This window comes from Trichoplusia ni, chromosome 5 (genome assembly GCF_003590095.1).
Source record: "Trichoplusia ni isolate ovarian cell line Hi5 chromosome 5, tn1, whole genome shotgun sequence".
Lineage (NCBI taxonomy): Eukaryota > Metazoa > Arthropoda > Insecta > Lepidoptera > Noctuidae > Trichoplusia > Trichoplusia ni.
In genome coordinates, this window is record NC_039482.1 from 14,399,850 (window position 1) to 14,471,938 (window position 72,089).

Consider the following 72,089-nt stretch of genomic DNA (forward strand, 5'->3'; position numbering starts at 1 on the left):
CGATAATCACTCTACTCATATCTGTCAATAGAATATCTATAACCATTGACACCATGCACCCCACGCTTTTTAAAACTTAGTCCATGTTAATTTATTGAGACAGCGCGTTGCTGCAGCGTGTAGCGGCCAGGCCACGTGTTTTAAAACATTGGATACTAGGACATCAGAGAAGAGCAGGAGAGACTAATCGATATTTTCTACATAATGCACATGCTATAACAAACCCAAACAACACCTGTATGAATTCATTTTACTTCATATATGAGTTAAACGCACAACCGATTTTTTTTATTTAGATCCTATTTACGCCAACGTAATATTGAACGTCAGGAAAGAAAACTCATACACGAGTTGATATAACATATTCGTATCACACTATATTACACATGCGATAGGATGTATGTGTATCGTAGTTACGCCGAAACGGCTTGACCGAATTAGGTGAAATTTCGTATGGTGGTAGCTGACACCTTGTAACACACAAATAATAATAATATAACTAGTGAACAAAAATAAAACAAATATGATTGGAGTATTTTTACTGTGTCATCCATGATTGAGTTGTTCGAGAAGATCAGCAAGTTATCGAGCAGTGTGGCAGCACAGACGCCACGTGTTCTGAAATATTGGATACTAGGCTAGCAGGCACAGACAAGAGGTATGAGCCAGGTGCCTACCCACCCCTATGCACTTACGTTATAGTGGACGTGGGACGGGGTGAGACCTATGAATGGAATGCAAATGGCGGGTAAGATACTGTATGATATTGATAAGTTTCCAATAAATTTGGAGCTTACTTTTTTATAGCTTTGACCGGTCAATTTAAAATTAACAAAGTAATTTAATTTGAAAATATGAATACTGACGTGAAACCCTAAAAACTAAACCTTAAGAAATACGAATATCACGCCTTGGAGAAAGCATTTTTACATTTCTTTGATCTCGAAAAAAAAACGAAGGTCTGGTGCACCTTATGTGGAACTAAAGCAGCCCGATTCATAATTTGTCAGAAAGCAACTTATTTTTACATTTTACATAAGTTTAATTCACTTAATAAACCTCAATAGTTTTTTAATTTACTTTTTCTTTTAAATTAAAATCGGAAACGTTTTTTAGAGACGCTGAGCGCTCCATGTCGTAGTGGTCAGGCCACGTGTTTTAAAACATCGGACACTAGGATACCAGAGGTCTACAGGAGAGGAAACTAACGATTCGATAGCTCTAATACACCTTCCCAAATGACCCATCTATGAAAAGGTTTGGCAAGCTACAAACTTACCTGGTTACAAATAATTAAACGTTTGTTACTTACTATTCCAACACTTTTGACGTTACATTTTAAATTAGGAAAAAATGAGTATTCCATATTTATGTATGCGACTAAAAAATTCTAAGTCGCGCCAAACAGGTTACCCAAAAATATAGCAAGTTATGTTAGAAGCCCACTAATATAATGTTTCATCATTTTAAGTTTGTTTCCTGTTTTCTAACGATGTGATAAAAAAATAAAATTTTTATTAATGTTTTTTTTTTCAAATTCCCTGTTCCAAAATTAACTTTAAATAAGCCATTTTTTTATAAGTTAATCTTCTAATCTATCTCTCTATCTCTTCTAATATATAAAATTTCTGTGTCACGATGCTAGTTACCGTACTCCTCCGAAACGGTTCGAGCGATTTTTATGAAATTTTGTATACATATTGGGTAGGTCTGAGAATAGAGCAACATCTATTTTTCATACCCCTAAGTGTTAAGGGTTGCTCACACTAACAAAATATATTTTATTTTTTGGACGAAATTGTATGTTTTTTTTTTAATGTGGCATTAAAAATACATAACAACTAGACAAAAAAAATATTCGGCAAAACAACGTTTGCTGGGTCAGCTAGTTTTCTTATAAACGAATAGAAGTAACGTCAACAGCGTATATGTCGGGCAGGCTGACGGCGGCATCCAAGCCACGTGTTTTAAAACATTGGATACCAGGATTATAGGAGCAGGCAAGAGTTATGAATTGAGGGTTCTGTATATATAATAAAATATATATATTTATAATAAAGGCCGAACGAAGTGAGATCCTTATACTTTTTGAAGCAGTCAAAAAACCAAATCAATGAATTAGATCCCAATTTTTTTTTAGAGGTTATTAGCGGGCGTTATTCGGAAAATATTATCAAGAGTGATGATTCCAATTGTCTTGATCAAGCAGTTGACATAATCAAGCCTTTAATTATTTTTCGCTCCTGATTTTGTCTATCTAGAAACACCCCACTGCACTGCTGACATTTTAGAATTAGAAAGGTGTAATTTAATAAGGTTATATCAGCACGCAAGACAAATTGATATACTGCATATATTGCTTACTATATCGATCTGTCTATGAGCTTTCTCCTGTTGCCCTGTGGTATCCTGGTACCCAATGTTTAAAAACACGTGGCCTGGCGGTCACAAGAACCTTCCCTGTGTGGTAGTGTTATCAAATCATTTCTGTTCATTATCATTGTAAAATTTAGACTAATTAATTAAAGTGGTTGACCATATTAATTTAAATTTAATATTCTAAATGTTTCCAAAAATACTACAAAATCCACTTAACCTTCTTAAACTTTAACTATCTTAGACCATAATCAGGAGATAAAATAATTAAGTAGTTGTCATGTCGCAAACAAGAACTAAGTCCAGCCAAGTGACATATTTTCTACTATCGCAATAAGAAAACATTCTAATGAATGGAAATGACAGGTCAAAGTCACTTGACTTATCGAAATAATTTCCTTGCATTTGAGCGTTATTTACTGACGTTGAATACTTTGAAAATGTCACTTGGCTAGCGGGGCTGGTTAGAAGTTGTATTTTCTTTCGTACTTCTAAGTTAATTATTATGACGACTGACAGATTTGAGATTTATGATAATTTATTTAAACTTTTAATTGTTATTTGAAATCTTTGATTATTTAAATTAATGAAATTGACGAAGATTTGAACTCAAGTTTTTATTCGCTTGTTAAAGTCAGTCCAATGAGTCTTGCCCGCCACTTGCATACTCTTTGTAGATCATACCGACCCTTATACTTGGTGCTAGGGGTAGGTAGTGAGATACGCATCACGCCTCCTGTCTGTTTCTGCTGTCCTAGTATTCAATGTTTTAAAACACGTGGCCCGCCGCGACGCGATGAAGCAGCGCCGTGCTGCTTAAAAAAATAAAAAAATACTGTTGCAGACATTTTTTCTACTAATTTCTTATTCCAACTTTTATTTAAAGTTAGTTTATAGTGTGTACATTTTATCTCATTGTTTCTTTTAAAAATACTCTTGGAAAAAGCGATATATTTTTAACTAACACCTAAAAGTAAAATCTAGGCGACAGGAAGGAATCTAATAAGTCCACGAGGTAGATTTGTGAAACATATTCACTTGTCCTTAAATAGTGTTTACTGATAAGTGATGTTTTGTTTTTGAAATCAAGTCAAGTCATGTTTTGTAAGTCTAGTTTCTTTTACAACGGGTAAAAATACCTGATGGAATGCGTTACTCAAATGAAATTCAAATATTTTGATTTTCGATGTTATTTGTGATAGTAAGTGTAAAATTATGTGTGTGTGCAATATCGATTAGTCTAGCTTCCCTCTCCTGTTGTCCTCTGACGTCCTGGTATCAAATGTTTTATAACACGTGGTCTGGCGTCGACAGGCTGCACCAGAGCGCTCTGTGTCAAGTCAAATAAATTCACCTAAGTATATCCAAAAAATGGTTTTCTTTGCTTTGATTAATTTACCTTAATGTGCCAAAAATATAAATTGAATATTGACTGAAGGATTCCAAGCAATATTATAAATATTAAAATTTTGAGCCTATTTAAATTGATAATCTTCAGACTCATCTAACAAATAGATGATGAGTTTAAATTATTTTTAAGGCTAAAATATGTTTCTTCACATCCCAGTCAAGAAAATGCGAGTACGTAGATTGTGACTACCTATTTACTAATAATTGTTATTTAAATTTAAATTCACACACTTTAATTTATAAAAATCATTGGCACAATTCCTCTGTTAAAATAATACGTGTTTATAAGAGTTTTTTAACCTACTCCACCTTTTCGCCATACTCGGCCGTCATCTGCATGCCGTCATAGACCATATAAGTTTCAACCCTTACCGTTTGCTATATATGCGTAAGAGTACGTAGGGGTTGGTAAAGCTCTCGTTTATAACTCTTGTGAGCTTATGTTCTCCTTGTATTCAATGTTACAAAACACGTGGCTTGGCGTGGAGCTGCGGTCACAGCTCTCATTCAGTAGTTTGCCGTGAAGGGAAGGATGAATCATGGACTTATCAAGTGTAGCAATTGGTATATTAACTAGCGTTGTGTGACTACACAACTTTTACCACACCAGTCAGTCTTGGTTAGACAAACCAGTCTAACCAAGTAGTATCGTGTTGCCCAGGTAACTGGGTTGAGGAGGTCAGATAGGCAGTCGCTCCTTGTAAAAGACTGGTACTTAGCTGAAACCGGTTAGACTGGAAGCCGACCCCAACATAGTTGGGAAAAAGGCTAGGCCAATGAATTAGCGTTGTGTGACTAACTCTTTATTGCTACGACCTCTCTACGGCAATCACGTAGCCTGGCGTAGGCTTAGTAATGTGATATTTTTGATCCTAAAAGGGTGCAGTTTATTTTATATTGAACATTGACGACTAGCTCGCTTTGCTTTTTACTTAATTTATTATAACTCAGTACTAACTATTATTTTGGTTGTTACTCGTTCCAGTTTCCAGTGTGCTGCAAGAACTCACACACAGATAAACCCAATGCAACACTGCAAGCCATGGTATAGTGTGCGGTTGTAGCAAACAGGTGTCATTTGGGATATCTACCCCTCTCCTGTTAGTTTCTGAAGTCCTGGTACCAAATGTTTTAAAACACGTGGCCTGGTCGCCACACGCTGCAGCAGGAGCGAGTATTTAAATTATTGGTCAGAAATGTTGTGATCCTTTTGCAATCGTTAAAAACATAATAATTTTAAACTAAGAGAAAATTTAGCTTATAATAACTCATTTCATTAGAAACCATGTAAGTTAATTAAAATTATTCTTTTTTGCTGACAGATTTATAAGCTTTAGTTTAAAATTTTATGTCTAAAAATGCATGCTTAAAAAATTACGTTTTTAAATCTACCTAGTTATTATCAGTCATATCGAAACGTTTGCTGCATTTGCATATCATTCCCACATGTTCTCTGTATACTTAGTTTGTAAGGGTAGGTAGAGTTCGGTTCATAACTCCTACCTGCTTCTGCTATTCTGGTATCCAATGTTTTAAAACTCGTGGCTTGGGTGCTGTTTACCATACTGCTCAAGTAGTTCGCCGACTTCATTTTGCCAATTTTTGGAAATAATGAAATTAATTCGTCTATAATGAATTCAAGAGATTATTTTGAATAACACACGAAGAAAACAATGTTTGAAATTTTAAATCGTTTTGAAAGTAATCGTAGTCGTAGCAAGTGCAGTAATTGTTTTAAAATTGTAATGGAGGTAATTAACATCGTGTGAACAACTTATTGCTACGAACTCTTACTACGGCAATTACGTAGCCTGACCGTAGGCTTCTGTTTCTCGTATGCTACGGAATTCGTAGCATTTATACTTTACGCATTTAAGGTGTATTTATCTTTGCGTTTTAAAAAACTTAAAAGGGTGTTTATTTTTGTAAACATTTATGATCTTTTGTTTTAACAACCAGTGGGCTCATCCGCTACAAATTGATTTACATCGATATATATACAAACTTTCAAGTTTATAATATAACTAGCATTTGGAGTAATCACAAGACGTCTCTATTTGCAGTGTGCCACAAGAACACGCACACATGTAAATAAATGCATCTGTACAAGCTATGCAAATGTGTGGTGTTTCATTCAGTTGTCATTTCGGTAAGATTTATAGTGGTTCCTCTCCTGTTGCCCTCTGGTATCCTGGTGTTCCACTATTTTGAAACACGTGCCCTAGCCGTTACGCGGAGCAGCGCCCTGTTAAACTTGTAGCCTAATCACGAATGATGTATAAGGAATGCTAAATTATATTTAAGTTAAATAACTTCTCGGTTGTTGGTGTTAAAAATAGGCGTTTATTTGTCTGTGTCCTTGAATGTACTTGACTAGCAAGTAATAATAATTTACTCCATACACAATTTTTCTTATGAACGCACGGCGACGCACGCACTTTTTGGTCGGTCTTCGCCACAGCGGTTCTTCACAGTTTTGGGATGGCGCTAATTATAGGGCTCAAAATAGGGATGGGATCAAAGATCACATGCTTTGCTTTTAAATCAAGTTCGTTTGAAGAAATAATATGGACGTTTATGATGTGCTCATACTGCCTCACACGAGATGTAAAATTCATTCATACAGGTGCTGTTTGGGTGATATGTAGTATCTGCATAAGTATATTGTGTTCATATCGATTAGTCTAGCTTCCCTATCCTGGTGTCCTCTGGCTTCCTGGTACTCAGTGTTTTAAAACACGTGGCCTGGCCTTTACATGCGCAGACCCCAACACTTAAAGGTTTTTATTAGTGTGTGCATAGTGTGCATACGTGAGTACTAACAGCGATTTGCATATGAGATTTTCTCTCCTGTTATCGTCTGGTATCCTGGTATCCAAGGTTTCACAACACGTGGCCTGGCCGCCACCACTCGTCTGTTAGCAACTCTTGTAGTAAAAACACTGACAACCTCCCTTTTTGAAGAATATTGGAAATTTTATCCAATTGTTCAAAAATCTTAACTTATGGCAAATTATACACCTACAAGAATTTCGAAACAGGTTTAATTTGAAATATTTTTGGACACAGTTATGATCATGAGATTATTAATTCAAAATTAGATTCCAAAATAACTAATTAAAATCAAAACCTATAAATTCCAGACTATCTACATGTATTTGAGATTATTACATGCAAGGTTGAACATCATCATCTTGTCAAAGAAGGTCAAATTTCAGCTTGCCAACCATTGTATGGATAGCTTTAGAAGTTCATATTGTTTCCGACCCCGTTTATACGTCGTGATTTATACGTCAAAGTACTTAGCGATAGGTATATTCCTGGTTCTTCCCTCTTGTCTGCTACTGTTGTCCTGGTACGCAATGTTTTAAAACACGTGGCTTGAGCGCTGTAGTCACACTGCTCGATAGATAGAAATAAATACGCTAACTTTATTTGGGCGGTCTTTTACGTTTAACCTCCTTCTCTACACTTAATTTGAATTTATGATTCAAAATATTTCATTTATTGCATTTTTTTTAATTGTTCATTATCTTTCGAAATCATACTACGGTATTTACGTAGCTTGATATGGCCTGTAGTTCGCATCTCTGGACTATGAAGGAAGATATAGCATGTTATTTTTTCTATAAACAAAAACCCTAGAAGAGGCATTTTAGAAGTCTTTTAAATTCTTTAATTTATTGGTTTACATCGAAATACACTGCCCCGTCCTTATTTGCAATGTGCTACAAGGACACGCACACCAATAAATCAAATGCAATTAATTGCATACCATTTAAAGTGTAGCGTTTCAAACAGATAAGGATTCTCCTGTCTTCTTCTGCTATCCCGGTATCCAAGGCTTTAGAACACGTGGCCTGTCCGCTAGCACTGGCGCCCCGTGCTTGGAATACTAAGCATCGATAATTCCATTAATTTATCTATAGTAATAAATACTGGAACATAATTTTATACTTAAAGCAAAAATCTTTAAAAAAAATAATAAAAGTAAAACAACAGACAATTTTATTATACAAACATTCACCAAACCAAAGTTGTGTTCTAAATCTATCTATACATATAATAAAATTGTAGAAAAGTGATTTCTGTACATTGAAAAAAAAATAAAAAAATATAAGTAGCAGGGGTTATTGTTATGTCGATGTCGAACCCAAAAATGTAATTAACTTTTTTTTTGTCTGTTTGTCTGTTTGTCTGTTTGTCTGTTCACGCTAAACTCAGAAACGGCTGATCCGAGTTGGATTCCGTTTTCACGAATACATTGTGGTATGCTTCAGTTATGTTTTAGTGTTTGTTTCATGTCAATCGGTTCATAAATAAAAAAGTTATGTGAAATTAAAGAATCACGTCGAACACTATTCTATGCTTATACATACATAGAAACAGAGAGGTTAATTTATATACGCACTAACCAGACACGTTTACGTGCCGAGGATTACGTGCATCTGCGAGACGCAATGCAGCAGGATACCAACGTGGAGAATATGGGACAATTAGTTATTTTACCTTCAAGCTTTGTAGGAGGTCCACGTTACATGCACGAGCGAACGCAAGACGCCTTTTGCTATGTCCGCAAGTACGGTCGACCTGATCTTTTCATAACTTTCACCACTAATCCAAAGTGGGGCGAAATTTTACAAGAGCTTTTTGCCGGTCAGGCATCTCATGACAGACATGACATAATAGCCCGAGTGTTTCACCTTAAACTCAAGCTGATGGTTGACCTAATAACAAAAGAAAAGGTTTTCGGACCATCTCTCTGTTATATGTACAGCGTTGAGTGGCAGAAAAGGGGCTTGCCACATGCCCACATATTACTGTGGTTAGAAGAAAAACTTAGGCCTGATGCTATCGATACTGTTATAAGTGCTGAATTTCCTGACAAGAACGAAGATCCCATATTATTTGATATTGTAAAGACTCACATGATACACGGACCATGCCGCACATTAAACAGGAATTCTCCCTGTATGCAAGATGGTCATTGCTGTAAAAGATTCCCTCGGGCATTTTCAGAGCAAACAATATCAGGAGAAAACGGATATCCACTATATCGTCGAAAATCACCTCAACAAGGTGGGTTCACAGCTAAAATAAGGTTACATGGTCAGGAAATAGATGTAGATAATAGATGGGTGGTACCTTATTCACCGGTATTATCAAGAACCTTTCAAGCTCACATTAATGTCGAAGCATGTAATAGTGTCGAATCCATAAAATATATTTGCAAATATGTGAACAAGGGCTCTGATCAAGCAACTGTGGGATTCACTAACAATGATAACGATGAAGTTACGAGGTTTCAGTCGGGTCGATATATTAGCTCCTCTGAGGCAGTTTGGCGTATTTTAAGTTTTTCTATTCATGAAAGATATCCACCCGTTATCCATCTTGACGTTCATCTTGAAGGTGGACAAAGGATATACTTTAACCCTGACAATGTGACGGAGCGTTTAGAAAACCCAAGACGAACCACTCTGCTCGCTTTCTTTAATCTATGCGAAGCAGACCCATTTGCTAAGTCACTTTTATACAACGAAGTTCCAGCGTAATATACCTATAATAAACAACAGGGTGTTTTTAACCGCAGAAGACGTGGAACAGCAGTAGTAGGTGAACCGGGTATTTTTAAAGAACACGTCATTGGTAGGGTTTATACGGTGCATCCGAATAACTCCGAATGCTTTTACCTACGCCTACTTCTACATGTTGTTCGAGGGCCTACTTCCTTTGAAGAGCTCCGAAAGGTTGATAATATCGTACACCCTACATATCAAGCGGCTTGCCGGGCACGTCACTTACTGGATGGGGATCAACACTGGGATGATGCTTTGTCTGAAGCAATTATTAGCGAAAGCCCACAGCGATTGCGCCATTTGTTTGCAGTCATGCTGGTGTTCTGTGCACTTTCTGATGCTTCACAGTTATGGCATAAGTATCAGAACAAATTAGCTGAAGACTTTTTCAGGCACGCGCAACTAAATGATGACAACCAAATTAGTGAGAGATTACGTGAAAGTTACTTGAATCGTTGTTTGTTGGCTATTCAAGATATAGTTATATCAATTGGTGGTAATCCTATTTCTCAATATGGCATGCCCGAGCCATCATTTGACGGTGAACATATTAATAGAGATTACGCGATGGAAATTAACTATGATCCAGTAGATCTGGCAGACATTTTACAAACTGATGTATCGAGACTAACTGAAGAACAGCGTTCAATATTCGACCGGGTGTGTCGCAGCGTAGACAGTGCTTTGGGGGAAATGCTGTTTGTAGATGCTCCCGGTGGAACGGGCAAGACATTTCTTACAAAAGTGATTTTGGCGAAAGTACGAAGCCAAAGTAAAATTGCGCTTGCTGTCGCTTCATCGGGCATAGCAGCCACTTTATTATCAGGAGGGAAAACTGCACATACAATGTTCAAAATTCCAATCGACTTAGACCGCACAGAAAACCCTGTTTGTAATATTTCAAGAAACAGCGATAAAGCTAAGGTTCTTCGTGATTGCAGCCTTATTATATGGGATGAGTGCACAATGGCAAACAGAAAAGCAGTTGAAGCAGTAGACAGAACGTTGCGTGATATCAAACAAAATAACCAACCTATGGGTGGCATTACTGTACTTTTTTGTGGCGATTTTCGTCAGACTCTCCCTGTAATACCACGCGGAACAAGGGCTGATGAAGTTAGAGCCTGTCTAAAGAGTTCTCATCTGTGGCATTACATTATCCCTTTGCATTTGACTTTAAATATGCGAGCGCAAATCGGAGGCAATCAAAATGCTCAAGAGTTTTCCGAGTTATTACTGGAGATCGGTAACGGTGTGTATCCGCAAGAACAAGGAAAAGTTGTTCTCAATGAAAACTTATGCAGCAAAGTTTCATCAATACGAGACCTCATTTCAAAGGTGTATGGAAACCCAACGCAAATACTAACCTGCGAAAATTACTGGCTTTGCGAAAGAGCAATTTTGACTCCACGAAACGACCAAGCAGCAACAATAAACGCTGAAATTTTGAGCTTAGTTTCAGGGGATAATGTGGAGTATATCTCTATTAACAGAGTTATGGAAGAAGGAGAATCTACCAGCTACCCAGTAGAATTTTTAGAATCCCTTAGTGCTCCTGGACTACCAGCTCACAAAAGAAAATTAAAAATCGGCGTACCCATTATGCTCCTTAGAAATTTAAGCCCACCAAAACTTTGCAACGGTACTAGATTAAAAGTAACAAATTTACAACGAAATCTGATAGAAGCAGAGATTTTAACAGGGTGCGGAAAAGGTGATAGTGTTTTTATTCCTCGGATTCCTCTCATTCCAAACAATTTTCCGTTTAGTTTTAAACGAATTCAGTTTCCAGTGAGCCTATGTTTCGCCATGACAATTAATAAAGCTCAAGGTCAGACTCTAAAAGTTGTGGGTGTAGATCTAAGTATCAGCTGTTTTTCGCACGGTCAATTGTATGTGGCTCTCTCCCGTGTTAGCAATTCCAGTAGCCTGTATGCTTTCACCCCCGATGGCTATACGTCTAATATTGTATATAGAGAAGCATTACAGTAAAGTAGGTTTTTTAGCTACCCAAAATGACCGATCCAAAATAAAAATAAGTACATATTAAAAAAAAACGCTGCTCATAGTCACTATTCCACGCGAACGAAGTTGCGGGCACAGCTAGTTGTTAATAAAGTAACTTAGCGCCATCTGTTACCCTTACGTGCAGTTCCAGAAATGAAGGAACTTAAAAACCACTGAGCGATATGAATTTGTTTTTGTACAATAAATTAAACTAAACTAATATTTACATTTTTAAAACTACATCAATATATAAATTGAAAAATATACATAATTTACTAAGCGTCAAAAAAGACATCTTCATCCCTGCCAAAATCGGGAAACATGCACAGAAGTCTGGCTGCATTGCCACGTTGTATGGCAATTAACGACATAAACTTTGAAAAAAAAAGTTGAGTATCATTTGCAAACATTTTCGACTAGTACTTGTTGGGTGAGTATTCAAAACAAAAGAGGAATTATTCAGGGTCTGTGTTTTATTGCCTTTAAATGGTATTTTTATTGGTATCCAAAGATTTAAAAGACGTGGCCTGGGCGCAACAGCCACACATTCCGTTAGTTCGAAGACTTATTTAGCAGCCTCGCTTTTTTAAAAGAACCGCCTGGATGGGCGTTAAATTAATAAGATAACTTGTAAAACCAATACAAAAATGAAAACATTTTTGCCAAAAGGTAGTCCCAATATAATTTCAAATTATGTTAATAACTTTGCTATTGCTACGAACTCCTGCTACGACAATCACGTAGCCTGACGTAGGCTTCCGTTGCTTGTATCGATGACTACGACGAAAATTGTAGGGCTTTTTTATTTAATTATGAAATCCCAATCATGTTGTATTTTAGCTATCTCTATCTTTTTACTCTAAATTAAAGCTCTTTAAAAAAGAAGTAAAAGTATTTTCCAATTGTTTGTTGCATATTATAAAAAAAAATCTAATGTGTTAAGAAAAGCATTGTTTCCTAGGCTTTAGGTTGAGACCTAGGCTAGGAGGCAATAACTTATTGCAACACTGTAAGCCGTGTGAATGTGTGGGTTTTCTAACAGGTGTCATTTGGAAGTTCCTCTCTCCTGTCTTTGTCTGGAAGCCTGGTATGCAATGTTTTAAAACACGTGGCCTCTCTGAAAACAAGAGAAGCAAGGGACACTGGCGCTATGTTCATTTCGACCAACTAAAGAAAAAATAGTCGGCGTACCTGCTGTATTAGAACCTAATGGTTTGGTACGCGATGATGGCAAGAGACCGGACGGAATGTCTTTGTTCCCTTGGAAGATGGGTAGGCCTTTAGTGTGGGACGCCACTTGTGTCGATACTCTTGCGCCATCTCACCTTCCCGGTTCTTCGAGCTGCGCTGGCTCTGCTGCCGCGGCTGCTGAAAACCTCAAACGGCGCAAATATGGTAATCTAGTTGGTAGTTACTTCTTTGAGCCGTTTGGGGTTGAAACTTTTGGGCCGTGGGGGCCGAATGCCAAAACGCTTTTTAAAGACCTAGCAAAGCGTCTCGTTGACACTTCTCGTGACCCAAAGGCAGGCTTTTACCTCGCTCAGAGGATTAGCATTGCCATTCAACGTGGCAATGCTGCCAGCCTTTTGGGCACACTCCCAGCCGGCAGCGACGCCGATGAATTTTTTGATGCTTTAATTTAATTTAATAATTTTTTGTTTTTTAACTTGTAAATATTTAACTCTGTAAAATTGTAAATAATCTATTGAAAATAACATACTAAAGAAAAATAAATAATATGTTTCACTATTCACAGAATATAATGATAATTAATAGGTACATATCCTTCCTATGTTAAAAAAAAAACATTTTTCAAAAGACAAACTGTAAATTGGTTGATGCTAGCGCCATCTATATTATATACCGTGCATTTAAGGGGATCGTAGGGGTAATTTTTAAGTAATCTTGTAATAAACGTTTCGTAAATTTATTTCGTGTATTATTGTTGCGTTATCTGGGTTTGTAATAATATCTGCAAATTTATGTATGAGGACTATTTCGATTTTGCTATGAGTTTCCTTATCCTTATGTCCTCTGGGATCCTGGTATCCAATGCTTTAAAGCACGTGGTCTGGCCGCCAGTCTTCATAGCACCTTGTATCGTATCTAAAATGAATGGAAGTAACTTACGTAATTTACTTGTTATGTCATGTTTTAACGTAGCTTTTAAATACGAATTAAAGGCTGACTCATGTATGTTATGAAAAAAATTAAAGCTAATAATAATGTATCACTCACTGTTCTCTGTTCAGAAATCGTTTCAAACTAAATAATAATTTTACTTCGAAAACATTTTCCTATTTTCAAACTTCGAAAGAATTTATTGACAAACTAGCTGTTGCCCGCGACTTCGTCCACGTGGTTAGAATTTTCCCCGTCTTTTCCACATTTTTCATTATATCTTCGCTACTATTAGTCGCAGCGTGATGTTATATAGCCTATAGCCTTCCTTGATAAATGGTCTATTCAACACAAAAAGAATTTTTCAAATCGAACCAGTAGTTCCTGAGATTAGCGCGTTCAAACAAACAAACAAACAAACTCTTCAACTTTATATATTAGTATAGATATGGTCGGTAACCAATCAGACACACGGCTCGCCATCTGTTACTTGAACTTGGCTCTACACACTCTTTTTGTGTTGTTTTAAGCAAATCTGCAATATTCAACTAAAGCTGTCAATGCAAATCACTTCTTTATGTGTCCGTCCTATCAGCAGACCATATCAACCGTGTATCACTCATATACTCTATAGATAAGTACGTAGGGGTAGGTTGGTGAAGTCTCGTTCATACCTCTTGCCTGCTCCTGTCGTCCTGGTATGCACTGTTTTAAAACACGTGGTTTGGGCGCTGCTGTCACACTTCCACCTTAGTCCCGTGGATATTTGATATTTTTTTCATTAATCAAACGTTATAGCCGGCTGAACTAATTCGTTGTAAATGAAAAAGATAATTTTAATAAACACGTTTTAATTTTGCAAGTAAAATAAGTTCATTATTTGTAATTACTTTTGTTATTGCTACGAACACCTGCTACGAGAATTACGTAGCCTGGACGTAGGCTCTGTTTCGTGTATCGACAGCTACAAAATTAATTGTAGAGCGTTTTTCTACACGTATTTCAAGTCGTAGTATCTTTTACCTGCGAATTCATTTCCGTGATTTATGTAGATATAGCAGGATCTTTATTTATCTTTTATTTTATTTCATATTACTTTTTTTTATTTTTTTAAATTGTATTGGTTTATTATTTCTTAGAGTAATAGTGAAATGAGATTTAAAAATGATTAATTTTAATATATTGCAGCTACAGACCGGCCTCGCTAACGCACAGTAATAATAAGTATGGGATGAAAAGTTATGTTGAATATAAGATATTTCCTACTTTGATTGTGAATCAAAAAAAACTTTGAAAAAATCGTTTTTAGGAACAAAATTTATTTCTTTTATAGATCGCTATAATGCTGACGCAGAATTTTGTTGTAAGTTTTTATGGGACACAATTCCTTCATATCCGATTTTACGTTCTTCATTTCTTATTGCTGCTCTGTTTTTGTAGATGATAGCGTGATAAGGTGATAGCTTATGTCCTTCCCAAATAGAAATCTCTATACTGGACAGAGCCTGTCGTTACAAACCAAAAGAAATGTTATAAGATCGAGTAATTTTTGTTCAAATTGTTTTTTATCTAGTAAACTACTCTTTACGACATTAAAAATCACAGTTAATAACTATTAGAGTTTAATAGTTTTACTTAAATTGGTGTATTTATTGGTTACGGGTCATCATTGTTTGCAGTGTGTCACAGGAACTCACACACAGATTCAAATGCAACACTGCATGCCAGGTAAATGTGTGGGGTTTCTAACAGGTGTCATTCGGGAGTTCTTCTCTCCTGGCTTCGTCTGGGAGCCTGGTACCCAATGTTTTAAAACACGTGGCCTCTCTGCAACCCGCTGCAGCAGCGCCGTGCGGAAAGAGCGAATTTAAGGGAATTTGCAATTTACTTACATCTCTACTAGCTGTTGCTGTAAGAAGAAATTGCGAATATAACTTGAGATTTAAACTATCTCTAAAGTTGGATCGAACTGCACATGGTGTGCGAATTTTATTATAATCGGTTAAGTGGTTTAGGAGTCCATTGAGGACAAACATTGTGACGCGAGATTTATATATATTAAGATTAATTGTTTAAGAAAATAAATAGTAGACATATATTTTTATGACAAGTTATCCCTTATATAATTCAAAGATTACCCATACTAATCTGAATTGCATAACTTGTATAGATTAAGGTAAAGAAAAAATTGTGTATGATACCGCCATCTATTATCTACACGCGGAATTTATAAGAAATTCACAAGGCGCAGGTTTTTGGGTGATCAATACAAAATCTTGAAAAGAGGAAATTCTGTTGTTTTCCATACGTCTTTGGGTTTTACGTTTAACACAAGATTTGAATGTTGAGCATACAGCTTATGAGACGTAAAATTAGATCATACAGGTGTTAATTGGGTTTGTAGTATTCGCATATTAATTTATTTACATGGCACCTCTGATTTATAACTCCCTACCTCAGAAGATAGTCGACTTGCCCTATCAGAAGTTCTGTAGGTCCTTGCGAATCTGGTTAATTGAAGAGAATTTCTATTCTGTAGAGGAGTTTTTAAGAAAATATTCGTCTCAGTCTTATCATTTTAGAAATGCATTGTAATTTTAATTTAATATTTTTTTTTCATGTATTGTGTTTCTTTGGTTTAGCGAATTGGTTTCCATAATTTTGTTATTATAATGTGTCATGACATGTGCTTGTATGTCAACTAATGTAGGGATTTTAATTTTTTTCAAACATTTGCATGCTGTTCTATAACCGCAGATTGTATCTTGCTCTGTAACAAAATTGTATACCAACTCTTGTACCACATTTTATACAAATAAATGAATTATTATTATTGCACTATATTGCATTTGCTATGAGCGTCCTTATCCTGTTGTCCTCTGATACCCTGGTATCCAATATTTCAGAACACGTGTCCTGGCCGCTACCCGCTGCAGTAGCGCCGTGCCGTCGGGCTGAAGAAGAATTATTTTCTCATGTAACCTAATCAACGATATTATGTTTTAATGATAAGAATAATGGAAAAAATATACATAGGTCAGTCTTACCTTTGGAACACCAAATTATGGGTATCAAAAAAGTTACCACAGTTTTCACAAATTGACAGACAGTGTGCTGTATATATGTATTTCTTTGTGAAAATCACTTTGAAAGAATTCCTTTATTTGCTGGGGTTTTACAAGCAGACCCATGCTATGTATGACAAGCATACGTTCATCCAACAAACGCTTGTCCCACGCGATGAGTTTAGCGAAGATTGAAAAATCTTTGAAAAATATGATATTTATGAATAAGTATGAAATAATAAGTATCCTTGGCAATTAGCAATAATTGAGGTTGATTGTCTTTTTGGAATTAATAGAAACAAAGATTAGGAGGAACATAGGATTTGAAACAAAAATAAACAAATCGTGTAGACATCTTTTAAAAAAAAATTCTCTAATCTTAGAGAAAATTGTTATGATACCTGCATAATTGTGTATATGTACTATATCGATTGGCTTCTGAGCTTTCCTCCTGTATTCCTCTGGTTTCCTGGTGTTGAATGTTATGAAACACGTGGCCTGGCCGCCACACACTGTTGCAAAAGGCAACGTGCAGGCAAAATCTTTAGTGTAGATAGTTATCAGATCAGATTCGTAGCTCTTGCCTGCTCCTGCCATCCTGGTTTCCAATGTTTCGAAACACGTGGCCTGGCCTGGGTTTTCGGAGTCTCTTTTAGGGAGTTAAAATAGAACCTTGAGTCACTGTTATCTGTCCATCCTTCATCAGGTCTCATCCCGTAAACCGCGATAACTTACGGACAAAAATGGGAAGTAAAAATAATTGAGAGAAGATCTGCAAATTTATTTGTCACACACATTAAAAGTTTTCCTCAGCTTATTTGCAGTTTCAGTGTCTCGATTCCGGCTCGTACTTGACCGGTTTTATTTTATGCCTGAAATTAATAGATTACGTTGAATTAAAATGATAGCGTGCAAATCATTTTAAAAGTTTTTTTTTTATTATTTGTGTGTGTTTATTTATTTCTCTCCGTGCCGGTCAAGAGGTTTTAGACAAATCTAATCTTAAGGGTTTTCAAAGTGTGTTTCAATAGGTTACTATATTTATACCCTCAGAGAAAGTTTATCTAGGAATCGTAATTTTGCAGTCTAACTTAAATGAGTGCGAGTTGAATTATGGGTCATTCCTTTTTCCAGTATGTCACAAGAACACGCACACAGATAAATCAAATGCAAGCCATGTAAATGTATGGAGTTTCAAACAGGTGTCATTTGGGAGTTATCCTCTCCTATCTTCGTCTGTGAGCCTGGTATCCAATGTTTTAAAACACGTGGCCTGGCCGCTACCAGCTGCAACAGCGCCGTGCGGAAGAAAAATCACAAAATACTGTTGCAATTTTGATCGGACAATAAGTATCTTTTAATGAAATAAATAATTGAAAATTATAAAATAATAAACATTAAAGAAAACGTTTATAAAATTAAAAGAAATTCAGACATCCATTACCGAAACCAATGCTGAGCTGTAAATTGTTAAGTAACAAACACCAGTGCCACGCCACGTACGTAGCGCTAATTCGTAAAAGCTATGAGGTACTTTTACATAGGCCTGTTAGATAAACTTTTTAGAGAAAAATATAAGGCAAGATAGTAGTGGACTGAGTTAGGCTAATGATGGTAATGAAAACGTTAGTCACTTATGATGTGCATACATCTTACGGAACCGATTACATTGAAATTTGGTATACACATTTTTAAAGGAGTTTTTAAATGGAAAAAACGGTTTTGACGGGAGAAATATTATTTGTTAAAAGTAAGGAAATATGTGCACAAGGGTTTTTTTGTAGTTAGGGGGTCAACGCTACATTTTAACAAGCTGAAGTCATATTCCATACTAAAAAACTTCAAAATGTAAGGCTGTCCAAATTAGGCTCGTGAAGGATTTGAACCTCCGACCTCCGATCCTCAGGTGTATAAACCTGGAAATCGGCGCTCTCGCCCTCTGAGCTAACGAGACCTGTGAGCGGAATTTTTAATTTATCGACCACTACCCTCAAATGTCGTCACTACCATTTTAAAATCGACCTTACCGCTTAAAGAATAAAGCTGCTTTTCATATCTAAGTAACGTCTGACTGTGTACCATGAGATTTCGTACAGCGACACGCTTCGGGGTACAGGGTAGTAGCCGTAGTAGGTAGGAAATTATAAAACAAGTTCAAATATTATTAAAATTCTAAAAAATAGTGACAGTGTGCTACGCTTAATGCCCGCTCTATACGTGCGTGATCCACGGCCTAAGTGTTGAGCGGCCTTTAGAGTTTGTTGGTCGGAGGGCCGCAGTAAGGGGTTCAAACTATTTGTTTGTTTCTTTCTCATGACATGAATTTCAATTAGCCTAATTTGATTCTGATGGAGTGAAGAATAGAAATTTTATATTCATTGAAACTTGTTTCTTGAATCTCCATAGTTTGAATTTTCATAGTTTTTCTATAAGTAGAGAATATGTTACCTCAAAAATTTAATCGATTTGATTGATCAATGTATGGATGTTGTTACAATTTCACGCAAAAACTACTGAAAACATTTAGATGAAACTTGGTACACACATACTTTACAACTCAATAACTTACAGGAAAGTTTTATTCCGAATTTATGTACCCGTGGGATAATTTTCTATTTGTATCGGGCGAAGCAGCGGGTAACAGCTAGTGATTAATAAAATTTGCATTATTAATATACAAACACTAACTCACACCTTCACTGTCAATAAGTTTTAATAATCGAGTATGTTTTAAATGTGTGGAAGACATAAAATTATATTTCTTTAGCTTTCATTACGATTAGGTACATTTTCTCGCATTTTTCATCGCGTGTTTTATTAAAAAAAATCAAATACTTTTACCATTAATCAGAATAAAAGTGTTAATTAACGGGTCAATGTGTATTTAAAAGTAATATCGTCTGCAAGCAGAGCATAGTCCTCTACGTGATGCTCCGTGGCGGCCAGGCCACGTGTTTGACAACATTGGATACCAGGATACTAGCAACAGACAGGAGAGTGCTGCTAGACAAATCGATATGGGGCACATACGTCATTATAGAGATACTATGACCAACCCAAACAACACCTATAGGATGTTCTACCTCAAATATGAGTAATGAGCTCGTCACACACTTCCTCTCTTCTAACTTACTATTTGCTGTACCCATCGGGGTCCACGATTGCTTCCATCATAATAGGGATGATGACTGGGTATAAAAAGAAAAAAATCTCATTAGTCCCTCAGTTAGATAATTGAAAAGTATGAGACACGTATTTTTTCCTTTTTCAGAAAAACTAGAATTGACAAAGATTAACTGCTTTAGAGTTTAGGAGAGGGGGCTTGTGACGTAACAATAGAATTAAATTTATACTCCATCGTGACGTCACGCGTAACTTTCATTCACTGTAATTTGGTCAATTTATGTTTAAGGGACAAATTAAAAAATACGTATCCATTATTATACAAAAAACTACAACCGACACTGCAAAAAAAAATTGTCATCATCCCTATTGTATACCATCTTATCTTACGTTGTGAATTGGCAATAAAGAATATGAATATTTTTCACTAAAACCAAAATATAAACAACACATATATTACTTGTTTCTTATCTCATCTTCCTTTTTCCCAAATTCGTAAAAATGATAAATGACAAACGCTGTCAATTATGATTTAGAATTGTTTCAAGAGTTTCTGTTTTGTCTGCCTTTAAGTTTTTATGTATTTTTCAATCACATAATTTTTTGTCAGTTTTGCACGTCTTCATTTACTTTTAAACAGAAATGGATTTTAAATAATAATAAAAAATCCTCCCCTATTTATTACCTAGTGGATAATTTTATTTATATTTTTTATGAATTAGTAAAGTTTTTAAGTATGATGGCGCTGCTGTAGCGCATGGCTGCCAGAGCACGTGTTTTAAAACATGGGGCACCAGGATGACATAGGACTACAGGAGAGCAAGCTCATAGACGCATCGATATGGTGCATACTACGTGTGTGCGTATACCCACACATTTGCATTGCTTGTAGTGTTGCATTTTATTTACATGTGTGCGTATCCTCGTGGCACACTGCTGATAGGGTCGTAGGTAGGCTGAAGCTGAAAACATTTTAAGGCCCTCTGTGTCCTCAAGAGTTACGTCCGTATACATTCGTAACCGTGCTACGTCTTCTATCGACCGTAGCTGTAGATGGCACAGGAGCTACGTCAGGCTACGTTATTGCCGTAGCGAATTTGTAACAATAGCGAAGTAAGTGTCTTGTAAGTAACAATTTAAAACAAAAAAGCAATTAAAAAGAAACGGTTATCATAGCGGTTTTAACTTTTATTTCAATTAACGAATTTATTTGGCTTTTTATGACGAAGTCTCCATGTCTGCAAACCTTATTTGAATTGCATTGCAAAGCCGAAGGCACGTGTGGAAAAAACAGGGAAAATTATTAATCTTCTTCCAGGGCTTCCTTTCAATAAATCTTAACTTATATCTTCTTACCACGCTGACGAAGTCGCGGGCAACAGCTAGTCAACTATATTATGTTTTAATGACAGGAATAATGGAAAATTATATATCAATCTTACCCTTAAAACACCTAATTATAGGTATCAGAAAAGCTACCGCTGTTGTGACGGTGTGCTGTATGTTTTTTTTTGAAAACCACTGCCCTCGAAGTAATGTATTCCTTGGTTTGCTGGGGTATTACAAGCGTTCTTAGATCCATGACAAGCATGCTTTCTTCCCACAAACGCTTGTCCCACGCGGGGATCGCGATAGGTTTAGCAAAGATTGGCTTTTGAAGAATATGGTAACTATTTACAAATAAGTATGAAAGTTGCAAAAACATCGTTATCAATTAGCAATCATTAAGGTTGATTATGTCTTTTTGGAATGAATAACAACAAAGTTTAGGAGGAAGATAGGATTTGAAACAAATCGTGTAGACATCTTTTATAAACTTTTCATCAAATCTTAGAGAAAGTTGAAAAAGTTGTTAAGATACTTGCATAATTACCTATTTGACGATATGTACTATATCGATTGGCTTCTGAGCTTTCCTCCTGTATTCCTCTGTGAAAGAAAACCCAGACATTCGTTGCAAATATTATGTATTCTTCTACAATTTCACACGCACAATCCAGTCTCAACAGACACGAGGCCGACTTCGACGATGACTCCCACCAAAAATGCCCCGCCAAAACTAGTTTTTCATCAAATTTCAAATCAAAACGTATATCCGGTTCTGTGTTGCCAGTTAATTAAACAATATTGCGTATATAAATTATCTTATGCTAACATTCGGCTAATCCTGACGTCAAACGCGGCCTCGCGTTTAACAAACAAAACCAAAAGAGATAGAGAAAAAAAAGGTTAGTGAAACAATTAACAGGACCAGGAATTAATCGTTAAAATTATTATACACATCACTTAATAACGACTACAGGCACTCTCACCGGTAGCGACTCACTCTTAAATCTAACATCGACTACAGGCACTCTCACCGGTAGCGACTCACTCTTAAATCTAACATCGACTACAGGCACTCTCACCGGTAGCGACTCACTCTTAAATCTAACATCGACTACAGGCACTCTCACCGGTAGCGACTCACTCTGAAATCTAACATCGACTACAGGCACTCTCACCGGTAGCGACTCACTCTTAAATCTAACATCGACTACAGGCACTCTCACCGGTAGCGACTCACTCTTAAATCTAACATCGACTACAGGCACTCTCACCGGTAGCGACTCACTCTTAAATCTAACATCGACTACAGGCACTCTCACCGGTAGCGACTCACTCTTAAATCTAACATCGACTACAGGCACTCTCACCGGTAGCGACTCACTCTTAAATCTAACATCGACTACAGGCATTCTCACCGGTAGCGACTCACTCTTAAATCTAACATCGACTACAGGCACTCTCACCGGTAGCGACTCACTCTTAAATCTAACATCGACTACAGGCACTCTCACCGGTAGCGACTCACTCTTAAATCTAACATCGACTACAGGCATTCTCACCGGTAGCGACTCACTCTTATCTCGTATCATCAAATATAAGCGCTTTCACTTGTAGATTCACTCATTACTAATTATCATTTTTCATACAACATTTACTTTCAGGTTATTATTACAATATCTATAAGTCTAATTCTGGCTAAAATCACTATCATAATATCTATCGATTTATACTTCACACAATACATAATAATAAATTAATTAGGTTCTTTAAACTTCGAAACTTAACTTTTCCCTTTACAATGATTTCTCGACAGACTTATTTACTTCATACTGGTTTCATTTTTATGTAACTCATATTTATACTTATACTGTTTCGATCTAACTACAAAAGTAGATATAATAATTTTGTTAACAAATACTAATCTGTCATGCATTTCACACTCATTTACTTCTTTCCATAATACATTATTAGACATCATCATCTCATTATATTCATTCACGTAATAATAATAATTAAGAATGGGTCTGACAGTTCTACTACACATATTCATTACAATACTGATTTACTCTGAATCACTCGAGATCACATCATTATTAAATACGAGCCAAGGATGTATCTTGTCAACCGCATACACTGACCGGTAAGGCTTACTACCTTCTTTTCTGGTGATAGGAGTATCTTCTACTTCGTAGCGATCATTACCAATTACTTTTGAAATCCTAAACGGCCCTACGAATTTAGGTAATAATTTACGACTGTGCCCGGATTCCGTACGAATTTCTTTTTCGATACGAACTAAATCACCTATTTTATATTGAGCTGGTGGTTTATGTGAACTATCAAAACGTTCTTTCTGTTTTTGTTGATTTCTTTGAATCAACAGTTCCGCGTCCGTTCTTATTTTATCACGGTCTAACTGGACATGAGATTCCGACACAACCGAATTCATAATACCATCTGAAACACCAGTCGTTTGAACACCAAACAACATTTCTGATGGGGTGCAGCCAATAGCTTTATTTATAGTATTATTAAGTGACCATTGTATTTGAGGTAAACGTAAATCCCATTCATTTTCAGGTTTATCGTGATTAGCAGCTGTAAGGGCATCAACTATAGTACGGTTATACCTCTCAACTTGCCCATTGGCCCTGGGAGAGGCGACCGCATTTAAAATATGCTTAATTCCCTTTTTATTGATGAAGTCGGAAAACTCTTTACTGGTGAAACAAGTGCCACGGTCAGATATAACTCGACGAGGCACTCCGAATAATGAAAAGTAATCCTCAAATATTTGTATTGTTATACTGGTTTTGACACTTTTTACTGGCTTTACAAATATGAATTTAGTAAACGCGTCTATTATAACCAAAATATGGCAATTTTTCTTTTTACTAATCGGAAAAGGACCACAATGGTCTACATGAAGTGTATCAAATGGTTTATTAATCTTAGGAATAGGATGGAGCTCACCTTGTTTTGCTCCAGCGGGTACTTTATTATGAGCACAGTTTAAACATGAGTTACAATACTTTTTAATGAAACGCCTCATTTTTTTAAACCAATAGGCTTGACTCACTTTATTGTAAGTTTTGTCAAAGCCGAAGTGTCCAGCATCGTCGTGATTCATACGAACTATTTGCCATCGTACTGCTTTTGGAACTACCCACTTTAGATTAGTGCTTTCATTGTCCGTCGTTACTCGATATAAACGGTCATTTTTAACGGTATAGTTCTTATGAATCTCAACGATGTCTTTGGTATTTGAATCCTTTAGAATACTAATGATTCTTTTTATTTCAGAGTCTTGCTCCTGCGCTGTACGCAACCAAGCATCATCATCGATTGCTAAAATGTCAACTACGTCAACAACTTGTTGAGTTACGTCAGTATTGCTCGGATTACGTGACAGTGCATCAACATGACTCATTTTAGTGCCGTCTCTATGCTCTACAATAAAATCATATTCCTGCATCAAAATATACCAACGCGCTACCCTCGGTATTAGGTCCCTCTTTGTCATTGTGCTGCGTATAGCCGCACAATCCGTGATTACTTTGAAGGATTTACCTAATATGTAGACTCGAAATCTGCTGAGAGCGCAGACCACCGCCAAGGTCTCGAGCTCATATGAATGTAATTTGCTCTCGTCAGACGTCGTTTGTCGACTGTAATAGCATATAGGGTGTGGAAGTTCAGTATTTACGCGTTGTATTAAGATTGCACCTATCCCTATTTTGCTAGCATCAGTGTGGATTTCAAATTCACCTTGGGGGTCGTACAACGCTAGCACAGGTCGTGTGGTAAGTCTAGCCTTTAATTCTTTGAACGCATTAACTTGAGCTTCGTCAAAATGCCACGAAGCATTTTTCTTGGTCAAAATTGTCAAAGGTTTGGCTATCACCGAATAATTTTGGATAAACCGACGAAAATAACTAGTAAGACCGACATATTGGCGAACTTCATGAACGTTTTTAGGTTCGGGAAAATCCATAACTGCTTGAACTTTAGCAACACCAGGCCGAATTCCATCGGAGCTTATTTCATAGCCCAGATAATTTATACGAGTTTGAAAGAAGTCACATTTTTTTAGATTTAGTGTAAGTTTAGCAGATCTTAACAGCTGAAAAACTTTTTCTAATTTCTCCAAGCCTTCTTCAAACGTTTTCGACATCACTAAAAGATCATCCATATATGCTAAGGCCAAATTTTGCCTACCTTTAAGCATAGTATTAATTGTTCGCTGAAATACACTAGGAGCGTTAGCTAGACCGAATGGCATTCTTTCAAACTCATACAAACCATCGGGTGTTACAAAGGCAGTAAAACGCTTACTGTTTTCACTCATCGGCACTTGGTAGTACCCCGAAAAAAGGTCTAGACTTGTAAAGTATTTGTTACCGCCTAATCTGTCTAACTGATCTTCTATACGTGGCATGGGGTATTTGTCTTTCATTGTTTTTCTGTTTAGAGACCTATAATCAATGCATAACCGCTTTTCACCATTTTTCTTGCCTACTAAAATCACGGGGCTTGAATAATCAGATGTACTTTCTCGAATTATGCCATTAGTTAATAAATCATTAATAATTTTGTTAAGATGTTCGCGCTCACTATGAGATATCCTGTAGGGATTATAAACTACTGGTTTATCATCCGTTAATGTAATATCCATCCGTGTTATATTAGTTTTGCCTAATTCTGTCATATTCATAGCGAAGCAATCCCTATATTTTGTTAATAAAGCATATAATTGGTCTTTTTGTTGTTCCGATATCTCAGTACTAATTTTTACATCCATTAATGGTAACGGTTCATAGTTTTTAGCTTCATCTATTATGCCTATATATTCATTATAATATGTCTCGTTAAATTTGTGACCCCTAACTAGTAAAGAACCTTTATTAATTATTAATTTGTTAGAAGATAAATTTGTCAACATTATATAACCCCGTCCTAACTGGAAGCTAAACAGCCCTGGCATTACTATATATTCATTATTTGGAATAACTCGAAGACTAATCTGCACATACAATCCGCCAGTATATTTATCATTAGCGATCACATTAACTGGCATAGTCATTTTAGGTAATACGATTTCGTCCTTGTCTGCACAGAGTGTAACCTTCGAGTCATTATCACTTAAATCAGGTGTAGTTATGAACAGCAATTCGCTTTCCGTTTTTAAAAGTATAACGTTTGGTTTTTCCGTAAATGACTGTCCTACTAGAATTGCTGTTCGTAAGTACTGATCACTAACAACAAGAACTTCTGTCTCAGCTTTAACCGTACCAATACCTAACATAACTGTTATCCTACCTAATGGTTCTACTGCAGAATTCCCAAACCCCTGTAGGGTCGGTAAGTTCTTGGTATCCCATTCATTGCATATAAGTTCAGCACTGGATCTACGCATTAGAGTACATTTACTACCTAAATCAATATATCCTCTTAAAGTTATATCGTTCACTGTAATATCTTTGTAATATTTCTCATTATCAGTATCATTATTAGTAATACACATAACAGCCTTGTTTTGTTCCCTGTCACTACTAACTTTAGTCGATTCGTCATTAGTGTTGTTCCTTTTACGACAATCTTTGGTATCGTGTCCTAATTTAAAGCAAAAGTTACATCTTTTAATAGGTTTGTTACATCTTAAACTTATATGTCCCGGTTCATTACAATTAAAGCAACGTAAAGTATCTGTGCTACTATTTTTAGTTTGTTCATTATTAGGGATATTAGACTGTCTAGACTGCGTATTAGTACGAATACGTGAACGGTTAGTAAACGAATTATTTTCATTTTGTGACACTGTGCGCAAATAATTAAGGACCTGTTCAGGTTCGTTAAACATGCAAGCTCCGGCTCCCATCCGTACAAACTTATCGTCAATACCATGTATGAGACAACCAACAGCCTTGGTTCCGGTTATTTCGCATTTATTTATAAGCGCCATTTTATCATAATAATAATGTTCTAGAGATTGCCCAAACCTACAACGGAACCTTAACATTGTCGACAGTAAGTCTCCGTAATTTTCGTTAGAAGGAAAAGCTAGCTTTAATTTTTGAATCCACTCATCCCAAGTGTACAAAACTGAAGGCAGCCCCTTGTACCACTTCTTGGCTAAACCGCTCAATTTAGGAAGTGCATAATGACATATTTGTCGATCATTCCAAGAATAAATTTGAGCGCATTCATTGACCTTATTAATCCAATTTTCTATCGTCTGACTATTATCGCTAGGGTCGAACTCGGGTACCACACTAAATGCTACAGGAAAATTATTTTGAGCCCAGAAATTAGGAAATGACAAAGGCACAGATGAACTACTTGCGTTATTCACTTGAGGGATATCAAATGTCGTGTTATTGGTACTAGGTAAATCGGTATTCGATTGATTATTTATAATTACGGGAGTGTTAGACATGTCTAATTGTACAGCCGAGGTAATTGGCGGCGTTTTGGTTCCTTCACGATTAGAATTAATTTCAGAATATTTTTGACCCCTACGATCGGAACGCGTTTCTTTTCTACTCCGCCTTTTACTACGTTTGTGACCATGACGTCGTCTTTTCCGTTGTCGAGATCTACGAGTATTAGTCTCACTACTACAAGACGAATCAGAATAAGAAGTACTAGTATCGCGTGAGTTGCGTCGCTTTCGCTTAGAATTACCCATTACTTTATCTAAAGTGATTCAAAGTACAAAAGTATCTACTATTTTAAAAAAAAAATAACCAAAATGATCAACGATAAATACAATAACAAAGTCAAATATATTCGTACGGTTTAACTTTTAAATCATCAAAATTAACTATTTAAATTGTGACGGTTTCAATAAACAAAATTATCAACGATAAATAAAATAACAACGTCAAATATACTCATACGATTTCACTTTCAAATCAACAAAATTAACTATTTAAATTGTAACGGTTTCAAATTGAAAATAATTTTCACCAACACAACGTAAACAAACACTGTTAATGTATCACTTTTAGTTGTTAGATATTCACAACATTATCACCACTTTCCTATTTAGTTGTAATGTACGTAGACTTGCACAATATTAATCAATAGTCTCGTGATTAAATTTGGAATTTCGTCACGTAGATTCCGCGAGAATAACAGCATGTGATGTAGATATTGTAGGTAGTTTATAATGACATTAAGCTCTGACCTTAATCATCCACTGTTCAGGAACCTTCAGGAGACCGCTGCATGAGGCACGTGGAGATCACTATCCCACTTCTGACTTGAAAGAAAACCCAGACATTCGTTGCAAATATTATGTATTCTTCTACAATTTCACACGCACAATCCAGTCTCAACAGACACGAGGCCGACTTCGACGATGACTCCCACCAAAAATGCCCCGCCAAAACTAGTTTTTCATCAAATTTCAAATCAAAACGTATATCCGGTTCTGTGTTGCCAGTTAATTAAACAATATTGCGTATATAAATTATCTTATGCTAACATCTGGTTTCCTGGTGTTGAATGTTATGAAACACGTGGCCTGGCCGCCACACACTGTTGCAAAAGGCAACGTGCAGGCAAAATCTTTAGTGTAGATAGTTACGTATCAGATCAGATTCGTAGCTCTTGCCTGCTCCTGCCATCCTGGTTTCCAATGTTTCGAAACACGTGGCCTGGCCTGGGTTTTCGGAGTCTCTTTTAGGGTTCCGCACAAATAGTTAAAATAGAACCTTGAGTCTCTGTTATCTGTCCATCCTTCATCAGGTCTCATCCCGTAAACCGCGATAACTTACTGTTGACAACGCACAAGACCACAGCGGGGGTGCGGGGTCCGGGAGCGCGGAGGCAGTGACGACAGCGCCGAACCAGACGGCCAGTACGAGTTCACTCACCGACGCGGTGACATTTCACGCGTCAAATAAATCAAAAATGTAATACAAAGCAAAAATGTAATACAAGGCAATAATAAAGACATTTTTGCAGTTTACTCGTTTTAACTTAATAACGTAGTAAACATTTGGTGACCCCGACGTGATCGCGAAGATATATCCGAGAAATCGACGAGTATTGTATCGTCGCGACGAAACGACGTCTCTGTTCGCTTGGCGGCCATTGCACCGCAAGCGGGACGGGCAGTTATTGTGATGGTGTACAATATACCTGCGATCGCTGCATTGGAGCTCGTTCAAGGAAGTAGCCATTTTTTTCCTTATAATTCAATTTAAAATTCGTAAAATTTATTTTATAATTCCGAGTTCAACGTGCCTCGCTTTGCATGCGAATATAATGGTTTTGCACACAGATTTCAGGCTTGTCTGCACGTATTGTCTGTTTGCAAATATACCTTATATGTGTTATGGTTCTGCTCGATAATTCTTAGGAATTAGTTGAGTCATTTGTCATACATAACCTGCATTCGTAGTCATATTGCTCGCTAGCTTGGGTTTGTTTATGCATCTATATACAGCTAGTGACAGCGTTAGCTATTCGAATTGCAGACGGTTGCTTTGAATAATAAGGATATACGCACGAATGCGCTAAGCAGTTAGTTTAAAGGCATATGCCGACTATTTCAGCTGCCGGCACTGCGACAGCCACCAGAATCTACGAGCCACGAGACGGATCAGCCTGCCCGGTGCACAAGTACGCTGAGCTTCGCTACGTCATCGCGGCGCCGGGATCAGCTGGCGGGCAGTTTGCGGTCGTTGACCCGCTTTACATAGCTATAGCGGTGTGCACGGTTTGGCTTTTTTCATATTGCTGTGTTCTGCATAACGCGTTATTCGCTAGAAGTTACGCTAGGGTATTTAACTTATAACTATGGCAGACGATTTAAAGGCTTTAATTCATATTCGCGGTACGATTAAAGCGAGAATTACTACTTTTTCAAAATACTTGAATAATGTTCAAGTTATTGACCTTAAGGTCGTTAGTAAAATTCAAGTTGACGAACTTCAGTTGAAGTTAACTAGACTTCAATCGTTATTATCGCAATTTGACGAGGTTCAGGGCAATATAGAATCATTATCTTCCGATCCTGAACAACAGGTCAGCGAGAGAGAAGTAATAGAAGACAAATTTTGTTCATTAATTGCTCAAGCGCAGGACTATATTCAACGTTATTCGAAGGCGCATAAGGAGAATGAAAATAACTTTGAAGATAATAATTCTACCAAGTCGTCCAAATTATTCAATAATGTAAAATTGCCAACCATAGATTTGCCTCATTTCGATGGAGATGCATTAAAGTGGTTGGAATACCGCGATACGTTTAATTCATTAATAAATGAGAATGAGTGTATTCCCGACATAAATAAGTTCCATTATTTACGTTCGTCGTTGGAAGGGGGCGCCACTGTCGTTATTAAATCAATTTCCTTTTCGGCTCAAAACTATAAGGTAGCTTGGGAGCTTCTTTGCAACAGGTATAATAATACTAGACCTTTGATTAATAATCATTTAAAAGCGTTATTTTCGTTTCAATCTCTTGCAAAGGAATCTCACAAAGCATTGCGTTATATGATTGATTATTTCACTCGAAATTTACGAGCTCTTAGTACTTTAAATGAACCAACTGATGCGTGGGATACGTTGATTATTTTTATGATGACAAGTAAACTAGATGGCGCCACATGTCGCAAATGGGAGGAGCACAGGAATTCTCTGTATGAGTCGCCTACTCTTAATGATTTTTATACATTTCTACGTAATCGTGCGGATGTTTTGGAAACTGTAGAATTCAATAAGGTTGATACTTCTAAGTTTGAAAAAACTTCTCACGGCAAAGAACATAAAGTCACTAAATCTTTTGTTGCGTCAAATGAAAAGAAAGGTAGTAAGTCATGTGTTATATGTAATAAAGATCACTTCTTGCATGAGTGTGACAAGTTTAAAAATATGAGCCTGGAAACGAGATCGAGTGAAGTAGCCAGATTTAAACTGTGCTCGAACTGTCTCCGGCCAGGCCATCGTTCCACTCGCTGCTTTAAGAAGGGTTGTCAGCACTGTAACTCAAAGCATAATACACTATTACATGCACTGTCAGATAAAAATAATGAGTTCAGTAATTTACCAGGTAGCTCTCAAGGTGACAGTGACAATAAAAATGTGTCCCTGTCTGCCGTAATGCCTTGCCAAGTGTTACTGTGTACTGCTCAATTAGAAATCTTAGAACCAAAATCGAAGAAGTCTTATACCGTTAAGGCGCTTCTAGATAGCGGGAGTCAATCATCTTTTGTATCAGAAACTCTAATAAGAAAATTGAGTTTGCCTGTCTCTGAGATTACTCCTATAAATATATTGGGTATTAACAAAAATGTAAATGCAACTGCACAGAAATGTAACTTTAGAATTAATTCTCGAATTAATTCGTTTCAGTTGACAGTGTCATGTCTTGTTATACCACAAATTACAGGTAAATTGCCTGGTGTTGAAATAAACACTTCGAAGCTAAATTTACCTGCTGATATTGAGCTGGCTGACCCGAGTTTCTTCAGTCCCTCCGATATTCATGTCTTACTGGGGGTAGATGTGTTCTGGGAGATCGTGCATGGTCGTCAGATAAGACTCGGGCGAAATAAGCCTACTCTTCAGGAATCTAAGTTAGGCTGGTTGATTTCCGGCCCGACTGGTAGGAGTTCTGGACCACATATTAAAGCTTGTCATTTTTCACAAAATATTGAAGCTTCGTTGTCTAGATTTTGGGACATTGAGGAACTACCTCCAGTTAAAAAATATTTCTCAAAGGTAGAACATTTCTGTGAAGGTCATTTTCTTGAAAATACAAAACGTACTAAAGAAGGCCGTTTCTCAGTAAAAATTCCTTTGAGTGAGTCACCTGAAGCGTCTTTGGGTGATTCTTATAATATAGCTAAACGTCGTTTCTTTACTATAGAGAAAAAACTTAATAAATCAACACTTCTTAAGGAAGAGTATAAGAATTTCATTCATGAATATGAACGGTTGGGTCATTTATCACCCATCAATCGTCCTGTCTTTGGTTATTATCTGCCGCATCATGCTGTGATACGTGAACATAGTGAGACAACACGTTTGCGCGTAGTTTTCGATGCGTCGTGTAAAACTACCAGTGGCAAGTCTTTTAATGACATTCAGCTCGTAGGGCCGGTGGTGCAGGATGATTTATTTTCAATTCTGTTGCGCTTCCGGCAAAATGCGTTTGTCGTTACTGGTGACATTGAGAAAATGTACCGGCAAATTGAAGTGGATGAATCACAGCGACACTTGCAGTTAATAGTTTGGAGGGACAATGTAGATCAGCCACTAAAGGTTCTGCAACTGAATACAATAACTTATGGAACAGCCTCGGCTCCATTCCTAAGTACGCGATGTTTGCTAAAGTTGGCAGAAGAATGTAATAACCCGGATGTCGCGAATATTATTCAACACGATTTTTATGTAGATGACTTGAATACGGGTTCAAATTCTCGGAAGGAGTTACAGCAGAACTTGAAAGAAGTGATCTGTAAACTTTCGGAAGCTTGCTTGCCGTTGCGCAAATTTCGTACTAATGTACCGGATATTTTCGATGATATTCCAATAATTAATCAAAGCCAGGATTTCTGTAAAGAATCTACGGTCTTAGGGTTAAAATGGTCTCCTCAAACGGATACTCTACGGTTTTGTTCCACACTTGAGAGTGTTCCAAAGGTGACCAAACGGAATATTCTGTCGACTTCGTCAAAATTATTTGATCCTCTTGGACTTTTGTCGGCCACTATAATCATTCCTAAAATGTTGATTCAGAAATTGTGGTTGCTAAAAAACGGCTGGGATGATCCTATTCCAAATAATATTTCTAACGAATGGCAGGAGTTTCTATCAAATCTGCATTTTTTATCAACTTTAGAGGTTCCTAGGCACGTTGTTGGTGAGGCTCCAATCAATATAGAAATACATTGTTTTTCAGATGCTTCGCAAGCAGCTTACGGTGCATGTTTATATCTTAGGTCTGTCAATAAGATAGGAAACGTTACAGTGCATCTTTTCTGTGCCAAGGCAAAGGTAGCCCCGTTGAAGCCAGAGCTAACAATACCTCGGCTGGAGCTAATGGGCGCTTTATTGGGAGCTCGCCTACTTACTAAGGTTATGCAGTCGTTACGTCTTAAAGGTTTCGATATTTCTCGTTGTATGCTGTGGACTGACTCGACTATAGTTTTAGGATGGATTAATTCAGAGCCAAAGACACTAAAAACTTTCGTGTGTAACCGCATAGGGGAGATTCGTGAACTTACCTCGAAATATGAGTGGCGGCATGTACCTACGAAGGACAATCCAGCTGACCTTGCGTCTCGAGGAGTTCAACCGCAACACCTAATAGGAAATAAATTGTGGTGGAATGGTGCGCCTTTTTTGACACAACCTGAGGAAGAATGGCCAGTACATAAGGTGTTACATACGATACTACCTGAAACAAAGGTTAGTCTGACTGTACAAAGCGAAGATAATTCTAGTTTCAATTTGTTTCTTACTTGTTCTAACCTTTATAAAATGCAAAGAGTTTTGGCGTACATATTACGGTTTAAAGAAAATTGTAAATCCAAAACAAATAGAATTAAAGGCAATTTAACAGTTAGTGAATTAAGGACGTCATTATCTATGTTGGGCAAGATGTCACAACGAGAATCGTTTAAAAACGAAATCCAATCTTTAGAGAAAATGGATGTATTAATCGTAAATCGAGAATTTCGTCTTTAAATCCGTTTCTAGACGACAATAAGGTCTTACGTGTAGGAGGTCGCATTCAAAGGGCACTTGTATCCTATAGTAAGAAACATCCGATTATTATTGATTCCAAACATGCGTTTACGAAGCTTTTATTTAAGCATGAACACCTACGTCTTTTACACTGTGGACAAACACAATTATTGTCACTAATTCGCGAAGAATTTTGGCCCATCGGAGGTAGAGTTCTAGCAACACAAACTATACATAATTGTGTTCCGTGTACCAGGTTAAAGGGTAAAAATGTACAACCAATAATGGGTAACTTACCTATCTCGCGTGTCAATCCGGCTCCTCCATTTGAGACGTGTGGCACCGACTTCGCCGGTCCCTTTCTAATTTCAAGTCGCAAGGGTCGTGGTGCGAAAACAAGTAAATGTTACTTGTGTATTTTCGTTTGTTTTGCCACTAAAGCAGTGCATTTAGAGGTTGTAAGCGAATTGAGTACTAACGCATTCATTCTATGTTTACGTCGATTTATCTCTAGACGCGGTAAGCCACAAACAATACATTGCGATAATGGCAAAAATTTCGTAGGAGCGAATAACGAGTTAGGCAGAATGCTGCGGTCCGCCAACGGCTCCGTCACTGATTTCGGTGTCCGTGAGGGTATAGATTTTAAATTTAGTCCGGTCTATGCACCCAACTTTGGTGGCATCTGGGAGGCTGGCGTAAAGACGGCTAAATTTCATTTAAAACGTATAGCGGGAAATACAAGCCTAACTTTCGAAGAGCTCTGTACTCTTTTTGCGCAAATTGAGGCAATTTTGAACTCGCGTCCGTTGACACCTTTGTCATCGGACCCTTCAGATTTTACGCCGTTAACACCCGGGCACTTCCTTATCGGGCGTCCTTTATCGTCATTACCGTCTCCAACAACAACCAAGATCTCCATAAACCGATACCAGCAACTGGAGCGAATGAGACAACACTTCTGGTCTCGATGGTCAAAAGAATTCTTGTCTGAACTTCAGCAGCGAGTTAAATGGCATCGATCCAGTGGGAGCAATGTAAGAATTGGAGACATGGTCGTAGTCAAGGATGATCAATTACCGCCGATGAAATGGCTCCTGGGGCGCATAACCAAAATATACAATGGACCTGACGGAATCTGCAGAGTTGTTGACATTGCTACGTCAAAGGGCATCATCAAAAGAGCGTTGACAAAGGTCTGCGTTCTGCCCACCGGAGATTCCCGTGAGCTCCTTGGAACCTCAGCTTCCAAGGGGGGGGAGTATGTTGACAACGCACAAGACCACAGCGGGGGTGCGGGGTCCGGGAGCGCGGAGGCAGTGACGACAGCGCCGAACCAGACGGCCAGTACGAGTTCACTCACCGACGCGGTGACATTTCACGCGTCAAATAAATCAAAAATGTAATACAAAGCAAAAATGTAATACAAGGCAATAATAAAGACATTTTTGCAGTTTACTCGTTTTAACTTAATAACGTAGTAAACACTTACGGACAAAAATGGGAAGTAAAAATAATTGAGAGAAGATCTGCAAATTTATTTGTCACACACATTAAAAGTTTTCCTCAGCTTATTTGCAGTTTCAGTGTCTCGATTCCGGCTCGCACTTGACCGGTTTTATTTTATGCCTGAAATTAATAGATAACGTTGAATTAAAATGATAGCGTGCAAATCATTTTAAAAGTTTTTTTTATTATTTGTGTGTGTTTATTTATTTCTCTCCGTGCCGGTCACGAGATTTTAGACAAATCTAATCTTAAGGGTTTTCAAAGTGTGTTTTAATAGGTTACTATATTTATACCCTCAGAGAAAGTTTATCTAGGAATCGTAATTTTGCAGTCTAACTTAAATGAGTGCGAGTTGAATTATGGGTCATTCCTTTTGCAGTATGTCACAAGAACACGCACACAGATAAATCAAATGCAGGCCATGCAAATGTGTGGAGTTTCGAACAGGTGTCATTCGGGACTTATCCTCTCCTGTCTTCGTCTGTGAGCCTGGTATCCAATGTTTTAAAACACGTGGCCTGGCCGCTACCAGCTGCAACAGCGCCGTGCGGAAGAAAAATCATAAAATACTGTTGCAACTTTGATCGGACAATAAGTATCTTTTAATGAAATAAATAATTGAAAATTATAAAATAATAAACATTAAAGAAAACGTTTATAAAATTAATAGAAATTCAGACATCCATTACCGAAACCAATGCTGAGCTGTAAATTGTTAAATAACAAACACATGTGCCAGCGCCATCTATTATTTTTAGATGCATTTACGTACGTAGCGCTAATTCGTAAAAGCTATGACGTATTTTTACATAGGCCTGTTAGATAAACTTTTTAGAGAAAAATATAAGGCAAGATAGTAGTGGACTGAGTTAGGCTTATGATGATAATGAAAACGTTAGTCACTTATGGTGTGCTTACATCTTACGGAACCGATTACATTGAAATTTGGTATACAGATTTTAAAGGACTTTTTAAATGGAAAAAACGGTTTTAACGGGAGAAATTATATTTGTTAAAAGTAAGGAAATATGTGCACAAGGGTTTTTGGGTACTTAGGGGTCTTAGGGGGTTCTTAGGGGGTTCTTCTTAGGGGGTCTGGGTCAACGCTACATTTTAACAAACTGAAGTCATACTCCATACTAAAAAACTTCAAAATGTAAGGCTGTCCAAATTAGGCTCGTGAAGGATTTGAACCTCCGACCTCCGATCTCCGATGCTCAGGTGTTTAAACCTGGATATCGGCGCTCCCGCCCTCTGAGCTAACGAGACCTGTGAGCGGAATTTTCGTTTTATTGACCACTACACTCAAATGTCGTCACTACCATTTCAAAATCGACCTTACCGCTTAAAGAATAAAGCTGCTCTTCATATCTAAGTAACGTCTGACTGTGTACCATGAGATTTCGTACAGCGACACGCTTCGGGGTACAGGGTAGTAGCCGTAGTAGGTAGGAAATTATAAAACAAGTTCAATAATTATTAAAATTTGGAAAAATAGTGACAGTGTGCTACGCTTAATGCCCGCTCTACACGTGCGTCATCCGCGGGCTAAGTGTTGAGCGGCCTTTAGAGTTTATTGGTCGGAGGGCCGCAGTAAGGGGTTTAAACTATTTGTTTGTTTTTTTCTCATGACATGAATTTAAATTAGCCTTTCATACGAATCTACGAATTTTAATTTGATTCTAGTGGAGTGAAGAAAAAAAATTTTGTATTCATTGAAACTTGTTTCTTGAATCTACATGGTTTGAATTTTTATAGTTTTTCTATCAGTAGAGTTGTTATCTCAAAAATTTAATCGATTTGATTGATCAATGTATGGATGTTGTTCCAATTTCACGCAAAAACTACTGAAAACATTTAGACGAAACATGGTACACACATACTTATTACCAAATAGATAATTTTATTTATATTTTCATGAATAAGTCCATAAGTTTTATGAAACTTTTAAAGTATGATGGCGCTGCTGTAGGGCATGGCCGCCAGAGCACGTGTTTTAAAACATGGGGCACCAGGATGACATAGGACTACAGGAGAGCAAGTGCAGAGATGCATCGATATGGTGCATACTACGTGTGTGCGCAAACCCACACATTTGCATTGCTCGTGGTGTTGCATTTTATTTATCTGTGTGCGTATCCTCATGTCACACTGCTGATTAGGTCGTAGGTAGGCTGAAGTTGAAAACATTTTAAGGCCCTCCGCGCCTTAAACGCCTCCATGAATGAAGTTCGCCCAACCTTATTTAAACATTGCAAAGCCGAAGCCACGTGTGGAAAAAACAGGGAAAATTATTCATCTTCGAGGGCTTCCTTTCAATAAATCCTAACTTATATCTTCTAACCACGCTGACGAAGTCGCGGGCAACAGCTAGTCAACTATATTATGTTTTAATGATAGGAGTAATGGAAAATTATATATCAATCTTACCCCTGAAACACCTCATTATGGGTATCAGAAAAGCTACCACTGTTGTGACGGTGTGCTGTATGTTTTTTTTTGAAAACCACGACCTCTAAATAATGTATTCCTTGGTTTGCTGGGGTATTACAAGCATTCTTAGATCCATGACAAGCATGCTTTCTTCCCACAAACGCTTGTCCCACGCGGGGATCGCGATAGGTTTAGCAAAGATTGGCTTTTGAAGAATATGGTAACTATTTACAAATAAGTATGAAAGTTGCAAAAACATCGTTATCAATTAGCAATCATTAAGGTTGATGATGTCTTTTTGGAATGAATAACAACAAAGTTTAGGAGGAAGATAGGATTTGAAACAAAAAGAAACAAATCGTGTAGACATCTTTTATAAACTTTTCATCAAATCTTAGAGAAACTTGAAAAAGTTGTTAAGATACTTGCATATTTATCTATATGTCGTTATGTACTATATCGATTGGCTTCTGAGCTTTCCTCCCGTATTCCTCTGGTTTCCTGGTGTTGAATGTTATGAAACACGTGGCCTGGCCGCCACACACTGTTGCAAAAGGCAACGTGCAGGCAAAATCTTTAGTGTAGATAGTCACGTATCAGATCAGATTCGTAGCTCTTGCCTGCTCCTGCTATCCTGGTTTCCAATGTTTCAAAACACGTGGCCTGGCCTGGGTTTTCGGAGTCTCTTTTAGGGTTCCAGGCACAAATAGTTAAAATGAAACCTTGAAGCACTGTTGTCTGTCCATTCTTCAACAGGTCTTATCTCGTAAACCGCGATAACTCACGGACAAAAATGGGGAGTAAAAACAATTGAGAGAAGATCTACAAATTTATTTATCACACACATTAAAAGTTTTCCTCAGCTTATTTACACGGAAGTTTCAGTGTCTCGATTCTGGCTCGCACTTTACCGGTTTTATTTTATGAAAGTAACTGGCTGAAATTAATAGATTACGTTGAATTAAAAAGATATCTTTATATGACACTAAAAAAAAGTAAATAAATGAAAAACTAAAATTGTTTGGCAAGAAAGCAAACTTATAGCAAGTGTCGCTTTTGTTTTATTGTTACTAACTCCTGCTACGACAATTACAAGCCCATTTCTGGTAAACAACATTTACCAATCCTGTCTTAAGTTTCTGTTTTTTGATGACCACTATGGAAATTAAAGAACGTTCTTTTGTAATGATTTTAAGTTTGTTACATATTATTTGATTCTAAGAGCGTGCAAATCATTTTCGAAGTTTTTATTATTATTTGTGTGTGTTATTTATTTCTCTCCGTGCCGGTCAAGAGATTTTAGACATATCTAATCTTAAGGGTTTTCAAAGTGTGTTTTAATAGGTATATTTATACCCTCAGAGAAAGTTTATCTAGGAATCGTAATTTTGCAGTCTAACTTAAATTAGTGCGAGTTGAATTATGGGTCATTCCTTTTTCCAGTATGTCACAAGAACACGCACACAGATAAATCAAATGCAGGCCATGTAAATGTGTGGAGTTTCAAACAGGTCTCATTCGGGAGTTATCCTCTCCTGGCTTCGCCTGGGAGCCTGGTATCCAATGTTTTAAAACACGTGGCCTGGCCGCTACCAGCTACAACGTGCGGAAGAAAAATCACAAAATACTGTTGCAATTTTGATCGGACAATAAGTATATTTTAATGAAATAAATAATTGAAAATTATAAAATTATAAACATTAAAGACGTTTATAAAATTAATAGAAATTCAGACATCCATTACCGAAACCAATGCTGAGCTGTAAATTGTTAAGTAACAAACACGTGTGCCAGCGCCACGTACGTAGCGCTAATTCGTAAAAGCTATGAGGTATTTTTACATAGGCCTGTTAGATAAACTTTTTAGAGAAAAATATAAGGCAAGATAGTAGTGGACTGAGTTAGGCTAATGATGGTAATGAAAACGTTAGTCACTTATGATGTGCATACATCTTACGGAACCGATTACATTGAAATTTGGTATACAAATTTTTAAATGACTTTTGAAATGGAAAAAAGGGTTTCAACGGGAGAAATATTATTTGTTAAAATTAAGGAAATATGTGCACAAGGGTTTTTTTTGTAGTTAGGGGGTCAACGCTACATTTTAACAAGCTGAAGTCATATTCCATACTGAAAAACTTCAAAATGTAAGGCTGTCCAAATTAGGCTCGTGAAGGATTTGAACCTCCGACCTCCGATGCTCAGGTGTATAAACCTGGATATCGGCGCTCTCGCCCTCTGAGCTAACGAGACCTGTGAGCGGAATTTTCAATTTATCGACCACTACACTCAAATGTCGTCACTACCATTTCAAAATCGACCTTACCGCTTAAAGAATAAAGCTGCAATTCATAGCTAAGTAACGTCTGACTGTGTACCATGAGATTTCGTACAGCGACACACTTCGGGGTACAGGGTAGTAGGTAGGTAATTAAAAAACAAGTTCAATAATTATTAAAATTTGAAAAAATAGTGACAGTGTGCTAGGCTTAATGCCCGCTCTACACGTGCGTCATCCGCGGGCTAAGTGTTCAGCGGCCTTTAGAGTTTGTTGGTCGGAGGGCCGCAGTAAGGGGTTTAAACTATTTGTTTGTTTCTTTCTCATAACATGAATTTAAATTAGCCTTTCATACGAATCTACGAATGTTAATTTGATTCTGATGGAGTGAAGAATAGAAATTTTATATTCATTGAAACTTGTTTCTTGAATCTCCATAGTTTGAATTTTCATAGTTTTTCTATAAGTAGAGTTGTTACCTCAAAAATTTAATCGATTTGATTGATCAATGTATGGATGTTGGTTCAATTTCACGCAAAAACTACTGAAAACATTTAGACGAAACATGGTACACACATACTTTATAACTCAACAACTTATAGGAAAGTTTTTATTCCGAATTTATGTACCCGTGGGATAATTTTCTATTTGTATCGGGTGAAGCCGTGGGTAACAGCTAGTAATTAATAAAATTTGCATTATAAATATACAAACACTAACTCACACCTTCACTGTCAATAAACTTTAGTAATCGAGTATGTTTTAAATGTGTGGAAGACATAAAATTATATTTCTTTAGCTTTCATTACGATTAGGTACATTTTCTCGCATTTTTTATCGCGTGTTTTATTAAAAAAAATCAAATGCTTTTAATCAGAATAAAAGTGTTAATTAACGGTAAATGTATATTTAAAAGTAATATCGTCTACAAGCAAAGTATAGTCCTCTACGTGATGCTCCGTGGCGGCCAGGCCACGTGTTTGACAACATTGGATACCAGGATACTAGCAACAGACAGGAGAGTGCTGCTAGACAAATCGATATGGGGCACATACGTCATTATAGAGATACTATAATCAACCCAAACAACACCTATAGGATGATCTACCTCAAATATGAGTAATGAGCTCGTCACACACTTCCTCTCTTCTAACTTACCATGTGCTGTGCCCATCGGGGTCCACGATTGCTTCCATCATAATTGTATACCATCTTATCTTACGTTGTGGATTGGCAATAAAGAATATGAATATTTTTCACTAAAACCGAAATATAAACAACACATATATTACTTGTTTCTTATCTCATCTTCCTTTTTCCCAAATTCGTAAAAATGTTAATTGACAAACGCTATCAAATTTATAATTGTTTCAAGAGTGTCTGTTTTGTCTGCCTTTAAGTTTTTATGTATTTTTCGATTACACTACTTTTTGTCAGTTTTGCACGTCTTCATTTACTTTTACTTGCTGTTAGACAGAAATGGTTTTTTAATAATAATAAAAAATCCGCCCTTGCTTATTACCTAATGGATAATTTTATTTATATTTTCATGAATAAGTCCACATGTTTTATGAACCTTTTAAAGTTTGATGGCGCTGCTGTAGGGCATGGCTGCCAGAGCACGTGTTTTAAAACATGGGGCACCAGGATGACATAGGACTACAGGAGAGCAAGCTCAGAGACGCATCGATATGGTGCATACTACGTGTGTGCGCAAACCCACACATTTGCATTGCTCGTGGTGTTGCATTTTATTTATCTGTGTGCGTATCCTCGTGGCACACTGCTGATAGGGTCGTAGGTTGGCTGAAGTTGAAAACATTTTAAGGCCCTCTGTGTCCTCAAGAGTTACGTCCATATACATTCGTAACCCTGCTACGTCTTCTATCGACCGTAGCCGTAGACGGCACAGGAGCTACGTCAGGCTACGTTATTGCCGTAGTGAATTTGTAACAATAGCGAAGTAAGTGTCTTGTAAGTAACAGTTAAAAACAAAAAAGCAATTAAAAAGAAACGGTTATCATAGCGGTTTTAACTTTTATTTCAATTAACGAATTTATTTGAGTTGTTGTATTTATGACGAAGTCTCCATGTCTGCAAACCTTATTTAAATTGCATTGCAAAGCCGAAGCCACGTGTGGAAAAAACAGGGAAAATTATTAATCTTCGAGGACTTCCTTTCAATAAATCCTTACTTATATCTTCTAACCACGCTGACGAAGTCGCGGGCAACAGCTAGTCAACTATATTATGTTTTAATGACAGGAATAATGGAAAATTATATATCAATCTTACCCTTGAAACACCTAATTACGGGTATCAGAAAAGCTACCACTGTTGTGACGGTGTGCTGAACGTTTTTTTTTTTGAAAACCACTGCCCTCGATATAATGTATTTCTTGGTTTGCTGGGGTATTACAAGCGTTCTTAGATCCATGACAAGCATGCTTTCTTCCCACAAACGCTTGTCCCACGCGGGGATCGCGATAGGTTTAGCAAAGATTAGCTTTTGAAGAATATGGTAACTATTTACAAATAAGTATGAAAGTTGCAAAAAACATCGTTATCAATTAGCAATCATTAAGGTTGATTTTGTCTTTTTGGAATGAATAACAACACAGCTTAGGAGGAAGATAGGATTTGAAACAAAAAGAAACAAATCGTGTAGACATCTTTTATAAACTTTTCATCAAATCTTAGAGAAAGTTGAAATGTTGTTAAGATACTTGCATAATTACCTATATGACGATATGTACTATATCGATTGGCTTCTGAGCTTTCCTCCTGTATTCCTCTGGTTTCCTGGTGTTGAATGTTATGAAACACGTGGCCTGGTCGCCACACACTGTTGCAAAAGGCAACGTGCAGGCAAAATCTTTAGTGTAGATAGTCACGTATCAGATCACATTCGTAGCTCTTGTCTGCTCCTGCTATCCTGGTTTCCAATGTTTCAAAACACGTGGCCTGGCCTGGGTTTTCGGAGTCTCTTTTAGGGTTCCAGGCACAAATAGTTAAAATGAAACCTTGAAGCACTGTTGTCTGTCCATTCTTCAACAGGTCTTATCTCGTAAACCGCGATAACTCACGGACAAAAAGGGGGAGTAAAAACAATTGAGGGAAGATCTACAAATTTATTTGTCACACACATTAAAAGTTTTCTTCAGCTTATTTGCACGGATGTTTCAGTGTCTCGATTCTGGCTCGCACTTTACTGGTTTTATTTTATGAAAGTAACTACCTGAAATTAATAGATTACCTTGAATTAAAAAGATATTTTCATATCACACTCAAAATAAATAAATAAATGAAAAACTAAAATTGTTTGGCAAGAAAGCAAACTTATAGCAAGTGTCGCTTTTGTTTTATTGTTACTAACTCCTGCTACGACAATAACAAGCCCATTTTTGGTAAACAACATTTACCAATCCTGTCTTAAGTTTCTGTTTTTTGATGACCACTATGTTAATTGAAGGACGTTCTTTTGTAAGGATTTTAAGTTTGTTACATATTATTTGATTCTAACTTGGAGCGTGCAAATCATTTTCGAAGTTTTTTTTTTATTGTTTGTGTTTCTTTATTTATTTCTCTCCGTGCCGGTCAAGAGATTTTAGACAAATCTAATCTTAAGGGTTTTCAAAGTGTGTTTTAATAGGTTACTATATTTATACCCTCAGAGAAAGTTTATCTAGGAATCGTAATTTTGCAGTCTAACTTAAATGAGTGCGAGTTGAATTATGGGTCATTCCTTTTTCCAGTATGTCACAAGAACACGCACACAGATAAATCAAATGCAGGTCATGTAAATGTATGGAGTTTCGAACAGGTGTCATTCGGGAGTTATCCTCTCCTATCTTCGTCTGTGAGCCTGGTATCCAATGTTTTAAAACACGTGGCCTGGCCGCTACCAGCTGCAACAGCGCAGTGCGGAAGAAAAATCACAAAATACTGTTGCAATTTTGATCGGACGATCATTAAATCTTTTAATTAAATTTAATTGAATAAATAATTGAAAATTGTAAATAAACCTTGCTCTTAAACATCAAGCATGCATAACATTAAAGAAAACGTTTAATAAAATTAATTGAAATTCGGACATCCATTACCGAAACCAATGCTGAGCTGTAAATTGTTAAATGCTTGTTAAATGACAAACACGTGTGCCAGCGCCATCTATTATATTTAGGTGCATTTACGTAAAGCTTTACATACGCCTGTTAGATAAACTTTTTTAGAGAAAGCTATTGGCAATTGATAGCAGTGGCCTGAATTAGGCTGGTGATGTTGAAAACGTTACTCACTTATGATGAGCATACAACTTACTCTTATGTGACGTAAAATATTTTCATAGTTTGGTATAGTTGATGCGTATAAAACATATTTTATCGATTTGTCTGATGCGCTTCCTACTCCTGTTGTCATATGGTACCCTAGTATCCAAAGTTTTGCAACACGTGGCCTGGCCCCTACACGCTGCACTAGCTCTTGTTCGTAGTCAATTTTACATCGTGTTCTGTGTACAAGGTTGTTTTAAAAGAACGAAAAAGTTTAGTAAGTCTTTTTAGCCAGATACTACGACAACTCGTTACTGAGAATCGTAACAATTGATTCAAATTAATGAAACTGAAAACATTTTTTACTTTAACAGATTTTGTCATTCGTTTGTTTCTTTCGTAAGAGATTTTAATTAGAGGTTAGTGATAAATAATAAATTCGTAATTGTTGTTGAACAACTTGCCATGCTTTTTATTTCATACATTTTTCATTAAAGTTGTTGTTATAATTTTGTGCGAGAAACTTTGCAATTGCTCCAATACTCTGCTGCTCCTCGGTGTTCTGTTTAATGTGTATTTTAAACTTTTATATTCTCTGCGTCCGAGATTAAAGACAATTTAACCAACTTTGTGCATGGTATGTCAACGTATATGATGATTCGAGCTGCTACCAACTGTGATGGTTTTATCATGTGTAATATTAATTCGTCCATGAGGTAACTCTCCTCTTGTCTTCTGGTATCCTGGTGATCACTATTGTAAAACACGTGGTCTGGCCGCAAAACTTTGTAGTTCAGTTAAATAAAATATTTTTTTATGGTAGTTACATAATTATCGTTACATATCTGCTATACTAATAATTTTTCGCAGGGCTCCGGTATACTCGATCGAAACCTGATATGAATCACAAAACAAAAAAAAATAACATGTCTGTTGTATTCATTGATGATAACAATAGTAGGCACTAGGTATTCGTCAACTTCATTGATAAATAGAAACATATCTTCTAAAAAACGATTGATACCACAAATAGATATAAACTTTTCTACTTGCTCTTGTGGATTTTAGTAATTTTTCGTTAAAAAAAGATATGGTTACGTGGCGCAACTTTGGGTAGGATTAGTTTTGCGGTTGATCGTTTTTTGAGTTGTTTGATTGACTTTGGCATATACCGATAAACTGTGCATCTATCCATACGAATTTTATAAATGCGAAAGTATATCTGTCTGTCTGTCTCGCTTTCACGCCAATACTACTGAACCGATTGCATTGAAATTTATTATACAGATAGTCTGATTAAGGACAAAGGCTACTTTTTAAATGGAAAAAAGGGTTTTAACTTTGAAATATTATTTGTTAAAGGTAAGGAAATATGTGCACAAGGGTTTTTGGGTAGTTAGGGGGTCAACGCTACATTTTAACAAGCTGAAGTCATATTCCATACTAAAAAACTTCAAAATGTAAGGCTGTCCAAATTAGGCTCGTGAAGGATTTGAACCTCCGACCTCCGATGCACAGGTGTATAAACCTGAATATCGGCGCTCTCGCCCTCTGAGCTAACGAGACCTGTGAGCGGAATTTTCAATTTATCGACCACTACACTCAAATGTCGTCACTACCATTTCAAAATCGACCTTACCGCTTAAAGAATAAAGCTGCAATTCATAGCTAAGTAACGTCTGACTGTGTACCATGAGATTTCGTACAGCGACACACTTCGGGGTACAGGGTAGTAGGTAGGTAATTAAAAAACAAGTTCAATAATTATTAAAATTTGAAAAAATTGTGACAGTGTGCTAGGCTTAATGCCCTACACGTGCGTCATCCGCGGGCTAAGTGTTCAGCGGCCTTAAGAGTTTGTTGGTCGGAGAGCCGCAGTAAGGGGTTTAAACTATTTGTTTGTTTTTTTCTCATGACATGAATTTAAATTAGCCTTTCATACGAATCTACGAATTTTAATTTGATTCTGATGGAGTGAAGAAAAGAAATTTTGTATTCATTGAAACTTGTTTCTTGAATCTCTATAGTATAAATTTTCTATAAGTAGAAAATATGTTACCTCAAAAATTGAATCGATTTGATTGATTAATGTTTGGATGTTGTTCCAATTTCACGCAAAAACTACTGAAAACATTTCGATGAAACTTGGTACACACATACTTTATAACTCAATAACTTATAGGAAAGTTTTTATTCCGAATTTATGTACCCGTGGGATAATTTTCTATTTGTATCGGGTGAAGCCGCGGGTAACAGCTAGTAATTAATAAAATTTGCATTATAAATATACAAACACTAACTCACACCTTCACTGTCAATAAGTTTTAATAATCGAGTATGTTTTAAATGTGTGGAAGACATAAAATTATATTTCTTTAGCTTTCATTACGATTAGGTACATTTTCTCGCATTTTTCATCGCGTGTTTTATTAAAAAAAATCAAATACTTTTAATCAGAATAAAAGTGTTTATTAACGGTAAATGTGTATTTAAAAGTAATATCGTCTGCAAGCAAAGTATAGTCCTCTACGTGATGCTCCGTGGCGGCCAGGCCACGTGTTTGACAATATTGGATACCAGGATACTAGCAACAGACAGGAGAGTGCTGCTAGACAAATCGATATAGGGCACATACGTCATTATAGAGATACTATGACCAACCCAAACAACACGTATAGGATATTCTACCTCAAATATGAGTAATGAGCTCGTCACACACTTCCTCTCTTCTAACTTACCATTTGCAGTGCCCATCGGGGTCCACGATTGCTTCCATCATAATTGTATACCATCTTATCTTACATTATGGATTGGCAATAAATAATATAAACATAAACAACACATATATATAAAACTTCTTAAACTTATATTCTTCTTAAAAAATTGGAAAATTACGGTATAAGAGGGAGTATACTACAACTCATGGAGTCATATTTAAAAAATAGAAAGCAGTATACTGAAATAACCCGGATAAATTTACATAATAAAAAAGAAGAAACTTTCAAATCAGACATACGTTCAATTAAATTCGGTGTCCCACAAGGAAGCGTCCTAGGGCCTCTCCTGTTTATAATATATATAAATGATCTGCCCAAAGTCACAAAACACCCAATGACATTATTCGCTGATGATAGCACTGTTGTCATTGAATCTAATAATAAGAGTATAAGTGTATATGAAAACGAAATAAATGATACTATCGGCTCGATAATTAATTGGATGACCAACAATAATCTAAAAATAAATTTAGGAAAAACAAAGATTATGTGGTTCAGCCAACGCAAAGCAACTCCCCAAATAAATATTAATTATCAAGGGACGCCACTGAGTACTATTGACCATACAAAATTCTTGGGAGTTATCATCGATAAAAATATAAATTTGAAGGCCCATACTGAAGAACTTAACAAAAGATTAAGTTCCTCGTCGTATGCTTTATGGAAACTTTCATCGATCGTAAATTCAGAAGCACTAGTCACGGCATACCACGGCATTGTAGACTCTATCTTAAGGTTTGGCATTCTATTCTGGGGTAACTCAATAAACAAAGACGTATTGTTTAAATCACAAAAAAGGTGCATTAGGGCAATGTTCGGACTAGATACAATAGATAGTTGTAAGCCGTACTTTATTAAATATAAAATTTTAACCCTATCGTGTCTATTAATTTATGAAACTGCAATCTTTGTTAAAACAAATCCAAACTTATTTAGCCGTCTCTCGGATGTAGTCAGTCGTAGTCGAAGAGATAATAATAAACTTTGCATAGTACGGTCAAACACTGCATTAATGCACAATAGCATTCTTTGTTTGGCTCCAGTAATCTATAATAAAGTACCAAAAGAAATAAAATCATTAAATTTAAAACTTTTTAAAGTACATCTGAAAAAATACTTAATTAACAGGTGCTACTATACTTTAACAGATTTTCTAACAGATTCCTAATATTATGACCTTTTACCCTTTTTATTAATTTTATTTTTGTTTCGATAAAAAAAAAAAAACTGAACGATTACCTGCAAAAATATGCCATTATATTGTACTGTAATACTTATTTGTAAATGTAAAATTTATGATTATTATAATGAAAAATTTGTACGCTGTATATACAGCAAAACATGAAGGTCAATAATATATTGTTATAACATCTTACATTACCCATGTATACTCATGTTTTACAAATAAATGTCTTTTATCTTTATCTTTTTTATCTTTTAAAACCAAAATATAAACAACACATATATTACTTGTTTCTTATCTCATCTTCCTTTTTCCCAAATTCGTAAATATGTTAATTGACAAACGCTATCAATTATGATTTATAATTGTTTCAAGAGTTTCTGTTCTGTCTGCCTTTAAGTTTTTATGTATTTTTCGATTACACTATTTTTTGTCAGTTTTGCACGTCTTCATTTACTTTTACTTGCTTTTAAACAGAAGTATTTTTTGTTAATAATAATACAAATCCTCTCTTGCTTATTACCTCAGAGATAATTTTATTTATATTTTTAATGAATTAGTAGGCTTTTAAAGTATGATGGCGCTGTTGTAGCGCATGGCTGCCAGAGCACGTGTTTTAAAACATGGGGCACCAGGATGACATAGGACTACAGGAGAGCAAGTTCATAGACGCATCGATATGGTGCATACTACATGTGTGCGCAAACCCACACATTTGCATTGCTCGTGGTGTTGCATTTTATTTATATGTGTGCGTATCCTCGTGGCACACTGCTGACATGGTCGTGGGTAGGCTGAAGCTGAAAACATTTTAAGGCCCTCTGTGTCCTCAAGAGTTACGTCCATATACATTCGTAACCGTGCTACGTCTTCTATCGACCGTAGCTGTAGACGGCACAGGAGCTACGTGAGGCTACGTTATTGCCGTAGTGAATTTGTAACAATAGCGAAGTAAGTGTCTTGTAAGTTACAGTTAAAAACAAAAAAGCAATTAAAAAGAAACGGTTATCATAGCGGTTTTAACTTTTATTTCAATTAACTAATTTATTTGGCTTTTTATGACGAAGTCTCCATGTCTGCAAACCTTATTTGAATGGCATTGCAAAGCCGAAGCCAAGTGTGGAAAAAACAGGGAAAAATTATTCATCTTCGAGGGCTACCTTTCAATAAATCCTAACTTATATCTTCTAACCACGCTGACGAAGTCGCGGGCAACAGCTAGTCAACTATATTATGTTTTAATGATAGGAATAATGGAAAATTATATATCAATCTTACCCTCGAAACACTTAATTATGGCTATCAGAAAAGCTACCACTGTTGTGACGGTGTGCCCTATGTTTTTTTTTTGAAAACCACTGCCCTTGAAATAATGTATTCCTTGGTTTGCTGGGGTATTACAAGCGTTCTTAGATCCATGACAAGCATGCTTTCTTCCCACAAACGCTTGTCCCACGCGGGGATCGCGATAGGTTTAGCAAAGATTGGCTTTTGAAAAATATGGTAACTACTAGCTTTCCCGGTGGACTTCGTACCGCCTTAGAGTCGATGATAATATTGCTGACTAGCTGTTGCCCGCGACTTCGTCTGCGTGATTTTCAAGATGCCAAAAACTATGAAGTTTAATAATAACGATCATCGCAAAAATGTAATGCAATATTGAAAATGAAACACTTTTTTTTTAATTTTAAGCTTGCTTTTTTTTTCTAAATTATAATGAATCTTGAGCGGCTCAAAGACTATCCTGGTATCAAATATTTCACAGCTGTTTTAATGACTTTTTCTTATTTAATCCCAAAAAGAGGGGTTTATAACTTTGACATATCTGCCTGCCTGTCTGTCTGTGACATCATAGCTTCCGAACGAATTGGACTATTTTAATTTAAACGTGAATTATGTGCGAGTGCTCGTTAAGACATGTTTGACAAATCGAGCCGTTTAAAAATGGGGGGGGGGGATGCAAGTATGAAAAAATAACAGAAGGTATAACTCAGTCTTAGCACTTCTGCTAAAAATGTTTCACTTTCGACGGTTTCCATTTTCTAATTGGGTGGGGTATGATTTTCGAGCACGTCTGTTCTTTGGCCGGCCTACACCTGAAATTGTTAGACGGATTATGACAGTGATTATGAGGTATCATAAAATTATTATTGTACTGTAACCAAAGAGGTAAACCAGAACCATATTACTGAGGCCCCGGTGTCCGTTCGTCTGTCTGTCACCTGGCTGTTTCTCAGGAACAGTGATAGCCAGACAGTTGTTATTTTCACACACGATGTTTTCTGACGATATAAATAAGATGTCAAATTATTTTTGTGGACGGAGCTGGTGAAATGAGAGTCGGGCTCGGTAACTGTGGATGTTACATAGTGTCATAAGATATAAGATTTTGCAAAATTGCGCCCAGATAAACGGTTTCCTGAAATACGTTATGTTTGATTGTCCTCTTAATATTAAAACTGATCTTCCTCACAAACATTTTATTTCCAAAATAAAAAAGTTGGTAAACGTGTTAGCTTGGCCCCCTGGTGTTTTGATCATGATTTGCCTTTAAATTGCTGATAAATAAATAGCGTGAAAAAAATAAATCAGACACCCTTTTTTTTAAATTGACAATGACAAAAATCTAAAGTTTGGGATATGTCTAATTTGTGATGTTACGACAAAGCAAAATATGAACATAAAAGTGACTTCATGCGCATGAGTTCTATTTACTGTACCAATTTACAAAGAAAAAATACGTATTTTATTCGTTAACCTACCTGACGATCATTGAAGTAAAATACCGTCATCCCTACTGCATAAATGGAACTTAAATAAAGACTACATGAGGTTGGTTATAAGGTTACGCTGTCGATACCGACAGCCAAAATGAATTTTCCAGTCATTGTGTGACGGATGTAAGTGCTGATAGCTACACGCTATTATCAGCCTTATTGGGGAAATTTCCAAAAATATGTTCCTAATCCTCGTCGGCTTAGGGATCTCAGAGACTTATTCAGTCTCGTTCCTTCCCCTGTTTTTACCAGGCTACGAAAGAAGAAAATTTTAAATAAGTAGAGAATACAATAAATTGTTAAAGGAATTTTTGGAAGGGCCACGTGTGCGGTCTCTGTAATGGCGGATGTAGACCAATCAAATCGTTAAAATATTGAAATATCCCAGGTATCAGTAGACATTGTTCTATCAATAGATACGTAATGTCAAAAACCGTCTAGCGAACGCTCTTATTCATTGATAGCTTTGGTCTTATAGATCTTTCACATTGCATACCTATTATGAAGTTATTATGCAAGTTTTCTGGACTTTTCTATCCGAAATACTTTTGGCCTATGTAATGTTGCAAATTTAAGAAAACATTATTTCATTGTTTGAAAGGCTTTTTTTTGTTTGAAAGTTTATATTTTTGTTGCTAGTTGTTACAGATGAACCAAGGTAATATAATTAACTGTGTAGTTCAGTAATTTATTGTTATGCATAATTATAGATGAGATTAATGTGAACTACATGCAACTTTGGGTTGAGTGTCACTACGAATTCTTTTATCTTGAAGTAGCATCGCCAACATTACCGAGCTAAAAACATAGGTATATACACCTATCGTGAATAAACACAAAATCATATTACGGCATTTCACATTTGAACTTGAGTAATTTTAGTACACCAATAAAAATAAAAATAATTTAAGTTCCTTTGTTTCAAGAATGTACCGATTACGAAGTAACATTTGCATCAAAAGAATAATAATAAAAGTATTAATAGTTTATGTTTATTTTATTTTAATTATTGTCGCGCTAGGTCTACATTAGACTTGAAAGAGAATAAAATGACTGATTTTGTGAAAATGATTTACTTTCGAAAAAATATATTATTGCTCTGCCAAAAGTCTTAAGATAAATAGCATGATGTTTTTTGAGTAAATTGATGACCGGGCTGCCTACTACTCAATGGGGTGAAAAAACACCTCATTATTGTATTACACGATGTTACGGGTGAGTCCAAAAATTTAAAACTTTACTGCTCATGCCCCCTGCATAGTAGCGTTATGGTTTTTGTATATTTGTTATATCATGTGTACGGTAAGGTTCATGCAAAATTTGAACAAAATATATTCAGTAGTTTATGAGATAATTTGATATTTGTGTATAGATATAAAAGGCTCCTGCTCACCCCCTGTAACGAAAAGCGAGATAATAAGTAAAAAGTATGTTGACCGGACCTCTTGTTGATATTCTCTGAAAATATGAATCAATTCTATCCAGTACTTTCCGAGATCTTTCCGGACATACATACAGACAAACAGACAAACAGACAAAAATTCTAATAATCATATTTCGGCATCAGACGTTCGTAGACACCCTGCAATATTCTTTTTTTAATATTCAATGTAAGTTTTCACTTTTCTACAATTTTATTATATGTATAGATTGTTTTTAAGTAATCATTTTAAGTTGTATATAGGTTGTAAATAAGAAACACATGATTTAATATATGCCGATTGAATTAGTTTTTTATGCTATCGCGCCCTCAGCAGATCAACCACCTCATAACATCTACTGAACTTAGAGCCAACTCATGGTGCTGCAATGACATCTAGTTTATTTTTGATTTGATACATTCCCCGATTAATGTACCTTATGTATTTCTACTGGTCTACTGGTAATCCTCCTCTCTGGTCCCCCCTCCCCGCGTCGTCTGCTCCCAGCTACAACCCTCATGAAATACTACTATCTGATCTCCTGGTATCACCCTAATGAACTACGGCTACGTGCTCTCCTGGTACCGCCCTCGTGCTCCCCAGCTAAACCTCATGAAATACTACTATCTGATCTCCTGGTATCACCCTAATGAACTACGGCTACGTGCTTTCCTGGTACCGCCCTCGTGCTCCCCAGCTAAAACCTTCATGAAATACTACTATCTGATCTCCTGGTATCACCCTAATGAACTACGGCTACGTGCTCTCCTGGTACCGCCCTCGTGCTCCCCAGCTACAACCTTCATGAAATACTACTATCTGATCTCCTGGTATCACCCTAATGAACTACGGCTACGTGCTCTCCTGGTACCGCCCTCGTGCTCCCCAGCTACAACCCTCATGAAATACTATTATCTGATCTCCTGGTATCACCCTAATGAACTACGGCTACGTGCTCTCCTGGTACCGCCCTCGTGCTCCCCAGCTACAACCCTCATGTAATACTACTATCTGATCTCCTGGTATCACCCTATGGACAACAAAAGTTTGACATGTAATAAACAAATCAGCATTTATTGAAATGAAAGTATTCAGTACACATATCGGAGTTTTCATTGTTTTTAAGATGTATTCTGCTATTCGGGACGGAAACAAATCCAACAAATCAAAAACCATGGCAATCGGTCCAGCCGTTCTCGAGTTATAAGTGTTGTAACAAACACGACTTTCTTTTATATATATAGATAGATAGAAATAGTTTTAATATTGATTTCTTACAAATATCAAATTGTCATCCATACGTCATTACATAGCTGTCATTTTACGTCAATTACATAGCTGTCATTTGCGTCTTGTTATTCCAAGCCTGATTCTTTTTTGTTATACCACGTTTTATAGTGACTGACGTTTCATGTCAAGTCACACGGGAACGCTGTCGAACGGGATAAAAAGTATCCTATGTCCGTCTCCTGGCTCTAAGCTACCTCCCTACCAATTTTCAGCCAAATCTGTTCTGCCGTTCTTGAGTTATAAGTGGTGTAACTAACACGACTTTCTTTTATATATTGTATAGATTTACAAATAAGTATGAAAGTTGCAAAACATCGTTAGCAATTAGCAATCATTAAGGTTGATTATGTCTTTTTGGAATGAATAACAAAAAAGTTTAGGAGGAAGATAGGATTTGAAACAAAAAGAAACAAATCGTGTAGACATCTTTTATAAACTTTTCATCAAATCTTAGAGAAACTTGAAAAAGTTGTTAAGATACTTGCATATTTATCTATATGTCGTTATGTACTATATCGATTGGCTTCTGAGCTTTCCTCCCGTATTCCTCTGGTTTCCTGGTGTTGAATGTTATGAAACACGTGGCCTGGCCGCCACACACTGTTGCAAAAGGCAACGTGCAGGCAAAATCTTTAGTGTAGATAGTCACGTATCAGATCAGATTCATAGCTCTTGCCTGCTCCTGCTATCCTGGTTTCCAATGTTTCAAAACACGTGGCCTGGCCTGGGTTCTCGGAGTCTCTTTTAGGGTTCCAGGCACAAATAGTTAAAATGAAACCTTGAAGCACTGTTGTCTGTCCATTCTTCAACAGGTCTTATCTCGTAAACCGCGATAACTCACGGACAAAAAGGGGGAGTAAAAACAATTGAGAGAAGATCTACAAATTTATTTGTCACACAAATTAAAAGTTTTCTTCAGCTTATTTGCACGGATGTTTCAGTGTCTCGATTCTGGCTCGCACTTTACAGGTTTTATTTTATGAAAGTAACTACCTGAAATAAATAGATTACGTTGAATTAAAAAGATATTTTCATATCACACTCAAAATAAATAAATAAATGAAAAACTAAAATTGTTTGGCAAGAAAGCAAACTTATAGCAAGTGTCGTTTTTGTTTTATTGTTACTAACTCCTGCTACGACAATTACAAGCCCAGTTTTGGTAAACAACATTTACCAATCCTGTCTTAAGTTTCTGTTTTTTGCTGACCACTATGTTAATTGAAGGACATTCTTTTGTAAGGATTTTAAGTTTGTTACATATTATTTGATTCTAACTTAGAGCGTGCAAATAAGAAGAAGCAAATGTTCTTTACCTTATGTCTGAATCACTCGTACTTGCCTATAGACCTTATGAAAACCATCGTAGTACCAATAGTTAAAAATAAAACTGGAGATTTGTCTGATAAGAACAATTACCGACCGATTTCCTTGGCTACAATTGTGGCCAAGGTGTTGGACAGTGTGCTCGACTCAGAACTTGATAAAAATATTAATATTCATGATGCTCAGTTTGGTTTTCGCGCGGGACTTTCCACTGAAAGCGCAATTCTGAGTCTGAAGCACACTGTCCAATACTACACGGAAAGAAGTACACCTGTGTATGCATGCTTTCTTGACCTCTCCAAGGCATTTGACCTTGTGTCGTATGACTTGTTATGGGAGAAACTCAAGAAACCGCGTGCCTACACAGGTACAACGGATTTTTCATTTCTGGTACCAAAACCAGAATAATTATGTAAGGTGGGCAAATGCCTTCTCGGACACGTACAGGTTGGAGTGCGGGGTGAGACAAGGTGGTTTGAGTTCTCCTAGGCTCTTCAACTTGTACGTGAATGAGCTTATAGTTGGGCTCAGCAGCACACGAGTGGGATGCTGGATTGACAACATTTGTATGAACAACTTTAGTTACGCAGACGACATGGTGCTGCTGACCCCAACTGTAAGTGCAATGAGGCAGTTGCTTGCAATATGTGAAACATATAGCATTCAGCATGGATTGATGTACAATGCTAAGAAGAGCGAGTACATGGTTTTCAAGGCCCCCGGTAAATGTACATTGAATGTGCCCGCAATAAAGCTAAATGGCATTGAACTAAAGCGGGTAGAAAAGTTTAAATATCTTGGACATTACGTTACAGAGGACCTTGAGGACCAGGTTGACATAGAACGGGAACGTAGGGCATTGGCGGTTAGAAGTAATATGCTGGCCCGCAGGTTTGTGCGTTGTAGTAAACAAGTTAAAGTCACTCTATTTAAAGCCTACTGTCAGACTTTCTACACGTGCAGCCTGTGGTTCAGATATACGCAGAGGACGCTCAATGCCTTACGTGTCCAATATAACAACGGGTTTAGGATGTTGTTGGGGTTGCCCCGTTTTTGCAGTGCCTCCGGTATGTTTGCGGAAGCCAGGGTAGACGGCTTCCACGCGGTAATACGCAAGCGGCTCGTATCACTACTGAGCAGGGTCAGGAGCAGCACCAACAGCATCCTGCAGGTTATTGCGGAAAAGCAGGACTCAGACATCCTGAAAGCATTTATACGCGCACAAATTTTACTATAAATCTTATTATTTTGTAATTATGTATGGACATTGTTCTGAAATAAAGATTATTATTATTATTATTATTATAAATCATTTTCGAAGTTTTTTTTATTGTTTGTGTGTCTTTATTTATTTCTCTCCGTGCCGGTCAAGAGATTTTAGACAAATCTAATCTTAAGGGTTTTCAAAGTGTGTTTTAATAGGTTACTATATTTATACCCTCAGAGAAAGTTTATCTAGGAATCGTAATTTTGCCGTCTAACTTAAATGAGTGCGAGTTGAATTATGGGTCATTCCTTTTTCCAGTATGTCACAAGAACACGCACACAGATAAATCAAATGCAGGTCATGTAAATGTATGGAGTTTCGAACAGGTGTCAATTGGGAGTTATCCTCTCCTGGCTTCGTCTGGGAGCCTGGTATCCAATGTTTTAAAACACGTGGCCTGGCCGCTACCAGCTGCAACAGCGCCGTGCGGAAGAAAAATCACAAAATACTGTTGCAATTTTGATCGGACAATAAGTATCTTTTAATGAAATAAATAATTGAAAATTATAAACATTAAAGAAAACGTTTATAAAATTAATAGAAATTCAGATATCCATTACCGAAACCAATGCTGAGCTGTAAATTGTTAAATAACAAACACATGTGCCAGCGCCATCTATTATTTTTAGGTGCATTTACGTACGTAGCGCTAATTCGTAAAAGCTAAAAGCTGAGGTACTTTTACATAGGCCTGTTAGATAAACTTTTTAGAGAAAAATATAAGGCAAGATAGTAGTGGACTGAGTTAGGCTTATGATGATAATGTAAACGTTAGTCACTTATGATGTGCTTACATCTTACGGAACCGATTACATTGAAATTTGGTATACAGATTTTTAAATGACTTTTGAAATGAAAAAAAGGGTTTCAACGGGAGAAATATTATTTGTTAAAGGTAAGGAAATATGTGCACAAGGGTTTTTGGGTAGTTAGGGGGTCAACGCTACATTTTAACAAGCTGAAGTCATATTCCATACTAAAAAACTACAAAATGTAAGGCTGTCCAAATTAGGCTCGTGAAGGATTTGAACCTCCGACCTCCGATGTTCAGGTGTATAAACCTGGATATCGGCGCTCTCGCCCTCTGAGCTAACGAGACCTGTGAGCGGAATTTTCAATTTATCGACCACTACACTCAAATGTCGTCACTACCATTTCAAAATCGACCTTACCGCTTAAAGAATAAAGCTGCAATTCATATCTAAGTAACGTCTGACTGTGTACCATGAGATTTCGTACAGCGACACACTTCAGGGTACAGGGTAGTAGGTAGGTAATTAAAAAACAAGTTCAATAATTATTAAAATTTGAAAAAATTGTGACAGTGTGCTACGCTTAATGCCCGCTCTATACGTGCGTGATCCGCGGCCTAAGTGTTGAGCGGCCTTTAGAGTTTGTTGGTCGGAGGGCCGCAGTAAGGGGTTTAAACTATTTGTTTGTTTCTTTCCCATGACAGAAATTTAAATTAGCCTAATTTGTTATTAAATGATGTAATGGTTCACTCTCGCGTATTTATCGGGGTAGCCCGACTAGTTTCGGATCAATGAACTTTTGTAATCAAGTATATTTTGAACGTTTGTTATTTTAACTTTCATTACGATTACATTTTATCGCATTTTTCATCGCGTGTGTTATTCAAAATTATCAAATATATTTACCATTAATTAGAATAAAAGTGTTAATTAACGGGTAAATGTGTATGTAAAAGTAATATCACAGTACCTATATATATAGACCAGTAAGGAAACTAAGCCAAGTTGTCAAAATAAATACCTGCACGTCATTGAAGTGGTAGGGTGGTCACTTGTAATGTTTATGATATTGTTCTTTTTATAAAAAAAATAAAATATTAATTATGTAAAAATATCAATAAATTTAATTGAAAGAATTGATTTAGCTATGAAATACGACAGTTTAGAAATAGTTTAATAAAGACTCCCGAGAATCTGCATATTTTTTTAATTTTAATTTTTTGACAGAGTAGGTATTGATGTTGCAATCTGTTTAATAATCAAAAAGTACAAAATGTGAATGGTGAGCATATCAAGTGGTATACAGTGGTACCACTTTGCATTGTTCACCATTCACATTTTACTTTTATCAATACAGAAGGTTAAACATACATTTTAGGTTAAACCCATCGACATCCATGACAAAAAAAGTTGATAATTTTTTTTCAGCCGCCATCTTGGATTTGATTTTTGATCTGATTTTCAGTTTTAGCACCCTCGAAACCTATGAAAACGATACCCATGACAAAAAGGTTGATAATTTTTTCAGCCGCCATCTTGGATTTGTTTTTTGATCTAATTTTCGGTTTTTAAGCACCATCGAAACCTATGAAAACGATACCCATAACAAAAAAGTAATATTTTTTGTACTTAACCGCTATCTTGAATTTTTAATATTCGAGACGAAACTATCTGCCATCCTAGGTTTTTAGTATTTATAATTACAAAAAATCATTTTTCCCTTTTCAAATCTGCAGGAAGTTTGAAAAATGATAGCTCCGGTTTTAATTCAGCAGAGTTCAAACAGCCGCAATAAGCAAGAGGCATAGTTAAAATTATTTGAGTAATTATTTTATAAAAAAAATTAAACGTCACCACTCGTTATGACGCGACACTCGCAGGTGCAGCACCGCGAAACCCCCCTAGCGGTCTCGTAGGTGTGCATGTATGTGTGAGTGTGCCGTTTTGATAGTTTTCTTCGTAATTTCCTTACTGTATGGAGATATGTGTACTGTGGTAATATCGTCTGCAAGCAGAGCATAGTCCTCTACGTGGTGCTCCGTGGCGGCCAGGCCACGTGTTTGACAATATTGGATACCAGGATACTAGCAACAGACAGGAGAGTGCTGCTAGACAAATCGATATAGGGCACATACGTCATTATAGAGATACTATAATCAACCCAAACAACACCCATAGGATGTTCTACCTCAAATATGAGTAATGAGCTCGTCACACACTTCCTCTCTTCTAACTTACCATTTGCTGTGCCCATCGGGGTCCACGATTGCTTCCATCATAATTGTATACCATCTTATCTTACATTGTGGATTGTCAATAAAGAATATGAAATTTTCACTAAAACCGAAATATAAACAACACATATATTACTTTTTGTCTGTTTTGCACGTCTTCATTTGCTTTTAAACCGAAATGGATTTTAAATAATAATAAAAAATCCTCCCCGATTTATTACCTAATAGATAATTTTATTTATATTTTTTATGAATTAGTAATCTTTTAAAGTATGATGGCGCTGCTGTAGGGCATGGCTGCCAGAGCACGTGTTTTTAAACATGGATCACCAGGATGACATAGGACTACAGGAGAGCAAGTTCATTGACGCATCGATATGGTGCATACTACGTGTGTGCGTAAACCCACACATTTGCATTGCTCGTGGTGTTGCATTTTATTTACATGTGTGCGTATCCTCGTAGCACACTGCTGACATGGTCGTAGGAAGGCTGAAGTTGAAAATTAGGGCCCTCTGTGTCCTCAAGAGTTACGTCCATACACATTCGTAACCGTGCTACGTCTTCTATCGACCGTAGCCGTAGATGGCACAGGAGCTACGTCAGGCTACGTTATTGCCGTAGTGAATTTGTAATAGTAACAGTTAAAAACAAAAAATCAATTAGAAAGAAACGGTTATCATAGCGGTTTTAACTTTTATTTCAATTAACGAATTTATTTGAGTTGTCGTATTTATGACGAAAACGTCTCCATGTCCGCAAACCTTATTAAATTGCATTGCAAAGCCGAAGCCACGTGTTTTAAAATATTGGGTACTAGGATAACAAGATGTAAAAACTATATCTACCTACCAAATTACGTGTGGAGTATTTTGCACAGGGGTTGATATAGCCTTCCCACGATTTGCAAAAAACAGAACAGTTGCTACACAACTCACATTAGTTTAGTAAGTTAATTAACAGTTAATTATTTTCTTTCCAACTGCCCAGTAAAACGTCGTTCATAGAAAAACTTGGACCAATTTTCATTACACAAACTCTGTTTGAATGCAGTGACAGTGGTTATTGTATGTTTTTTCCCAGCTCCCATATATGGGCAGCCATGAAAGTGGATAATAATCGCTATGATGAATTACGTTTGTTTTAATTTTACTAGAATTTTATGTGTACCCTCATAGTCTGACTGAAAAAAAAGTCCTAGACAAATATGGGGATAATTCTTGACGATACGGGAGCTTAAAATGTTTTCAGCTTCAGCCTACCTACGACCATGTCAGCTGTGTGCCACGAGAATACGCACACATGTAAATAAAATGCAACATCACGAGCAATGCAAATGTGTGGGTTTGCGCACACACGGAGTATGCACCATATCGATGCGTCTCTGAACTTGCTCTCCTGTAGTCCTATGTCATCCTGGTGCATAATGTTTTAAAACACGTGCTCTGGCAGGCAGCGCCATCAAACTTTAAAAGTTTCATAAAACTTATGGACTTATTCATAAAAATATAAATAAAATTATCTATTATGTAATAAGCAAGGGAGGACCTTTTACTATTATTAAAAATTACCTCTGTTTAAAAGCAAGTAAATGTAAATAAAGACGTGCAAAACTTACAAAATGATGTGTCATAATGCATTCACTTAAAGACAGACAAAACAGAAACTCTTAAAACACAATCAATTATGATTCGCATTTGTCAATTAGCTTTTTTTACGAATTTAGGAAAGACTAATATGAGATAAGGAACAAAGTAAAATAGTTGTTATTTATTTTTTGGTTTTAGAAAAAAAAATACGGATGTGTGACGAGCGCATTACTCATATTTGAGGTAGAATTTCCTATAGGTGTTGTTTGGGTTGGTTCTCTTTAATGACGTATGTGCCCGATATCGATTTGTCTAGCAGCAATCTCCTGTGTCTCGCTAGTATCCTGGTATCCAGTGTTTTCAAGCACGTGGCCTGGCCGCCACACAACAGAGGGGTATTGGTCAATAGTTTGCAGACTATATTATTTCACTGTATTTTTAAATACACATACAACCGGTTAATACACCCGTTTATTCATTCATGTTCAAAACAGATTTTCTAAAAAAAATGATGTTTAATCAATTATAATCAGATTTTTTAAAAGAAAATCTTCTGATGCTATACAATTTCTTTTTAATATCCGATTTTTTTTTAATTTATTTTACTTTAAAATGACCTTTTACAAATTGCCACACTTCCACTAAAATACGAGTATGATGGCTCGTAACACCTTATTAACAATTCCATTTTTTTTTCTAATTTTAATCTAGAATTGAATAAATTTATTAATAACAAACAGGCAAGCTAATTATCGCTGGCCGAGAAATAACTTATTTATTTGTATGGACAAAATCACTAAAGTTTTATATTGTACGTAATTATTTCCACTAGTGCATGTGTTTCCCTTTATTTTCCTGTAAAGCATAGCGCTACTGCGGTGTGTAAGCCAGGCCACGTGTTTTAAAACATTGAATACCAGGACAACAGAAGCAGACAAGAGGTATGAACCATATATCCTACCTACCCCTACGTAGGTACTTAAGTATAGAGCACACTTGCAAACTGATTCGTTACAAGCATCTAACATGAAACTTTTAAGAAACGAAAAAAAATAACTAATCGAATCTCCTATCTAAACTTATTTTTTTTTTTAACTAACCACTCCCGCATTACGGAATTTAATCCTTGTGTCACGGGGTGAAAAATAAATCCCACTAATATTATAAAGCCGAAAATTGTGTGTGTGTGTTTATTACTTCTTCACGTCAAAACGGCTGAACTGATTTTAATGAAATTTAGTACGGAGTACGCTGACGCCTTGGATTAACACACAGACGTTTTACTTCGGAAAAAATATTATTCCCATGGGAAAATCTACGAAAATGAATTGGGGAACTTTCTACATATTTTTTTCAAATACATCATTATTTTACTGTAGATGCATCTACAATAAGTACCATGAAAGTATATGAAGGTGGTACCAGTATAGCAGGTAGTAAATCATTTAACCATTTCGCTGTTGCACCGCGCCACGCCATGCCACGTGTTTTAAAACATTGAACACTAGGGTACCAGAGGAAAGCAGGAGCGAAGCTCAAAGAGAAATCGATATAGTATGGCACTATGCTAAAACTTTAACAAACCAAAATAGCACCTTCATTCATTTTTTTAAACTACTCTTCTTCAATTTGATTCGGATCCAATCAAAAATAATCAAGATTAAATTATATATTTCGTCAATATTTTTTAGATTGTTTCACTTTCGTTTTCATGAAATGTTAATTACCCAAAAAATTATAACACAATACTATCTTAGTTTGTATTATTTGTATTGACAAAACAATATTGTGGGTGGTACTAATTAAATGTTTTTAATCCTTTATTTTCTCGCAGAGCAACGGCGCTGCTGCTTCGCGTAGAGACCAGTGAGCTGAAACAATAAACGCTTTGGTTTATAAAATAGTCAATAAGCTTTCAATTCATATTTTTTATTATTAAGATACATTTAAAAATAACCAATAGATTGTTGCCGGAATGCTGACGCAATGTTTTGAGTACTGTAGTGCGCTGTGATCCAGTTGTCCCATGATCGCCTCGCATACCGCAGTACGCACACTAATATATTTGTATACAGTCGTAAATTAATAAAATTAAGTAAGTTATTCGCAGACGCATTACTTCTCTCTGTACACACACAACCCAGTAATAAAGTAGCGACCAGTTACAAAAAGATAATTCTGATAAAATCCTTACCTTCTTTCACATGAGGCGCTTGCAGCGTGTCCAGACCAGGCCACGTGTTTTTAAACATTGGAGACCAGGATATCAGAGGAAGACAGGAGGGAAACTTATTGACCAATCCTTTGCACTTAAATAATACAGAAAATACTTGATGTTGTAACCCTAACAACACTTGTGATGATGATTTTACATTCCATATGTGTAAAGAACGTGTACTACTGCATGCTTTGTTCAAACATTTTATTTCTCTTCAAAAACAAATGCTGCGTACTTTTTGTTTGTAATCCTTAACATCTTCTAGTTCCATTTTGAAATAAATTTTAGTCTGAAATCAAGCATACATTACTTCATTTTATAATTTGCAATGAAACTTCTGCACACAAATATGAAAACAAAACGCGCTCAGTGATTTCTCACAAACAATCTTTCGTTAATGTAAACTAAACAGATGGCGCGAGCACAAGGTTTGGTTCTTTTAATAATCATTTACGTGATTTGATCATTTCTTTTATATTTTTTGTTGCTGCTTTAAGAGTGTAATTTAATACCAATGTTTACGACTTGTTGACAATGTGGTAAACATACATATAAATACGTAGGTGCATGATACTAAATTTTCTGACTTCAGACAATAATAATGGATCGGTTTTAATTAATTATTTTATCCATTGCACAAGTGTTATTCGATTCTTATATTTCCTGAAGCACAGCGCTACTGTAGCGTGTGGCGGCTAGGCCACGTGTTTTAAAACATTTTGAACCAGGGTATCAGAGGGAGGCAGGAGACCGGGAACTCCCAAATGACACCTGTTTGCAACCTCACACATATGCATGGCTTGCAGTGTTGCATTTGATTTATCAGTGTGGGATCCTTGTGTGAGTGAAGCGTCTGTGAACCAATTTCATGATTACTATAAAAGTCTTCCCATATTGAAGTGTGCTTAATCTAGGACACTTATTGATAATAGATAATGTCAAAATTACTTAAAATAAAATACGTTTTGTAAGTATTACGCACTCGTGATAGAAGTAAATAAATAAACTTTAAAGTTATAAAACTGTTCTACGTCATCAGTCGTAGCCCAATATGCAAGCAACAAAAGCCTACGTCACAACTACAAAGCTTAATTACCGAGGCAAGATCTCGTAGCAATACTACTGTGATAACAAAATATGGAATCCTATATAAAGGGCTCAAATAATCGAAAATAAATTCTCTCCAGGTCTTGTTTTTGGTAAAAAAACATGAACTTGAATGACCTGCACTACCTACGTCTGACGTAAATTCCATTCATACAGGTGTTGTTTGTGTGTGTTATAGTATCTGCATAAGTATGAGAACTATATCGATCAGTCTAGCTTGCGCTCCTGGTGTCTTCTGGGTCCCTGGTGCCCAATGGTATGAAACACGTGGCTTGGGCGCTGCTGTCACACTGGCCGATGATAGTTTTTGCCGACTTCGCTTACCAGATTTTTTTCTTTAAAAGTTTAAGGCTAAATTCATTTGTCTTTTTGAATTACGATGATAATTTGGTATCACATGAAGAATAAAATAATTAATTGCAATCGCTTTAAAAGTAATCATAGACGTGGCAAACAGAACTCACTTCGCTATTTTTACAAACTCTATTTTACTACGGTAGTTACGTAGGGCGTCGTAGGCTTCTGCTTCTTGTCCAACGGCTACGATTCAAGACGTAGCCATCATATACATCCAGGATTATTATTTCTACGTGTAAAAAAATACAAATTGTATCAGAACTCTATCAATTTTTTTTCTATGTTTAAAACAAAGCAAGTATTATTTTATTTTATCTATTCAAACTCAGTTGTAACTTCGGCATGCAGTTGGCCTCTATACGTCAGTGCTTATGTTGAATTGTACACATTATTACATATATCATACTATAAAAAATAGTTAAATTACAATATTACAAAAAACCTGCTGTTGTAAATATTGTGATTAACTTCGTTACTGCTACGAACCCTTACTACGGCAATTACGTAGCCATCTGGTGCTTGCTTTTTTATCGTATTGTATTTAAAAAAGTAGTATAGTAAGTGTAGTAAAAAATATTTTTAAGGCTTCCTCTCCTGTACACCTCTAGCCTCCTGGTGTGTAATATTTAAAAACACGTGACCTGGCCGCCACAAGCTGCACTGGCGCCAGTCGCAGACACTACATCCACAACATTAGTGTCGTTACAGTGCATGCATGTGTGTACTGTCTACATCGCTATGCATGTGAGCTCCTGCCTCTTACTCTCATCTGGAGCCCTGGGATCTAGTGATATAAAACACGTGGTTTGGGCGCTGCTTTAATTATTTTTCTCTAGACTACTGTCTGTTTATTTCTTTTAAGGGTGGTTTTGGGAGTAGGCGAAGAGACCAGAGGTTGAGTCAAAGTGAAGTTAAGCATTTATTTTGTTATTAAAGTTCAATTCGGGCAATAAGGTTTGCTATAGCTACGAACTCTTAGACACGTAGCCTATTGCACGGCTACGATTGAAGTCGTAGCTCGTCTAAACGCCACTCAAGCGAATTTATATTTCTTTGTATTCTAATAAAAATACACTTCTAAGTGTATTTTTTCATACGTCAACTAATTGTTTGCAATAAATATAAGCTTGCCATATGAACACGCAATAAGATCATTTTAATGCAACTGCTTACTGGTGCCACTTGGAAAATGGATATTATAGTTGTTATACATACATATGTTTATAAGCGTCTCTCTCCTGTGGTCCTCTGGTATCCTGGTGTCCACTGCTTCCAAACACGTGCCCTGGCCGGCTACACGATGCGATGAGATTAATTACTGTATCAAGCTACAACAACATAATTTGGCAGAAAACATTCTTTCTATCTATATCTATACTTATACTTACTAATATATAAAGCTGAAGAGCTTGTTTGATTGTTTGTTTGTTTGTTTGAACGCGCTAATCTCAGAAACTACTGGTCCGAATTGAAAAATTCTTTTTGTGTTGAATAGACCATTCATCGAGGAAGGCTAAAGGCTATAAACCATCACGCTGCGACTAATAGGAGCGAAGATACATTATAAAATAAATCTATAGTTATAAATCATAACTTATATCTTCTACCCACGGGGACGAAGTCGCGGGCAACAGCTAGTTATAAAATAAGATAAGTTTATTTTCATTTTACTCATCACGGGGCTTTGCTGCATGGTGGCGGCCAGGCCACGTGTTTTAAAACATTGGGTACCAGGATACCAGAGGAAGACAGGAGAGAACCAAATGGCACCCGTGTGAGGCCTCCACATATTTAGCATGTATTGCAATGTTGCGCTCGATGTACCTGTGTGCGAGTTCTTGTGGCACACTGCAAATAGGGGTGAAGCGTAACCAAACAAAATGTTAAGACTTAAATTACAATTTTTCGTTTAAGTATGTCTAAACTGGGATGCTAAATAATACGACGTATAACGGAAAATTAACGCTAACCTTTACTTTTCTGCATTCTTGCGACCACAGCTAGTAAAACCGGATCCAAAGTAAATAGTGAAGTCATTAAGTTAGAAAGTCAAGCTAATTAAGTTAGTAGACCAGAATACACTTTATACAGACCAAAAATACAAAATTAACGTATAGTGACCCGCGGGTACGCGTGAGGTGCGGTCGCGTCATTCACCTACGGTGCTAGAAAAATGACGTCGAACTCGAAAGTAATTAAGTGCAATAACTGTAACATTGTGATATGTGAGGTGTTAGCCTATGTCCAGAACAAAATGGATGTTATGGATGAGGAAAGCTTAATGAGATTGTGTGTCACAAGTTTTTCTGAAGAGGAGATTGAAGCGGCTAAAAACTTGCTTTTCGATTCGATCACTACTACAAGACGTAAAATTTCGCGTAAGAGAGAAGGAAAATCACAGAGGGATCTTGCTGATATAATTACATTATTTAAAGAAACAGATCCGGAATTAGTACCCATATTTGTTGCTCGGGAACTACATAAATTACCACCAATATCGTTTGATCATCTGGATGCAAGTAAACTTCTGAAGGATATTTTGTTGTTGCAAAACGAACTAAAGATTATTAAGGATTCCTACGTGACTAACAAACAGTTAGATGATTTAAAATTACATATTGAGCAGTCCAAACACCAAACATTGGATTGTACAATAACTGATCTACCTCACAATACAGAAAAGCAAAACATAGCGATGACGCAGTCGTTGGCGGGTTGTCGCGAGCAAAGCGATGATACTCCGTCCCTGTCATACGCGGAATGCATCAATCGGTCTCTCGCTCTCTCACATACAAGCACGCGCGTGGAGGCCTCAACCGCGGTTTCGACACAGGTGCAACGCAAGCGCGCGAATCCTGAGCGCCCGAGTGTCGTACCGGAGACGGCGCGGTCTATATCACAAGCGATAAGCGGAAGCGAGAAAATACAACCAGATAAAGAAGAGAAGAATGGATGGACAATTGTACAAAAAAAGAAGCCAAAGTACAAGTTTGCAGGAAGTAGAGGAAAAGCGGCTTCGGATGTGGATATGAAATTTAAAGCTGCGGAAATAAATATTCCATTATTTATATCCCGTGTAGCTAAAGAAGTTACTGACAGCGACATTGCTGACTACATTCTGTCAAAGACTCAAACTGCAGTAACAATAAAGAAAATTATAATGCAAAAGGAAAGAAATTATAATGCATTTAAAATCTTTGTACCACACCACAAGCTCGCAATGTTTTTAGATGATAGTCTGTGGCCAGAAGGTGTGTCTTTTAGGCGCTTTGTTTACTTTAATAAAACTAAGAAGGCCGAAAACAATGTTGTGAATAGTGATGTGATACAAAACAATTAATAATGGGTATACAAACAAATACAACTGCAACAACTACTTTATTTAAATTTGTCAGTTTTAACTGTAAGTCGATAAAAAGATCAATTGATTGTGTCAGAAAATTGTGTCAGTCGGCGGATATCATAGCCTTACAAGAGACCTGGCTACTTCCCTATGACATACCGATACTGGGCACTGTTGACCAGGAGTTCGCATACACGGGCACGTCAGCAGTGGATATTTCAAACGGTGTTTTGAAAGGAAGACCTTACGGTGGCGTGGCAATACTGTGGCGTAAAAGTGTGTTCAAAGAGGTGACTGTTATCGAGTGCAATAATCCGCGTATCAGTGCAATAAAAGTGTCTATGAAAGACCGCGCATTTCTTGTGTTTAGTGTTTACATGCCGACAAATGGAATAGACAATTTGGAGGAGTTTACGACATGTTTTGGCGAGGTATGTGCGATAGTTGATCATTACGCTATAGAATCTATTTACGTACTAGGAGATTTTAATGCTCATCCGGGAGAACTGTTCGGTAACGAGCTAATTAATTTATGTATGGACCAACAATGGTCCTGTGTGGATATAGATGTGTTAGGAAGTGTATTAAGTAATTATACATTTATAAGCGAGGCTCACGGGTGTGTGAGGTGGCTCGATCACTGTGTTACTAGTCATTCTGCCAAACAAACTATTAAGAATGTATTTATTAATTATGACACGTTTTGGTCTGATCATTTGCCCCTAGTCATTGAGTGTGAATTAAGTGCAATTATATGTAAAAATAGTAATTATAATAAAAATATAAAAAATAAAGCTGTTTGGGGCTATAGAACTAAAGAACAAATAAAAAGCTATACCAAATTGTGCAATAGTAAACTGAAATTAATAGATTTTCCTGTTGAATTAAGAGAATGTAGTTATGATATTTGTAATTGTAAGGAACATAGAAATTGTCTAGATAAACTATATAAGGATATAATAATAGCATTAACAGACTCAGCCATTAACACTTGTGAAACTAAATCTCACTCGCGTAAGAAAAAACATGTAATAGGATGGAATAAGCATGTATGTGAAGCTCACAGGGAAGCTAGGAGTAAATTTTTATACTGGGTTTCTCAGGATAGGCCACAATCCGGTACTATATATGAAGAAATGTGTGAAAGTCGCAAATTATTTAAAAATAGATTAAAGTGGTGTCACAATAACAAAGAACAGATAAAAATGGAAATTATTTCGGAATGTCGTGCTTCTAAAAACTTTAGTGATTTTTGGAAAGCAACCAACAGTTTAAATCATAAGACTGGCCTTCCAGTGAGCGTGGGAAGTGCGAGTGATAGCAGAGATATAGCTGAACTGTTTAGAGAACATTTTACCACTAAGTCTCCACTGGGTTCTTCGTCTGCAGATCCTGGGTCCACCATGACCGGTGAATTGTATAGGGTGTCTGCTAAACAAGTTCGACAAATTGTGAGTAGCATGTCTAGGGGCAAGTCACCGGGTCATGATGGACTCAGTATCGAGCATCTAAAATACGCTGGTGTTCATTTACCGCGTGTGCTGGCAATGTTCTTTACCTTATGTCTGAATCACTCGTACTTGCCTATAGACCTTATGAAAACCATCGTAGTACCAATAGTTAAAAATAAAACTGGAGATTTGTCTGATAAGAACAATTACCGACCGATTTCCTTGGCTACAATTGTGGCCAAGGTGTTGGACAGTGTGCTCGACTCAGAACTTGATAAAAATATTAATATTCATGATGCTCAGTTTGGTTTTCGCGCGGGACTTTCCACTGAAAGCGCAATTCTGAGTCTGAAGCACACTGTCCAATACTACACGGAAAGAAGTACACCTGTGTATGCATGCTTTCTTGACCTCTCCAAGGCATTTGACCTTGTGTCGTATGACTTGTTATGGGAGAAACTCAAGAAAACCCGCGTGCCTACACAGGTACAACGGATTTTTCATTTCTGGTACCAAAACCAGAATAATTATGTAAGGTGGGCAAATGCCTTCTCGGACACGTACAGGTTGGAGTGCGGGGTGAGACAAGGTGGTTTGAGTTCTCCTAGGCTCTTCAACTTGTACGTGAATGAGCTTATAGTTGGGCTCAGCAGCACACGAGTGGGATGCTGGATTGACAACATTTGTATGAACAACTTTAGTTACGCAGACGACATGGTGCTGCTGACCCCAACTGTAAGTGCAATGAGGCAGTTGCTTGCAATATGTGAAACATATAGCATTCAGCATGGATTGATGTACAATGCTAAGAAGAGCGAGTACATGGTTTTCAAGGCCCCCGGTAAATGTACATTGAATGTGCCCGCAATAAAGCTAAATGGCATTGAACTAAAGCGGGTAGAAAAGTTTAAATATCTTGGACATTACGTTACAGAGGACCTTGAGGACCAGGTTGACATAGAACGGGAACGTAGGGCATTGGCGGTTAGAAGTAATATGCTGGCCCGCAGGTTTGTGCGTTGTAGTAAACAAGTTAAAGTCACTCTATTTAAAGCCTACTGTCAGACTTTCTACACGTGCAGCCTGTGGTTCAGATATACGCAGAGGACGCTCAATGCCTTACGTGTCCAATATAACAACGGGTTTAGGATGTTGTTGGGGTTGCCCCGTTTTTGCAGTGCCTCCGGTATGTTTGCGGAAGCCAGGGTAGACGGCTTCCACGCGGTAATACGCAAGCGGCTCGTATCACTACTGAGCAGGGTCAGGAGCAGCACCAACAGCATCCTGCAGGTTATTGCGGAAAAGCAGGACTCAGACATCCTGAAAGCATTTATACGCGCACAAATTTTACTATAAATCTTATTATTTTGTAATTATGTATGGACATTGTTCTGAAATAAAGATTATTATTATTATTATTATTTATAAGAAAACGGGCAACAATTTCAGTCGTAGCTGTAGGTGTAAGCAACAGAAGCCTACGTCCGGCTACGTAATTTCCACAGTAAAGGTTCGCAGCAGTAACGATGTTCATTACAATATGAAAGAAAGTATTGCTCTACCATTCAATGATGCAACGGTTTACATAGCGTATCTATCGGGATTGCCTGACTAGTTTCGGACCCAACTGGAGTTCTTCAATCTGTCTGGAATTAAGAGCTGGAGCACCTCAAAATAATGCTTTACATGTTATCAAAAATATTCTATCAATTCAACTTCAACGCATTGCGCCGGTAACTTACTTCTATAAAAGTTGCCCACTGCGCGAGTGACAGCAACACCAAAGCCACGAGTTTTAAAACATTGGGTACCAGGGACCCAGAAGACACCAGGAGCGTAAGCTAGGCTGATCGATATAGTTCTCATACTTATGCAAATACTATAACACACACAAACAACACCTGTATAAATGGATTTTACGTCAGCCGTTGGTAGTATGCAGGTCATTCAAGCCCATGTTTTGTTCCTGTATGATCAAATAACTAGAACATTTTAAAATCAAGACCTGTAGAGAATATATTACTCTTAATCGATGCCGTTAATATAGGCGTTTAATTTTTTTTTATTACCCTAGAATGCCAGCTCCCGTTTTCCCGTACAAGGCAACTTGGTAACTTTTACCTTTCAACCGACTTAAAAAAGGGTAGGTTCTCAATTCGGTATTTATCATGATTTTTACCTCAGATCTTCGGAATGGATAAAGCCATTTTGCTGATATTTTTTTTAAACGAAATAGCTGTCGTTTTATCCCATAAAAATTTCATCAAGTTCGGTTCAGTCGCTAATTTATTTGAATAAGTTGTCTTTTTGTTGTTAATATTTTTACAACAATCATTATTTTATCACTGTTAGCTGTTCAACGACTAAACATAAAAAATTGCATGATTTTTAAGGTGTTGTTGTAGTTTTTGATTCTCATATTTATCCTATGAAGCTTTTATTTGAGAAAACAGAGCGCTGCATCACGTAGCGGCCAGGCCACGTGTTTGGAAGCAGTGGACACCAGGATACCAGAGGACCACAGGAGAGAGACGCTTATAGACATATGTATGTATAACAACTATAATATCCATTTTCCAAGTGGCACCAGTAAGCAGTTGCATTAAAATTATCGTATTGCGTGTTCATATGGCAAGGTTATGTTTATTGCAACCAATTAGTTGACTTATAAAAAAATACACTTAGAATACAAAGAAACATAAATTCGCTTGACGAGCTACGTCTTCAATCGTAGCCGTAGATACACGCCACAAAAGTCTACATCAGGCTACACAATTGCCGTAGTAAG

General features: G+C 36.8%; 1 protein-coding gene across 1 annotated transcript; it reads right to left on the reverse strand.

Annotated features, from left to right (window-relative positions):
* Nucleotides 1-16,331: 16,331 nt before the first annotated feature.
* LOC113494053 lies at nt 16,332-27,741 on the reverse strand. The gene is made up of 5 exons (XM_026872189.1): nt 26,044-27,741; nt 25,346-25,485; nt 24,779-24,907; nt 16,960-17,190; nt 16,332-16,447 (listed from the first exon to the last, which is right to left on the reverse strand). Exons 1-5 carry the CDS (start codon nt 27,696-27,698, stop codon nt 16,332-16,334), a joined length of 2,271 nt encoding a protein of 756 aa, XP_026727990.1. The 5' UTR covers nt 27,699-27,741.
* Between the last annotated feature and the right edge of the window lie 44,348 nt (nt 27,742-72,089).

Coding starts and splice junctions, on each gene's coding strand:
- LOC113494053 (XM_026872189.1), bottom strand. CDS start 27,698: ATGGGTAATTCTAAGCGAAAGCGACGCAACTCACGCGATACTAGTACT. Junction 17,191..24,778: donor AGCGTTGTACGACCCCCAAG/GTGAATTTGAAA, acceptor CCGAAAACCCAG/GCCAGGCCACGTGTTTCGAA. Junction 16,448..16,959: donor ACATATACACAATTATGCAG/GTATCATAACAA, acceptor ATTCTTCTTCAG/CCCGACGGCACGGCGCTACT.